Raw genomic sequence first — 72,089 nt, 5'->3', positions numbered from 1 at the left:
CTCCAAAACCTTGTATGGTCCTACAAAACATGGCGCTAACTTTCCCTTAACTCCAAAGCGCTTAACTCCTCGAAGTGGAGATACTCGAAGATAAACTCGGTCTCCGACTTCATAAACTGTCTCCTTGCGTTTAGAATCTTCATAGCTCTTCTGCTTTGATTGGGCTACCTTGAGCCTATCGTGAATCAATTTTACTTTCTGTTCAGACTCCTTAATCAGATCCGGTCCAAACAACTGGCGGTCTCCAACTTCATCCCACGACAATGGGGTCCTGCACCTCCTTCCGTACAAGGCTTCTAAAGGGGCCATCTTCAAACTAGATTGATAACTGTTGTAATAAGAGAACTCTGCATATGGAAAATTCTCGTCCCAACTAGATCCATAATCTAGCGCACAAGCTCTTAGCATATCCTCCAAAATCTGATTGACTCTCTCGGTTTGTCCATCTGTCTACGGATGGAAAGATGTACTGAACTCTAGCCTAGTACCCAAAGTTTCATGCAACTGATTCCAGAACTTTGAGGTAAACTGGGTTCCTCTGTCTGATACAATGCTCCTTGGAACTCCATGCAGACATACGATCCTGGTCATGTATATCTTTGCCAACTTGGCACTAGTATAGGTAGTCTTCACTGGGATGAAATGAGCTACCTTTGTCAAACGATCGACTACAACCCATATCGAGTCATAGCATGAATGTGTTCTGGGCAATCCAGTAATAAAATCCATGCCTAACTTATCCCACTTCCATTCGGGTATCGGCAATGGCTGTAGCAATCCTGCTGGCTTCTAATGCTCTGCCTTTAGTCTCCGACATACATCACAAACTGCTACATATTCCGCAATATCCTTCTTCATTCCGGTCCACCAAAAAATATCCTTCAAATCCAAATACATCTTGGTGTTTCCTGGGTGAATCGAATATGGTGAATCATGGGCCTCTTGCAGAATCAACTTCCTGATCTCCGAGTCATTAGGCACATAAACACGGTCTTCAACCCATAAGGTATCGTGCTCATCCTCACAAAATCCTTTAGCTTTTCCCTTGCTTATTTTCTCCTTAATAGAAGCGATCTCCTTGTCAGTCTTCTGGGCTTCTCTGATCTTATCCATCAACGTAGACTGAATCTCCAATGCTGCTACATAGCCTCTCGGAACTATCTCCAAACATAGCTCACGAAGATCCTCGGCTAACTCCCTTGGTAAATCTCCCGTCATTAGTGTGTTGACATGGCTCTTATGACTCAGCGCATCGGCTACTACGTTAGCCTTTCCGGGGTGATAATGCAATCTCATATCATAATCCTTGATGATCTCCAACCATCTCCTTTGTCTGAGATTCAACTCCTTCTGCGTGAAAATATACTTCAAACTCTTGTGATCTGTGTACACCTCACAATGGTTTCCAATGAGAAAATGTCTCCAAGTCTTCAATGCATGCACTACGGCTGCTAACTCCAAATCATGTGTAGCATAATTCAACTCATGAGGCTTAAGCTGTCATGAGGCGTAGGAAACAACTCTTCCTGCATAAGCACTGCTCCAAGTCCTCGACGTGAAGCGTCGCAATACACCTCATAATCCTTGGCCTGATCTGGCAAAATCAACACAGGTGATGTAACCAAATGTTTCTTCAACTCCTGGAAACTGGCCTCACATTCCTCAGTCCATATGAACTTGGTATCCTTCTTCAATAACTCCGTCATAGGTTTTGCAATCCTACGAGTCCAAGAAAATTCCGGATCTCTCCAACTGTTGTTGGCACTTCCCAATTTGTCACAGTGTCAACCTTAGTGGGATCTACTGTTATACCTTCTCCAGATATAACGTGTTCGAGAAATCCAACTTCCTTCAACCAAAACTCACATTTGCTAAACTTGGCATATAACTGATGTTCTCTAAGCTTACCGAGTACCAAACGCAAATGCTCCTTATGCTCCTCTTCATTCTTCGAGTATACCAGGATATCATCAATGAACACTACGACGAACTTATCCAAAAACTCCATAAACACTTTGTTTATCATGTTCATAAAATATGCAGGTGCGTTAGTCAGACCAAATGACATAACGGTATATTCGTACATCCCATACCTGGTGGTAAAAGTCATCTTAGGTATATCATGTTCTCGAATCTTCAACTGATGGTATCCTGATCGCAGATCGATCTTGGAAAATACCTTAGCTCCTTGCAATCGATCAAACAGATCATTGATCATCGGTAGTGGGTACTTGTTCTTGATGGTTACTTCATTCAATCCTCGATAATCAACAACCATCCTTAATGATCCATCCTTCTTCTCCACTAGAAGTACTGGCGATCCCCAAGGCGAAGAACTTGGGCGAATATAACCTTTATCCAGTAACTCCTTAATCTGCTTTTTAATCTCTTCCAAATCCTTTGCGGGCATCCTGTATGGTCTTTTAGATATTGGCCCTGTGCCTGGCAAAAGCTCAATCAAAAACTCAATATCTCTATCCGGTGGCATGCCTGGCAACTCTTCTGGAAATACATCAGGGAAATCCTTCACTACTGGTACTTCCTCTTGCACAACTCCTGTTAAGCAATTTACTTGAGTCCTCTTCGGCACATGTCGGGATACATACTTGATCCTTCTCCCTTCTGGGGTGGTAAGCAAAATTGACTTACTGGCGCAATCGATGTTCCCTCCATACATCGACATCCAATCCATACCCAGAATTACATCCAAACCTTGTGATTCCAAAATGACCAAATCCGAGGGAAACACATGCCTACCTATACTCAATGGCACTTGAAAACATCCCTTGCTAGCCATATACTCCGCTCCTGGTGAGCTTACTAACATAGGTGTTCTAAGAACTTTGGTGGGCAGATTATACTTATCCACAAATCCCCTTGATATGTATGAATGCGATGCACCAGTATCAAAAAGAACGAGTGCAGTAAATGACTTAACCAAAAACTTACCGATTACTGCATCCGGCTGCTCTTCAACCTCCTCCACGTTAACGTGGTTCACCTGTCCCCTGTTGAAAGGGTTCGGCTTCTTCCCCGAGCTTCCATTGCCATTTCCATTTTGGGATTCAGGACATTCACTGGCATAATGTCTGGTCTTCTGGCACTTGAAACAAGTGACTTGGCTCAGGTCTCTCTTGGCTGGGGTTGATGGGTTGGTGCGGTTCTGGCCATTGCTTCCTCCATTCCCATTACCATTCTTGGTGCCATTGTGATTGTGCGAGCTACCTCCCCCATGGGTATGCTGAAAATGTCCTCCCAGTCTAGGGGTAAAATGTGGCTTCTGCTAAGCTCCTGAATTGTACTTCCCTTGTCCATACTTCCTCTTGCGGTTCTCAATCTGCTGCTGCTTCCCTTCAATCATAAGAGCATGATCTACCAACTCCTGGTAGTTATTGAAGGTTGCTACCATCAACTGCATGCTCAACTCATCATTCAGTCCTTCCAGACACTTCTCCTGCTTAGCTGCATCCGTAGCAACGTCATCTAGGGCATAACGTGCTAGCTTACTAAAGTCCTCCACATACTGGCCAACTGTCTGTCCTCCTTGGCGCAAATTGCGAAACTCTCGCTTCTTCATGGCCATAGCTCCTGCTGAAACATGGGCAGTATGGAAAGCCTGCTGGAACTGGTCCCATGTGATAGTGTCGATAGGGAAAGTGGCTGTGAAATTCTCCCACCAAGATGCTGCGGGTCCTTCAAGCTGATGCGCGGCAAACTTCACCTTTTCCGCATCTGTGCATCCTGCTGTGGTCAACTCCCTTGCTGTCTTGTGGAGCCAATCGTCTGCTACTATCGGCTCGGTGCTACTGGAAAACACCGGCGCATTCAGCCTAAGAAAACGGGCTAAGTGATAAACAGGTGGTGGTGGTGGTGGTGGTGGGTTGTTGTTGTTGTTCCCCTGATTCTAATTCTGGACTAGCAACTGCATCAATGTGTTCTGCTGCTGGATCAACTGGATGAGCTCCGGTGGGAAGGTAAATCCGGGGTCACGTCTCGGAGGCATCTGAGGGTTTTAGAAAAGATGAGATTTAAGAATAGAGAGGGGTCTAGAGAGAAAACACTACCCATATGCACATGAGACAAAAGCAAACAATTCACTTCAGTCAATCAAACAAGGGTATACAATCGGTCTAACTATCGCAAAAGTGCTTGGACTACTATATTTACATGGTGGACTACTACTACTGATGGGGTGGTCTACTAGAAATATTCTTCGGTTGCAGACTCCATGATATCTGCTCCAGCTTCATCAACATAGTCATCATCGCTATCATCTGGATCCGATTCGGTGTCGTCGATGATGATGTAGTCTTCCGGGCGAATCTCCTTGGGTTCTTCGTCTTCTTCTACTGGGGTAGGGCCTCCCATAAATATTCCGATCTTCATTGTTAGGTCGGCATTCTTGTCCACTAGTACTTCGATTTCCTCTTCATAATCTTCACATGTAGCCTTGAGTTCTTCCTCCAGTTCCTTGATTCTACTCCTTGCCTTCTTCAGATCTATCATGTCGGCGCACATATGGTTCTCCTGACGTCGAATGTGCTGGTTTAACTCCTGGATAAAAGCTGCAATTGATCTATCCTTCCTGGTGCTGATCATCTCCCAGTGCTCATCTCAGCGCTCACAAATCTGGTGGATAGTATCCTTGAGATCATTGCGGTAAACTTGTCCAATGCGTCCCATGGCGATGTGAGCTGCCATGCTCTTTCCTAGATTCCAAGTTGGTGCATCAAAGGAAAACTCTACGGGTTCAGTGACTGGCATGAACGTCCTTCCTGGAACTTGAACTTGAATCATCCAGCGCTCTTCTTCCGGTAAAGTGGTGTTGTAGGTCCCGGTGAAGCTTGGTACTCCTATGTTCAGGTATCTGGTGACTACCTTCAAGTGACGTCCAAAGGGTGTATCTTCATCCGGTTGCGTGAACTTGTTCCTTGCATCCGCCATCCTAAAAGAGTAGAAAAGATGAGAGGTCAGAGTGAGAAGAGAGTGAGTAGTGATCTAGGGTTTTAGCTAAGTGGTCGTGTCCTATATTCAGCGTGTGCTCTGATACCATCTTGTAGCGACCAGACCTCAAACGGTCCAATCTCTGTGCTCAGGTGTCATCCCTGGATCAATAATGCTGATACCACACAGTACTTGAAGGATTTATAACAGAGTAGCAATCACACACTTATTACATCGAGTGTCTCAAAAGAGAACTTATTACAATAAAAATGGCTTAAGGCCATCTAATAACGATAATAGCGGAAGGCTTGGAAGATAAGTGAGTCCATCAACTCCAACGGCATCACTGAGTATAGAACCACGACCTAAAGGCACCTTACTCGTCGTCTGAAAAGTCTGCAACTTGAATGTTGTAGCCCGAAATGGGTCAGCACATGGAATATGCTGGCAATGTAACACATAGAGAGCAATGAAAGATATAGGGTATACTATATGCATATTTGGCTGGTGGAAAGCTCTATGGTTACAGTTTTGCGTAAAGCCAATTTTTCCCTGAATAAATTTTATTTAACTATCATGGTAGTTGTTAAACATTGAGAGTGTAGACACGCTCTCAATCCCAATTAAACATCATCATTAAAAACCCAACAAATTAATTAGAGTAACATGATGAGATTCACATGATAATCCAAGTACTAGATACTCAAGATGTCCATAACCGAGGACATGGCTAACCATGATTAGTTTATACACTGTGCAGAGGTTTGCGCACTTTTCCCCACAAGACTCGATCTCCTCCGTTGGGATTCTCGCACTACATGGTGTTTGAGAAATGGATGACCGAGACATAGTCTTTCAGAAGCGCTAGCACCTTACGATCGGGTAGACCGTTACACCTACTTTTCCCTACATCTGCTAGTCTACCACTGTAAGAGTTGGCACAACTTACTCAACTATGCTAGAGCCCATAGTAGCTTGTGGATGCACACAGAAGTTTCTAGTATGAATAATCTCATGATCCCTTTGAGCCTGGGTGGCGGTCCAAAAGAAAAACAGGCAATCGCTGGAATACCTAGGTGCCTCAATCCACCCAGATGTGTATTTAAGTTGCCACCTTAGATAAACCATTATTTTAACAATCTCACATCTGTCATGGATTTCACTCACCCAATCCACGTCTACTAGCATAGCATGGCATAATAAGCAAACGTAGAAGTAACTCCCAAAGGTTTGATAATAAATAGGTAATAGGTACTACCTCAACTACTTCCCAAACCCACAATTTAATTGGATCCTAATCATGCAATGTGTGAGGATTGATCTAATGCAATAAAAACTGGGTAGTAGGAGGTATGATCAAAGTGTTACTTGCCTTGCTGATGATCCGGGAAACCTAGCGATTCGAAGTAGCAAGCGGCGCACTGCGGGTACTCTATCACAAATAAACAAGCATACAATAAGTACTCGACTAATGCACAGGTAAAACTCAAATAAGAGTTCTAACCAGATAGTTCAACTTAAGAACTCCGGTTGGCAAAAAGAATCAAATCGAACGAAGCAACGAAAGACAAACGGCAAAAGAAACAGGCTTCATTTACTATTCTGGATCTAGGGCAATTTTTACTTAGGAAAAAACTTGTTTGAGTTGTTTAAACAAAAATAGGTTTTTGAGACGAAACTCCAGGCGCTTGAATCGCCTGATTCCGATAAACAAGCGAAAAGTTATACTAGAACGAAAATTGGATCAGGAATCGCGATCAGAAAAATCGCGGATTTAATCTGAGAAAAAGAAAACGACGAACAGATTAACGAACGAACATTCGTTATCTGGATCTAAACGATGAACGCGTTCGTTAAAACGAACGAACGAGCAAACGCTCGCTAATTAAATAAACCGGAAAAACCGATCTATTAAAAAACAAATCTAAAAAACCAAACGAAAAACCGACGGAAAACCGAACAGAAAACCGAACGGTTTTTCAAGAAAAACCGGCGGCTGGGCAGGGTCAACCTCCGGCGAGGTGGCGGTAGGGGCGGCGGCGAGGTCGGCGGCGGCGGCTCCGGCGGCAGCGGTGTGGGGCGGCGGCAAGGCGGCGGCGGCGAGGCGAGGCGGCGGCGCGGTGGCAAGGCGGCGGGGCAGCAGGGTCGCACTAGGGTTTGGGGGTGGCTCGGCTGGGCTCCCACGACTTATAAGGCCGGCCGGGCCAGGTGTCCGGGTCGGACACGGGCCGATAGGTCGGTTCGCGTTTTTTTAATAGTTACGCTCAGAAAAAACAAAAGAAATACTAAACGGACTTCAAAACTCCCAAAATAAATGTTCCCCGGCTTCTAAAATCAAGCCCCACAGGATGAACATTTATTTGGGGCCTAAATGCAAAGTTGAAAAACACGCATTTTTCCTAAATTCCAATAAAATAGCAAATAAAACCAAAATAAAATGTTATTTATTTTGTTATTAAATCCTCAATATTTCTTTATTTTGGGAAAGTCATTTTATTCCCTCTCTCATATTTTTGTTATAGAAATAATTGGAAATAAATAAAATCAAATGATCCCTTTTTCAAAATTTGAGAGAACTCAAATATGACAATAACGAAATCCCCAACTCTCTCCGAGGGTCCTTGAGTTGCGTAGAATTTCTAGGATCAACCAAAATGCAATAAAATATGTTATACAATGATGATCTAGTGTATAACATTCCAAATTAAAAATTTGGGATGTTACAATGGATTTCCTCTGCTTCGCGCCGCCGTCAACTCGAACTGCTCGAGCCCCGCGCGACGTGCGCGTTGACCCCGCCTCTCCTCGTCGTGGTCTCGTTGAGCACATGGGCCAGCAGATTGCAAGCCCAGCTGCAACCTCCGCTAGCCCAAGCCGGCCTGCGGCACCGAACCAAGCCGGCCCATCTTCTCTCCTTCGACCCAGTGCTCTCGCAGCCTGCAGCCAGCTCCAGCGACTAGGCCGAGGCCCATGGTGAGCTCCCCAGTGCCCACCAGATTCGGCCTGCATCTATTTTTTCCATTCTGGCGATTTTATCATTTATCCAGAGACTAACCAGTTTACAGAAAGGTCCCTAAACTTCATGCATATAATAACTTAATAACCGTGCATCAGTTTAAAATGATTTATATATGAAACTTGTTTAGAATTTTGTCTAGATTCATAATATCCAACTTTCATCTATGTGTCCAAACTTGTTTAAAATGCCGTTTGGTTAAATTTGCTCCTATGCCATGCTAAAATGGTTTATTTCATAACTAAATAACTGTAGCTCGGTTTCTAATAAACTTTATATGTAAACGGGGTAGAAAAATGCCTAGTTTAACATGATGCACTCATCTTGTATGTTTAACAACTCTAAAATTGTGTTTAGGGAAGAACAGTACCAAATTCTTAATTTGCACATCAGGATTTTTCGGACTTGTTGTTTGTTGTTCCGGCCTCATTTAAATTTGCCTAGATAGGTAGTTTTATTATGTTTCACCCTCTTGCCATGTTAATCAACATTTAATATTGTTGGGTACCTAAACAAGAGAGAACTAAATAAGTCATGTGGTGTTCCATCAATATGCAACTCGTTGCATATTGAGCTCCACTTAATTTGTAGGATTGTTTTGTGCACTTTGCCATGCCATGTTTCATTAAACCGGACATGCATCATACTTGGTTGTGCATCATGCCATGATTATGTGGTGGTTGTTAACTATGTTGTTTGCTTCTTTCCGGTGTTCTTCTTCGGGTTGGTTCCGATATCGTCGCGTTTGTGAGGACTCGTTCGACTATGTCCGTTTGTCTTCTTCATGGACTCGTTCTTCTTCCTTGCGGGATTTCAGACAAGATGACCATACCCTCGAAATCACTTCCATCTTTGCTTGCTAGTTGCTCGCTCTTTTGCTATGCCTATGCTACGATACCTACCACATGCTTTATCATGCCTCCCATTTTGTTAAGCCAAGCCTCTAACCCACCTTGTCCTAGCAAACCGTTGTTTGGCTATGTTACCGCTTTGCTCAGCCCCTCTTATAGCGTTGTTAGTTGCAGGTGAAGATTGGAGTTTGTTCCTTGTTGGAACATGATTATTGTTGGGATATCACAATATCTCTTATCTAATTAATGCATCTATATACTTGGTAAAGGGTGGAAGGCTCGGCCTTATGCCTGGTGTTTTGTTCCACTCTTGCCGCCCTAGTTTCCGTCATACCGGTGTTATGTTCCTTGATTTTGCGTTCCTTACATGGTTGGGTTATAATGGGAACCCCTTGAAAGTTCGCTTTGAATAAAACTCCTCCAGCAAGGCCCAACCTTGGTTTTACCATTCGCCACCTAGCCTTTTTCCCTTGGGAGTCGCGCATCCCGAGGGTCATCTTTATTTTTAACCCCCCCCCCCCGGGCCAGTGCTTGTCTAAGTGTTGGTCCAAACTAGAGCCACTTGCGGCGCCACCTCGAGGAAACTTGAGGGCTGGTTTTAGCTGTACGTAGTGTTCATCTGGTGTTGCCCTGAGAACGAGATATGTGCAGCTCCTATCAGAATGTCGGCGCATCGGGCGGTCTTGCTGGACTTGTTTTACCATTGTCGAGGATGTCTTGTAACCGGGATGCCGAGTCTGATCGGATTGTCTTGGGAGAAGGAATATCCTTCGTTGACCGTGAGAGCTTGTGATGGGCTAAGTTGGGACACCCCTGTAGGGTTTTGAACTTCCGAAAGCCGTGCCCGCGGTTATGGGCAGATGGGAATTTGTTAATGTCTGGTTGTAGAAAACCTGAAACTTAACTTAATTAAAATGCATCAACCGCGTGTGTAGCCGTGATGGTCTCTTCTCAGCGGGGTCCAGGAAGTGAACACGGTGTTGGAGTTATGCTTGATGTAGGTTGTTCTAGGATCACTTCTTGATCATAGATTCTCGACCGTGCTTTTTCCTTCTCTTCTCGCTCTCATTTGCGTTTGTTAGCCACCAAATATGCTATTTGCTTGCTGCAGCTCCACCTCATACCTTTTACCTTTCCTATAAGCTTAAATAGTCTTGGTCGTGAGGGTGTGAGATTGCTGAGTCCCCGTGACTCACAGATACTTCCAAAACCAGTTTGCAGGTGCCGATGATACCATGCAGGTGACGCAACCGAGCTCAAGGAGGAGCTCGATGAAGTTTGTGTTCGGTATGTTGTTCCGTTTCCAGTTGATCAGTAGTGGAGCCCAGTTGGGACGATCGGGGATCTGTGTAGCATTTGGGGTAGTCTTCTTTTATTTTGGTTCCGTAGTCGGACCTTGATTGTATCTAGATGATGTAATGCTTCATTCATGTATTGTGTGAAGTGGCGATTGTAAGCCAACTATGTATCTCTTTCCCTTATGTATTACATGGGTTGTGTGTAGATTACCTCACTTGCGACATTGCTTTCAATGCAGTTATGCCTCTAAGTCATGCTTCGACACGTGGGAGATATAGCCACATCGAGGGCATTACAAGTTGGTATCAGAGCCTTCCCCGACTTAGGAGCCCCCTGCTTGATCGAATCGTTGGCGTTGTTGAGTCTAGAAAAATGTTTTGAGTCTTATAGGACTATATATATATATCGGAGAGTAGGATTCTTTTTACTCCTTAGTCCCTTCGTCGCTCTGGTGAGGCATCCTGACGTAGATTTTTGACTCTTCTCTTCTCAAATTTCACTAAAAAAATTTAGGATCACGCGGGTATCTTGGAATCGTTCCGATGGTTTTGTGACGAGAATATTGTTCTTGGTGCCTCCTGACATTTAGGGGTTGTGGTAGTGTCCTGGGGAGTTGAGCTCCGAGGTGTTGTCGTGACAATTTTATCGTTGCAGTTCTGGAATACCTGAGTTTGCTGACATTGAAAATCTCTTTTATGCAGTTGTTGGTGAGATAACCTCGCCGCCACCCAGTACTGGGGTGGGAGTTCGGGAGTATTGCCATAACTTGTATAACGGATGCTTTTCGAAGGTTGAGGTATACGATTTCTGAAGGTTTTCTTGGTTATGTGTTGAAGGATGGATACAGCTGGATGTAGGATTTGTTAGTTTTGGGTGAGATATTATGCTTCCCCTGTATCCCCAACACTTGATTGCATAACCAGAAAGTTTTGGGAGTTTATAAGTGGGTTCGACGTCTAGTGGTCCGCCTATCCACGGTTGGTTTACAGTGGTCTCATTGTGTCTTAAAGAGTCCTTGGCTATGATGACTCAGGGACGCTTCGTATGTCATGTGCACTGCCTTATACATGATGGTGATGTACGATCGAGACCGTGTAGGCCCCACCACGAAAACTTCGGACAAAATCTCTATCATATGTTTGTTCCGGCTTATTCTGTAAGCCAATCCTTTGTTTTGTTTTCAGTTGTGGTATTCGAGTTGCTTCGAAGTCAAATGTGGATTCCATACCTTTCCTAAACGGTGTTCTTATATTTCTATGTGAATACTAATCCCTCTTGATCATCGAGGTTGTCATGTCAATTCTTTTTCAACCGGCTTGTTTCTCTTTAAGTGGATCCGATCATTTCAACATCAGCAAGATCAATTATCAGTTCTTCTCAACGGTGTTCATTTCATTCGTCCCAAGCTGTCTTTGTTTTCCCGCCCACCCACCCCTTTTTCTTCGAGGACTCAGATTTCTTAATCAAGTATCCATCTTATTGACGAGAAGTCTCTCCATTATTTTCCGTCAATGTTCTTATCCGGTGATTCTCATGAATATTCTAACGAAGCTTCAAGTTCGTCACTCTTCACTCATTTTCTTCTTCGGTGGATCCAATTCAAGCTTTGTGGATCATATCCTTTTCCTCATTTCAAATACCTTCTCATGCCGGTGCACCTCTTAATTATTCACCTCTCGCTATTCATTTGTTCCGGAGTGCTCAAGATATCTCGAAGATTCGTGTTCCACTCTGCTTTCGTTCATGCCTTTCTCGAGGATGTTATCTCATTCAAGTCATCTAATTCAACCGGCACAATCTCTCGTTTAAATCGTTCAACGGTGTTTCTTTTGAGTGGGCCCTAACCCACAGGCCTTTTCCCAGGATCTTACCTGACTCTTCTTATTTTCCCGGAGCTACCCTCAAATTCTTTCAAAGTTTGACATAAGAATGTTTTGTCATCGGTCATATGTCTTTCTCCAAGATCTTTCAAATTCTTCTCACTGTTGGCTCAACCTTTATATTCGTCATCCCGGAGTTTCTCAACAATTCTTGGTGGTGTTTCTCGTCGTCATTCTCAACATTTGAAGACCGAAGAAGAGTTTTCCTCCATATCTTGCTTCCTTCTCTTCAAGACTCATGGTTCTAGCTTGCTGCCATCCTCTCATAATTGTTTTTTTATTGTGAGAATTCTTTTTCACCATCCGGAGTAATTTAGGAGTATTTTTCAGTGTGATTATCCGGAGGCCATCAATTCAGGGTTATTCATTCTCAGCTTTCAGCTCTTTTCTCTAAATTTTACAGATGCATCATTCAAGTATTCTCTTAGCAGCTCGTGATCTCTTCGTTCTCATGTATCTAAATTCTCTCAAGCATCTACGTTCATTTGCTAATTCTTCCCGGTGTTTCATTGAAGTCTTTTCTCTTGGTATCATATCAACTTATTCGTTCTTTCCAATCCTACCGGTGGATCATCGAAGACCGTCTCAATTTTGCACCATATCTCTTCTTAATCCTTTCTACGACAATAAGTAGTGTGCCAAATCTGTTGCTTATCATCAATTTAATATGGTGAAGGATAAGCATAATGTAATTCTTATTCTGGTTTCATCGAATAAATTATATTCCTTATTCCGAAGGCTCATCAAAAATTCTTGATTTCTTTTGTTCATCTTTATTTTCTGGAGTTTCAAGTTTCCCCTTTTTCTCGTCGCAAAGATCCATCTATATCATTGCAAGGCTTCACCTTATATTTTTCAACTTCTCTTTCCTTTAGTTTGATCATCCTTTTGTTACCGGAGTTCTTCATGGAGGCTCTACATGATGGTTCATTAAGGATTCAATTCATTCTCGAAGTTTTCATCGAGATTCTTTTCTAAGGAGCTCAAGTATTCTTCATCTTGCAATCCAGAGTGCAATTCTTTCTACCGTATCATTTGAGGTGATGCTATGTCATTCTTCATAATTTGAGTTCATGTTTCATGATTCACAAGATATCAAGAATGAGGTATTTTAAACCCAAAAATCTCTCCATTGGAATTATCTTGGGTTATATTTCATCTAAAGCTTTTCCCTAAGGATTGTTCCTATTTATGGTGCTTATAAATGACCCAGATTCTTTATTTATCCTCCCGGTGAAATAGTTTTCTCGTCTTCTTGTTCATACCAATCCAATTCTTTTTCCGTGAGTGGCAGGTTGTCACCTCATAATTTTGAGATGTATTCCATAAGACCATATCAAGTTTATGCTTTCCGTTGTTGATAATCCAACATCTCCGTTCTAGCATTTCTTGTAAGCGTGCTCTCCCAAGATCTTGTTTCCCTCAGTTCATTCAATTCCATTCTTTCATTTCTTCCGGAGGCATTGTGTTGTTGCCCTCTTCTCTCATCATCTCGAATGGTGAATATCATGTTCTTTTCATGCTTATCCATTTAACTGGAGTGTCATGCCCTCTTTTCAAGTTCTTCCCATTCTGTCAAGTTTTGGCTCCCTTCTCAACCGGAGTGCCGTCTGAAATCTTTCTTACCCCTTGTGACATTCTTTCAATAGTTCCGGAGGTAGTGCGTTGTTGATTTCATCAAGTATCATCCAATCTTCCCAAGATCATGTTCGATTCCTTCCATTTATAGTCGGAGTGCTGTCCAAATTATGTCAGTCTTATTCCTTCTCTATCTTGTTTTAACCGGAGTGTTATCGTAATTGATCCTTATCGTTCCTTGTACATCTCGTTTCTACCGGAATGCTTGGATGTACTTCTTGTCCATTGCAACCCTTTTCTCATGTCTTTCAACCTACATGGTTCTCGTGATGTTCCTTGTTCCTCTTTTCTAACGGAGGTTTTCAACTTTGTTCATCTTCGTTGTAGTCTTTATTTCAAAAAAAAATTCAACCTCTCAAAGTTCGTGGTTTCACTCGTTTGTCCAAGAAGCAACTTAGTTTCACCTCACCTCTTCCTCTTCTTTTTCCCTCCGGTGCCATCCCTAGGATCTCGGATCGAGATCCTCTCGTAGTGGTGGAGTGTTGTGACGCCCCGAGACCGTTGCGCCAGGTGTCTTCCGGTGTTTCATTGTTGTTGCCTTGTCATTTGCTTGCATGTCGCATCTTGTCATGTCATCATGTGCATTGCATCATCATGATTTCAAAACTTGCATCCGTCCCGGTCTCCTCGTTCTCTTTGTTGTCCGTTCTGAGCCCAAACACACTTGCACGCGCCCGCGGCATGTCCAAAATATTATTTTATAAGTGGCCGAAAAATGTTCTCGGAATGGGATGAAAGTTGGCATGCGGTGTTTTTATGTTGTAGGTAGGCCGCCTGCCAAGTTTCATCGCGTTCGGAGTCCGTTTGACGCCTCAACGGATAACTATAGCGGCAGTATAGCCGGTCTAACGTCGGACGTTTTCGGTCTCCGAAAACTGTTGCCGGGCTTTCCCTCTCTTTCCTCTCTAGACCGTCTACACAGCCCACCTAGGCCCAGCCTACTCCTCCTCGTGTCTGGAGCCGTCCGATCGTGATCCGAGGGTCCGAGAACGGATGAAAACCCCTAACCCTAGACCCCTGCCTATTTAAGAAGCCCCCCTTGCCATTTTTGGGTGCCCCAAGCCTTCCCCTACCCTCAGCCGCCGCATCCCCCTCGAAAACCGCACCACCATCCAGATCCATCCACCTCCTCGTTTTCCGGCGCCCTCCACCTCCACCTTGCCACTTGGCGCGCAGCCATTGGCTACGCCATCACCGCCAGCCAGCCTCCTTCACTCCCCTCGCGCCACGCGCCCCTGCCTGTCTCCCACCTCGCGCAGGGCCCGCAGAACCCAGATCGGGGCCCTAGAAGCCCATCTGCGCCTGAAACATGCCGTCGCCCCGCTCCTCCCGAGTTTCCCCATCCGACCCCGCCGCTGCTACACTGAGGAGCTCCTCCGCCGACTAGTCACCGCCGGAGAGCGTAGCCGCCGGAGCCCCTCGCCGGAGATGAGCTCTCCTTCCTTCGTTTCCCTTTTCTCCTCGTCTCACATCTCGCTCTCTGTGTTCTTCCCTGCAGGAGCCCCATGGAAGCACTCCGATGCAGCTCTGCTGCCATCGTGTTCTGCTTCAGATCCGGCGCCTCGCGGTCGCCCTCGCCCGGAGCTACCCATCCGCTTTGCCGCCCGCCGCCAAGTCCCTTGACGCACCATGGATTTCCTCTGCTTCGCCCTGCCGGCAACTCGAACTGCTCGAGCCCCACGCGATGTGCGCATTGACCCCGCCTCTCCTCGTCGTGGTCTCGTTGAGCACATGGGCCAGCAGATTGCAAGCCCAGCTGCAACCTCCGCCAGCCCAAGCCGGCCTGCGGCACCGAACCAAGCCGGCCCATCTTCTCCTCTCCTTCGACCCAGCGCTCTCGTAGCCTGCAGCCAGCTCCAGCGACTGGGCCGAGGCCCATGGTGAGCTCCCCAGTGCCCACCATATTCGGCCTGCATCTATTTTTTTCCATTCTGGCGATTTTATCATTTATCCAGAGACTAACCAGTTTACAGAAAGGTCCCTAAACTTCATGCATATAATAACTTAATAACCGTGCATCAGTTTAAAATGATTTATATATGAAACTTGTTTAGAATTTTGTCTAGATTCATAATATCCAACTTTCATCTATGTTTGAAATGTTTAAAATGCCGTTTGGTTAAATTTGCACCTATGCCATCCTAAAATGGTTTATTTCATAACTAAATAACCGTAGCTCGGTTTCTAATAAACTTTATATGTAAATGGGGTAGAAAAATGCCTAGTTTAACATGGTGCACTTATCTTGTATGTTTAACAACTCTAAAATTGTGTTTAGGGCAGAACAGTACCAAATTCTTAATTTGCACATGAGGATTCTTCGGACTTGTTGTTTGTTGTTCCGGCCTCATTTAAATTTTCCTAGATAGGTAGTTTTATCATGTTTCACCCTCTTGCCATGTTAATCAACATTTAATATTGTTGGGTACCTAAACAAGAGAGAACTAAATAAGTCATGTGGTGTTCCGTCAATATGCAACTCGTTGCATATTGAGCTCCACTTAATTTGTAGGATTGTCTTGTGCATTTTGCCATGCCATGTTTCATTAAACCGGACATGCATCATACTTGGTTGTGCATCATGCCATGATTATGTGGTGGTTGTTTACTATGTTGTTTGCTTCTTTCCGGTGTGCTTCTTCGGGTTGGTTCCGATATCGTCGCGTTTGTGAGGATTCGTTTGACTACGTCCGTTTGTCTTCTTCATGGACTCGTTCTTCTTCCTTGCGGGATTTCAGGCAAGATGACCATACCCTCGAAATCACTTCTATCTTTGCTTGCTAGTTGCTCGCTCTTTTGCTATGCCTATGCTACGATACCGACCACATGCTTTATCATGCCTCCCATTTTGTTAAGCCAAGCCTCTAACCCACCTTGTCCTAGCAAACCGTTGTTTGGCTATGTTACCGCTTTGCTCAGCCCCTCTTATAGCGTTGTTAGTTGCAGGTGAAGATTGGAGTTTGTTCCTTGTTGGAACATAATTATTGTTGGGATATCACAATATCTCTTATCTAATTAATGCATATATATATTTGGTAAAGGGTGGAAGGCTCAGCCTTATGCCTGGTGTTTTGTTCCACTCTTGCCACCCTAGTTTCCGTCATACCGGTGTTATGTTCCTTGATTTTGCATTCCTTACACGGTTGGGTTATAATGGGAACCCCTTGATAGTTCGCTTTGAATAAAACTCCTCCAGGAAGGCCAAACCTTGGTTTTACCATTCGCCACCTAGCCTTTTTCCCTTGGGAGTCACGCATCCCGAGGGTCATCTTTATTTTTAACCCCCCCCCTGGGCCAGTGCTTGTCTAAGTCTTGGTCCGAACTAGAGCCACTTGCAGCACCACCTCGGGGAAACTTGAGGGCTGGTTTTAGTTGTACGTAGTGTTCATCCGGTGTTGCCCTGAGAACGAGATATGTGCAGCTCCTATTAGGATGTCGGCGCATCGGGTGGTCTTGCTGGACTTGTTTTACCATTGTCGAGGATGTCTTGTAACCGGGATGCCGAGTCTGATTGGATTGTCTTGGGAGAAGAAATATCCTTCGTTGACCGTGAGAGCTTGTGATGGGCTAAGTTGGGACACCCCTGTAGGGTTTTGAACTTTCGAAAGTCGTGCCCGCGGTTATGGGCAGATGGGAATTTGTTAATGTCCGGTTGTAGAAAACCTGAAACTTAACTTAATTAAAATGCATCAACCATGTGTGTAGCCGTGATGGTCGCTTCTCGGCAGGGTCCGGGAAGTGAACACGGTGTTGGAGTTATGCTTGACGTAGGTTGTTCTAGGATCACTTCTTGATCATAGATTCTCGATGTGCTTTTGCCTTCTCTTCTCGCTCTCATTTGTGTTTGTTAGCCACCAAATATGCTATTCTCTTGCTGCAGCTCCACCTCATACCTTTTACCCTTCCTATAAGCTTAAATAGTCTTGGTCGTGAGGGTGTGAGATTGCTGAGTCCCCATGACTCACAAATACTTCCAAAACCAGTTTGCAGGTGCCGATGATACCGTGCAGGTGACGCAACCGAGCTCAAGGAGGAGCTTGATGAAGTTTGTATTCGCTATATTGTTCCGTTTCCAGTTGATCAGTAGTGGAGCCCAGTTGGGACGATCGGGGATCTGTGTAGTATTTGGGGTAGTCTTCTTTTTTTTTGGTTCCGTAGTCAGACCTTGATTGTATCTGGATGGTGTAATGCTTTATTCATGTATTGTGTGAAGTGGCGATTGTAAGCCAACTATGTATCTCTTTCCCTTATGTATTACATGGGTTGTGTGAAGATTACCTCACTTGTGACATTGCTTTCAATGCGGTTATGTCTCTAAGTCGTGCTTCGACACGTGGGAGATATAGCCGCATCGAGGGCGTTACATGCTCACTATACCGGTCTCCTCGTTACTGGTTTTGTTCTTCTTTTTCATCGACATGTTCCAGCATCCCTGTGACCTAGTCACATGTGTCTGGCACGATGATGGATGTCATCACATTGAAAGGGCCGTAAGAATATCTCTCCATCATCGGAGGAGAAAATACCACTCTTGAGCTATCTAGTCCCTTGTCATACTTTCTAACGAACATGTAAGTTGTTGTTATGGTCACCCTGTTACCAATGAAATTTGAGAAAGCCCAATGTCCATTATCTGGTAAGATGGTTATGATACTCTCATGGTGTAACAAACTAAGTCATACGTTAACTCTCCGTGTTATATCGATTGACTTGTGAGGATTGTATCTCAAAGTATGACAAACAAGTTGGGTCAATTCAATATGATCGTTCTTCTAATGCCATACTCTCAATGTTGTTTTGGGAGTATTGTTACACTTAACGATATCCCAAGATCTAGAAAACATGATCAATATACATCACTTGAGCTAGTCCTAGAGGTGAGACTAGGAATCCGGTTTTACCATTTATCATTCCACACGTGTTTATGAGTTTACCACTGAATTGCATATTCCAGGATCATGGCAGTCGTAGCATAGAATATAACTCTTAATTATAAACATGAAAATAAATAATACAATATTATTGCTTCTAGGGCATGTTTCCATCAGACTCCCAATTGCACTAGAGTCAATAATCTACTTACATAGCTTATCTAACACCAATGGCTATTCGGTGTTGCTCATGTTTTGCTCGTGGTAGAGGCTTCTTCATTGGTTCTGACACATTCAAATCCTATGAACCTTGAGTAATTTCACAAAACCTTTCTTGACATGTTGTTGGATGATGTGATACTTGCATTCAAGATCATCTGGGCGGACATTGTATGTTAAGTACTATCTTAAGAACACGTGGTTGCCAAGGTCATCGAGTAATACTTGCTAAGTATCACGTTAATTAGATGCCCTTTTTGCAAAACAATGTTAACAATGTGCCTCCCGGGCATGCACTCTAGTGCCGACCTAAGATCTTGTTTCCTTAAACTAAACGTCTAGGCCCACATCATCTAGGCAAATCCATCAAACCCCCACCACCCGGTTAGGCAAGAAATGGAAACAATTAGAAGGTCTTGCACAACTTCCCCTATTTGTGTCCTCCAACCCTATCTGTGTTAATTAGGAGGTGTTGCACAACCACAAGATGCAGACTGGTCGAAAGCATATTGGGTCGTAAACTGGCCGAAAGCACATTGGGCCGTAAACTGGCCGAAAGCACCATGGGCCGCAAGCAGGACAAAAGCACCACGAGATGCAAAGGGCCCAAAGTATATCAGGACACAGACAGGAGAAAGCACCATGGGCCACACACAGGCCAAAAGTGTCACAGACGGTGAATGGGTCGAAAGACAACATGGGCGGCAACTGGGCTGAAAGGCATCAGGGTCCGTAAATGAGACCAAATGCCCCACGGGCGTTGATGGGTTGGAAGACATTAAGTAGTGAAAATGACATGTAGACACCATGTGGCGTAAATGGGCTAAAAGATACCTGGGCCAGAAACATCCCTGTTACAGCATGAGTCATTAATAGGTCGAAATACACCATGGGCTACATATGGGACGAAAGACATCACGAGCCACATTTGGGCCAAAAGATTGTGGGTCGTTAATGGGATGAACTCGCACAGGTCCTAATGGGCCATATGCACCCGTGCTATAAATCGGCTATCTACAAGCAGGCTGTTACGTCAGCCTTTCATGGGCTAGATCCGCTAAGTTTTCATGAAGTCCCATGGGCCTTAAACATGACTGGGCCGCCTTTTTCCGAAATGGGCCTCTATTGGGCTTTGCCATGTGTCACTTTAGGAATATTGCACGTGGTCCATTCTATGTATGACACTTGTTCCAACATGGGGCCAACACATGGCACCTTCGGCCATTAGGAAGCTGACACGTGGTGGATAGGCAGCATGCTACATCATTAACAGGTATCAGAACCAGAACCCACACCCATTTAGTTAACGATGATTCGAAATTGCGGGTACCACGTGTGATATACCCTTGACAAAACACTTCCATCACTACCGGACTCGCGGACTATGCCTACGGCCCAGGGCCGTCGGCATAGGTCCTATGCCGTCGGCATAGATCTATGCCTACGGCTGCCATCGGCATAGACCCGTCGGCGTAGATCACATCAGCGTAGTCTTGTCAGACCGTCGGCGTAGTATAGCCGTCGGCATAGGGGCCTATGCCGACGGCCTGGCATCAGCCGTCGGCACTGTTTTTCGTCTGACGACAACGGACGGCGCCGTCAAAAGCGCGGACGAATCATGGAATGCCACGTGGCAAAGGTACGCCGACGGCCTAGCCGTCGGCATATCTGTGCCACATGGCATCCGGTGGTGCCTCCTGGTGGCAGGTCTATGCCTACGCAAAGCCGTAGGCATAGACGGAATCTATGCCGACGGCTTTGCCGTAGGCATAGTTCTGCCACGTGTCGGCCCCTGGTTTCTCATGGCGGCAGAGATATGCCTACGGCAAAGCCGTCGGCATAGACCGAAAACAATGCCGACGGCTTTGCCGTCGGCATATCTCTGCCACGTGGCGCGTCCTGGTATCTCCTGGGCTTATATATGCCGACGGCTTTGCCTTAGGCATAGTTTTTTTTATATTTTCTCCGTCTTCTCTTTTTCAATTCATTTGACAGCATTTCAAAGCAGAATAATATAGAATTATGCAGAAATATGACAGTTCATCATCTAAACATACTCAAGTTCATCATCATCATCTAAACATACTCAAGTTCATCATCATCATCTAAAGATCATCACTAGCGAAAGTTCATGAACATAAAACAAGTGCAAGACATGGAACATAATAAAAGTAGGAACATGAAAGGCATGGCATGACGGCCAAATGCACGGAATCATCATCGACATCAAACAAGACCACCTCCGCCAAAACCACCACCACCAAGACCACCTCCGCCAAAAGCACCACCACCAAGACCACCTTTTCGCCAAAAGCACCACCGCTAAGACCACCTCCGCCAAAACCGCCACCGCGACCACCATCACTCTGGAAGATCGGAGTGACTAGGGTCGACGGAGCAGGAGTCGAGCCACCGGTCCCCTACATGTTTGAGAGAAGATTCTAACGGTAAATATGATATGATAGTGTTGAATGAACGAGAACTAATTTGTTAGTAGTTAGGCAAATGTACTAACCGGACTATCACTTCCTAGTGCCACCCATTCATCGAACGTGGGCACGTGTGGGGGTTCTCCCGCAGGTGGTGGTGGGGGTCCCATTTGTGGAGGATCCGTGCAGTTACTCCAAGACGCCAACATAGCCTGGATGTTAGTTAAACAAGCAAACTAGAAGGTCAGAAGGAATGAAAGTGCAAAATTTTAGCTTGGTTTTAAGAGGGCAAAACTAACTGCCATCATCTGACGGTTGTAATCATCGTTTGCCTTCACTCGTTGCAAGTACTCTCGCACCTCGAGATTCCTATGCTCGACAAAGGCCTTATATGCCTACATAATTTAGGTTGTTTCTAAGTGAGAAATGCTGAAAATAAACTGAGAATGCTAGAGAGAAAAAGATAAAGGGGAAGTACTTATAGCATGCTGGCGGGCTAAGGGAGTCTGTGAACACCTCGTACTCTCTAACTGGCTCGGGTTGGTAGACCGAAGCCATGTGTACGAGATCGAAGGAGTGATCAAGCCATCGAAACATGGATACCGGTCATGTGACTTCCCCTGGATGGCCACCACCACTGTGTCGTTGATCTGAGACTGGGCGACCTCAGGAACATCCGGATGCAACTTCTGATAGTGCTGAGTGTAAGACTCCAGGTGCTCCTCGGTCTTGCCGTAGTACTGGCTCTCTCCCTCCTTGGGATGACTCCGCTCGCGGGCCAGCTTCCATGACTCAATGTCTGAGAGCGGCCTCTTCAACTTGTCCTCCTGCAACGTCAAATAGAAGTTAGCCATACATAAGAACATGACGGTAAAGAAGAACAAAAATGCATCATGCATATAGATATATCTTCATGGCCATGAAGACCCGGTGGTTCCTGTTTCCTTGGCCGTGTGTCCCGTCTTTTCCACAGTTAGCCCGGGCCTTGATGCTCTTGGCAGCAAACTCTGCATCGTCGCCGAGCCACCTATCCACCAAACTCGCCCATCCATCATGCCTTCCATAGCACCAACGAGGAACAACCTATGCAAATTTTGGAAGCATGACATGTGAGCACGAAACATATAGTTGACTGCTTGAAACAATGAAAAGTTAGTAATAGTTACCATCATGAACTGCTCCCTGTTCAAGGTAAGTCGTTGCTTCTGCGCTTGAGTTTTGGTCATCTTTTGTTGCAGGTAGATGTGGTAGTACTACGAGACGGCAACCCAGCGCACCTCGTACTACAACTGACGAGCTTTCTTCTTCGCAGCCGCAAGCAAGACTAAGTCGGCTCTGGCCTTGTGCTCATCAAGAACTCTATAGAGTTGCTGCAATCATGCATAAACCAGAAGCAAACAAGGCATGAGTTGAGTGATTCAATGATAAACTATGAACGAAACTGAAAACAAGTGATTCAGAAGAGAACTTACCCAAAATTTGGTGATCACGGCCTTAGCGGCCGTCCCGTACTCCGCGTTGCTGCAAGCCTCGTAGTGGGCCCAGCTCGTGGCCAAAACCCGCAGCTGCGGGTCCCTGTCTGGCCGCGGGCAGAATAGGCCAGGCCAAAACTCCTTCAACAGGACAGTGATAAGGCCGCTCGGTTTACGGCCCTTTCCGCGAAGGATCCAGGTTCTGCAAAAGAATCAAAGGATTTCCATGTGTACAATAAGAAAATGTTGTCATGTGTTGAAAATATGATTGAGAGGCACTTACTCTGTCCCCGCAGGTTCAATGAGCCACTTGTGCGCCTCGATAGAAGGTGGTGTAGGTAGTCCGGCATTACCACGCAGCCACCCCTGCGGAGCACCGGGTGGCAAGTCACCCCACAACTCGGGATCAACCTCCCCTCCACCACCCTCCTCGCCCTCCTCCTCACCCTCCTCCTCGACCTCCTCCTCCTCGGCCTCCTCCTCCTCACCATCAGGAACATACTCCTCCTCCTCAGACTCAGAAGGTGCCTCTGTATAGGAGGGCATCGAAGAAGACCCTCCTATTTCGGACACGGCCCGGAGTTTTTTGCCCCGGCTGCCTCTCCCCCCACCGCCTCCTCCTCTAGGGGCTCTCCCCCACCGCCTCCTCCTCTAGGGTCTCCTCCCCCGACCCCTCCACCTCCCTATGAGGTGTCATCCTCGCATAGTCGGGAGGGAACCTTGTGGGCTCGTCCACTCCGAGTAAGTCCTTTGAATTTACTGAGGAAACTGGCGCCGCTGGACTTGCCCATGATTAGCAAACCTGCATTGAGAAGAGAATAAACAATTAGTAAGGATATCAAGTAAACAAGCATACAGGAAAAACATTAATAACAGAAGAGCATATTAAGCATACTATTGTAATGATCATTAAAAGAACTTACATTTTCTAGAACCCATATGAATCATCACTATTGTAATCTATTTGTGGACCGGTCTCATTATCACTATCACGCATATCTTCTTCGTTGTCTGACGGAGGTGGAGGCTCTTCCTCATCGTCAGCGTCTTCATTTAACTTTTCAAGCATAATTATGTCTCTTTGATTCACAACTGCCTCACCATCAATCTGTGCGTCGTCGTCGTTTGGGTCCATGTCAACATAACCCAAGTCATCATCCTCGTTGTTTCCGACCACGTCATCATGTTCCTCTTGATAGAACACTCCCTCGTATGGCATGGGGTTTATGTTGTAGTAATCATCATCGTTCGGGTCTGGTAGCTTACCATGTGGCGACACCTTGAACACAACTTCCCAACCATTTAGGTACTCTTTCTGACATGGGTAAGGCAGATAATATACTTGTGTGGCCTGGGTAGCGGCGATAAAGAGATCAGCTCTGGCATAGAAGCACGACGTTGTAAAACGACGGCCAGTGAATTGTAATACGACTCACTATAGGGCGAATTCGAGCTCGGTACCCGGGGATCCTCTAGAGTCGACCTGCAGGCATGCAAGCTTGTATATTTTTCCTACCCTTCCATAGTAATCTACTTTATTATCTCCTTCAGTGAAGACTCCGGTATTTATGGTTTTGGGATCAGGCCGACTGTTCTGGTGCTCCTCTGTATGGAAGCGATACCCATTCACATCATACTTTTGGCATGTCATGACGGCAGGGTCAAAACCCATGGAAACCCATCTCAATTCTTCATCCATTGATTCGGTCGGATCATTTCCCCACAAGTTTAATTGAAATTATAGGGTGCATGAGTTTAATTGAAATTATAGGGTGCATGAGTTTAATTTAAATAGGTAATAGTGAAGTGTGAAAAATTACTTTCTCCATGAACCACGCAACGAAATTTTTCCTTCCATCAGCACCCTTTCGGAGAAGAGCAAGTGCCTCCGCTTCAGTCGGAGGCAGCATTCCCGTCCACTCTTCTTCAACGAATCGACTATAATAAGAAAAGCGGTATAAGAACTAGGCAAAGTGAACATAACGAATTGACTAAAAGAATGGTGCAAAGGTATTACCTCATCCACTCATCCTCAACTTCCTTGATGTTGTGCAAGATATAGAACATGACATCCTCCCACTCATCTCGTGACATGAGATAAGGTGTCGAGCATCCAGCCCTGCCACCTTGCCCGATGAATAGAGGCAACTTGGGTTTATACTTGGGTTCTTCTGTATTGTATCGAGACACCTTATTGTGCAACGTGGGAACATGGTCCGGATAGTAGGCTGTCCTGAGGTCTGCCACCTCCTCTAGGATAACCGCCTCAGCTATGGAAGATTCAATCTTAGCTTTGTTTCCACATTTCTGTCTCAGATGCTTGTTCTGTCTCTCAGGGCCGTACTGCCAACGATTCTACACAGGGCCCCCCCAACAATACCTCGTTCGCGAGGTGCAAAATGAGATGTGTCATCGGAGTAAAGAAGCCTGGCGGGAAGATCTTCTCTAGCTTGCATATCAACTCCGGCGCATTATTATGCATTTCTTTTATCTTCTCAGGACATACTTCTTTAGCACAAAGCGTGCGGAATAAATGGCTTAACTCCGCAAGCACACGCCAGACACGCTCGGGAACATAGCCCCGAACCATCACCGGCATAATCCGCTCAATCCATACAAGATAGTCATGACTCTTGAGCCCGGTCACTCTGCCCGTTGAAAGATTGACCCCTTTACTTATATTCGACGCATAACCATCAGTGAACTTCACGACGTGTTTCAGCCACTTGAATGCCTCCATCTTATGATCCTTTTTAAGTACAAAGTCAGCATCTGGCTTGAACCAAGATTTTCGACTGCCTGTGGGAGGCTGCATGTGTAGACGTGGTCTATCACAAATATTCTGTTGATCGACTCTAGCATTAACATTATCCTTTGTCTTATCAGGAATGTTGAGGATCGTGTGAAAAAGGGACTCTGCGACATTCTTTTCGGTGTGCATCACGTCGATGTTGTATGGAAGTTTGAGGTCCTTAAAATAGGGAAGCTGCGTGAAGGGGGTAATGTGAGTCCAGTTGTGCGTCTCACCATATCCTTCAAAACATTTTTCCCTTTACCTTTTCCTTTGCCCTCGCCCTCGTCTTCGCCTGTGGCTTTGCCTTTGCCTTTGCCTTCACCGGCAGGCTTAAGAGCTTTCAGCTGAGCAAGCACATCCGCACCAGAAAAGGTTGGAATCTCGTTTACTTCATGGACAACTTTGCCTTTTGTGAAGTTCTTCTTGTCTTCCCTATCGGGATGGTCTGGAGGGAGGAATTGTTGAAGAAGGTCAAAGGAAACATACTTGCCACCCTTCTTCAGCCAAATGAAAATCAAGGCCTGCATGCACACTGAGCAAGGCATCTTTCCACTTGTACACCATCCGCAAAACAGGGCATAGCCGGGAAAGTCATGCATGCAATATTGTAGCCAAACTTTCATCAAGAAATTTTTCTATAGATGTCGGTCGTATGTCAACCCCTCCACGTGCCGGCGGCGGGTGGGCTCTGACTTTGCACGGACGGGTTTTGGCCAGTGGACCACTCCACCCAGTTGTGTTAGGTCAGCCCATAGGAACACTTTGGAGCAACATCCGGGCTAGACCCACAGCAAGATCCCCTCTGTGTAGACCCGACGCGTCCGTTTCCCCCCTCCAGGTGCCGGTGGTGGCGCCGTCTGTGAGGGGGGCCAAACCCCGAAGACGCGTGCCGCCTATTCGGACATGCCACCACACCACCCCGCATGTATGAGGAGCCGGTGCGATGCTCCTGTGGCATTGCTACCCCCCGAGGGCCCCCGTCCCGCCTAACCCTGGAGCGGTTGACCACGAGATCTAGCCCTTTGACTTTCCACGGACGGGCTTTGAACAGTGGATCTCTCCACCCGGTTGTCTCAGGTCAGCTTATAGGAACACCTGGAAGCAACATCCGGGCCAAACCGACAGCTACATCCCCTCTGTGTAGACCTGATGCGTCTGTTTTCCCCCTCCAGGTGTCGGCGGCGGCGCCGTCTGTTAGGGGGGCCACACCCCGGAGATGCATGCCGCCTCTTCGAACATGCCACAACACCACCCGGTTGTGGTAGGTCATCCCATAGAAACACTTGGGAGCAACGTCCCCTTCGTATAGACCCGATGCGGCTGTTTCCGCTCTCCAGATGCTGGCGGCGGCGCCGTCCGTGAGGGGGGCACACCGCGGGCGTGAGGGGGTCACACTCCGGAGACGGGTGCCGGGCGTTTGCAACCGCCACTCAACTTTTGTCGCATAGCTGTTTTTTATTTTAATAAAATATAAGGACATGTATTCAAAAGACATGACGGCACATTATTAATGTGCTTGAAAAAAATACAAACTATATATATATATATTTATAATCTATGGAAAAAATTACAAACTACATATATATTCATATAATACATAAAAAAGCATGAAAACATATTTTTTTAAAAGCATAAAAACATATGTAAAAAGAGTATAAAAACATATGCAAAAAAAGTATGTAAAAAATAGCTATGCCGACGGCATTGCCGTCGGCATAGAAACGACAGGGTTCTGGTGGGCGCCGTGCCGCGGATCGGTGACGTGGCACCTATGTCGACGGCTGCCGTCAGCATACCTACGCCGCGGATCGGTGACGTGGCATGCGGAGATATGCCGACGGCCGCCCGTCCCAACCGTCGGCATAGGTTTGACGGCGTTAGCCGCTAGTCACGGGCAGGGTCGCCGGGCCCACATGTATACCGACGGCTGATGTATGCCGACGGCTGCTGTTGGCATATCTGCGCCTAGGTCGACGGCCGTCCTGTGCCGACGGCGACCGTCGGCATAGATCCGTGTAACCCGACGGCCAGGCTAAGCCGACGGCCAGGACAGGGCTGTCGGCATATCTCAAACTAGGCCGACGGCAGCCGTAGGCATAGATTTGGCCGTCGGGGTAGGGCCATTTTCCGGTAGTGCATGTCATGTCATTTTTTGTCATGGGAAGTGCACACTTCCGTGATAAAACGACAATTATCGTCATCGAACATCTACTACAACACATGTATGATTATCTTGATTAATCATAAAATCATCTGGATTTATCATAAAATTATCTTGGAAGTACAAAGATGGTAAAAAAGTGCCTTACTATAACAAATGTGTATCACCACAGATGTGTCTTTTTTTGGTACCGAACACTCCAGGATGAGGAACATCAAGTCTGTGATAAACCATACCAATTAGCAAGGTCACAGGATGGTCGAAACGGTGCGTGGAGCGCCCACGAGGCTGTCGGGATCCCTGCCCGACTAACCGACACTGAGCCGGATCATGCAGGCAGAGAGTGCTAGAAATGTCGGAAAGGAAGTGCAAACTCCCGAGTATCGGGAGAGCGTATAGCGCCGGGGTGCCATGCCGAATCGTCGACGATCAAGTCCAGCAAGCTGAAACAGATGACATGTCCAGACAACAGTCTGCTGCCAATCATCGGAGATGAAGCCATCTGAACCATGACCTTGAAAACGCTGAGCCAACTATCATTGGAATATCTGGCAATAAGTAGAGTGGAATTGATGGAGGAGCTATGTGCATGCAAAGGGATCAAAGGGAGTACACGCAAGGATTTTACCCAGGTCCAAGTTCCCTTGCTAAGCGGTAATACCCTCCTCCTGCTATATGGGACTATACTCTTCCATATGAGATTACGGAGATCCAGGTAGCCAGAGACAGGGCTGGGGCAGCCGTGCCGCCACCGCCGGGGGGTATTGGACGGGGAGCTGCTGCCGCTGTGCCTGGTGCGGCAGGTGCTGTTGTTGGAGCCGGGCGGGGCGCCGCTGTCTATGCCATGGGGCGGCCAGGCGGTGACCTCGGGCCAAGGCCGCCTGTGCATGTGGCTGCCAAACCGCCTGCGCGGCAGACGGGAAGAGATGCCCAGGCTAGGGGCGTCGTTGTAGCCGGCGCTGGCCGTGGCGCTGCCGCGGCGCACAGACCGACGGGGCCAAGTCCTACAGTACCTACTGCTACGGGGAGGGGTGACGGGATTGGACAAACTACTGTGGTGCCGGCCCCGGGTAGTGGTCCGCCTCGAGGTGCTCCCCCGCCGCACTTCGTAGCGAGACCAGCTCAGAACCGGTCGGGAACTGCGCAGACGAGGCAAATTTTGACAGCTACAGATTCCTTCGAGCCACCCCGAGGTTAGTGGGGGGATGACGGTGTTGATGCGTATGGACAAGGGAAGCACCGCGGTTCCTCATCTACGGGTGGCGGTCGAGGCTACGCCTGGCAGGGTGACGGGTCGGCTGAGCGACCTTTCCTTGGGCCTCCGGGTGGATTTGTCGAGGGGACATCCGGTCTGGAGCACCGCCAGAGAGGAGGCTACCGTGGATATCGAGGTGGTCGGGGTGGTGGCCGTGGGAGGTTTCGTCGACAGCCTCCGCCCCCGGCTGCTGTCGACCATGAGATGACAGCTATTGCGACAAATAACGTTCAGTCCACTGATCTTACTAGTCAGGCGATGGACGTGGTAATGGCACTGGCTAATGTTGAGGTTCCTTTGACTGAGGCGGCGGCTGCGGCATCGGACAGGTCTGATTCTGAGAGGGCAGCCAAGTGGCCGCGCAAGAAGGAAAAGATGCTCTGTTATCGGTGTGGTGAAAAGGGACATTTTATTGCAGAGTGTGTGGCCGAGTTGTGTGACTCATGTGGCAAGTCAGCACATGCTTCGGGAGAGTGCCCGGTTTTGCGTGACCAGGCTCCGGCTCTGACTATGTATGGATTATATTGCACGGAGCTGTTATTCTTCGAGTCCCCGGTCGCGAGGGAGATCCCAGAGGAGCCACAAGGCCTGATTACCAGAATAGTGAAAGCAACCCAGGGCGAGGTGACTGAGGCGCAGATTATCCGGAGGCTTCAGGAGTTGGTACCGGGGGACTTTCAGTGGGAGCTGGTCAGCTTAGAAGCTAATGTCTTTAAGGTGGATTTTCCTTCTGTGGAGGATTTACAGAAACTGCTGAGTTTTGGCTTGTGTAGAGTTCCTGGTACTACGTGTATTTTGGAGTTTCACGAGTGGACGAAGGTGGAGCCTAAAGGAAAGCCGCTTACGCAGATCTGGTTGCGGTTTTCTGGGGCCCCATCTAAGCCTCTGCAGGACGTTCGAGTTGTAGCCAGTATGGGTATCATGGTTGGTAAGACGGAGAGAGTGGATATGGCTTTCACTCGGGCTCATGGAGTGGCTCGGATATTGGTGAGTGTTCTGAATGTTGATTTCGTACCTGATGTGGTTCACTGGACATATAGGGGAGAGGTATTCCCGCTCGACATTGAGTTTGAGGACGTGGAGATGCTTGCTGAAGAAGTTGTTGGGGATGATGTTGATATGCACGAGAGTGATGGTGGTGCAGGAGCCAAGGGGGCGCCAGCCGAGTCTGCTCGAGAGGGGTCGACCGGGTCTCGCCCAGATGCTCAGTTGCCTGGGGAGGGGACCGGGGTTGAGCCGACACCGTCACCTTCGGTGTCCACGACGACACTGCGTTTTGGGTCCTTTGCGCCTGCTTCTGCGCCTCCCAGACTGTAGAGTGATAGGGTGGAGACTGACGATGTGTTTGAGCACGCGCTTCCTGCATTGGACTTTGCGGGGTCTACAGGTCGGGATGTAGAGCCGGAGGTCGCTCTTATGTCCCCTTCTTCACCGGTTGAGGTGGTTCCGGCAATGGCATCTACGCCCGAGGTGGGCCTTGGGGGACGGGGGTCAGGGCTGGTGGTCTTGGCCTCTCCCCTTCCTATACTGACACCGGTGAAGCCGGCCACGTCGGGGCCCGCCAGCGCTAGGAGTGGGAGCCCGAGGCAAGTGGCTTCGGCTCCTCCCCCTCAGGCCCTGGCTGTGGCACCCGCGTCTCCCGTGACGCTGGGGGAGGGGGGGCTGGGGCAGATGGCCCTAGACATCCCGTCCTTGTCTGCGGTCAGGAGGACCGCACCATCGGCGACTTCGACACTTCGCTCTGAGCCGGTGGTCCGGGCAGGAGGAGGGAGTGGGCAGGTGGCCCCAGTTGTCCCGTCTCTTGTCCCACCCGCCGGGCACTTGTCCGAGGGCATTGGGAGCCCGCGGCCTCCTCATTCTCGAGAGGAGGTTATTGCCTTTGGCGGGATCCCAGACCCGGTCTCGACGGGGAGATGGATGAGTGCTCGCGTTCTGGACCTTCCGGAGGTGGACGATATGCAGCAGCGGTGCGCTATGAGGGCGGCCAAGCTTAACGATGCTGCGATCTCTGCTGGTATGTCCGTTAACATATCTAATTCTTTATTGCATTTTGCTCCTAAGGAGATTATTAATAATGCAAACCAATTAGGAGTTTCACTAGGCGCTGCTGATAATGAAATTTCCACTTCGGTAAATGATATGCTAGATTTAGAGGCGGAGCGGGCCTTAGAGACTATTCGTAATCTTGCTGCGGTCAAACCCATGAATGATGAGGAATTGGATGCGTTAGGGGTGAGAGTGCTAAATAATCTATGTGCGGATCTAGCACCTTCTAATCAGGAGTCTGAGGGCGATGATGCGCCCTTAGATGATGTAGCTGGCGGTTCCGTTCAACCCGGTTATGAGGACCGGGTGACGGAGCCCACTAAGCCAAGGCGTAAGTGGACACGAAAGATTTATCCCGATTCTGCAGTTCGGAGGAGTGCTAGGTTTCGGACTGCTAAAAAATTCCATGATGAACTATGAAAGGAATCTTTTGGAATAGCAGAGGTCTGAAGGACTTGGCTAAAAGAAGGTTTCTTGCTGAAGCTTCTCTGGAACATCGGTTAGATTTCATTGCTTTATCGGAAACCGGTAGAGAGAATTTTGCGCCGCAGTTTCTTTCCTCTCTTGTGGGTGGTATTGATTTCGACTGGCATTGTCTCCCGCCACGAGGTAGATCGGGAGGTATCTTACTGGGTGTGAGATGCGATTCCCTTGAAGTCCGGAGTGTAGTAATGGGTGACTTCGCGGTAAAGTTTCGAGTTAGGTCTAAAGTTGATGGGTTCAACTGGGCTTTGGTAGCGGTCTATGGTGCCGCACAACCCGAGCTTAAACCGGAGTTTCTGGCGGATCTTGTTCGGATCTGTGGATCCGAACAGCTTCCGATTTTGGTCGGGGGTGATTTCAATATCATTAGGAGGAGAGAGGAGAAAAGTAATGATAACTTTGATGGCAGGTGGTCGTTTATGTTCAATACCATTATTGAAAGCTTAGATCTAAGGGAGATAGAGCTTTCTGGTAGAAACTTTACCTGGGCTAATGCTCTGCCAAACCCGACGTATGAAAAGCTTGATCGGGTTCTCGCCAGCGTGGAATGGGAACAGAAGTTCCCTCTTGTTACGGTGCAAGCTCTCACGCGGGGAATCTCCGATCACACACCATTGTTCGTTGACTCAGGGGAGCTGAACCATATGGGAAACAAAAACACCTTCTCATTTGAGATGGCTTGGTTCGAAGGCGAGGGGTTCTTAGACATCATAGCCAGGGAGTGGGCCAAGGGTGTTGGAGGAAGGACGGCGGTCGAGCGCTGGCAGAATAAGATTAGGCATTTGAGAAGTTTCTTACGGGGTTGGGCTAAGCACCTCAGTGGGGTGTATAAAATTGAGAAGGATAGGCTCCTCTCTCTTGTACAGGCCTTGGACGTAAAAGCCGAATCCGCGATGTTGTTGCCCGCCGAGCTCCAGGTTAAAAATGAGGCGGAGAAGAGGCTGAAAGAACTTCTCCGCGAAGAAGAATTGAAGTGGGCTTTGCGTGCCAAGGTCCGCAAAGTAGTCCAAGGGGACGCGAACACTCAATTCTTTCACCTCATTGCTAATGGTAAGCACAGAAAGAAGCAGATCTTTCAGTTAGAGCAGGATGAGGGCACTATTTTAGGTCAGGATAATCTCAAAACCTATATTACCGAATACTATAGACAGTTATTTGGACCGCCGGAGGACAATTGTGTGTCCCTCGATGAGTCCAGGATCGAGGACGTGCCTCAATTGTCTGCTGCTGATAATGATATCCTGGTTGCCCCGTTCTCAGAAAAGGAGGTGTTCGATGCTATTGCACAAATGAAGAACAATAAGGCTCCCAGTTCGGATGGGTTCCCGGCTGAGTTCTATAAAAAGTGCTGGCACATTGTTAAGGGGGATTTACTACCGATGTTTCATGATTTATTCTCTGGTCAGCTTCAACTATTTCACTTGAATTTTGGAACTATCACATTGCTCCCGAAGAAAACGGATGCTGTGAGGATTGAGCAGTTCAGACCGATCTGCCTCCTCAATGTTAGTTTCAAAATATTCACCAAGGTCGGGACTAATAGGCTCACACAGACTGCGCAGTCTGTGGTGCAGCAATCCCAAACGGCTTTCATGCCGGACAGGAACATCCTTGAAGGGGTGGTTGTTCTTCATGAAACGCTCCATGAAAATCCATTCCAAGAAATTAGATGGAGTAATTTTTAAGGTGGATTTCGAAAAAGCGTACGATAAGGTTAAGTGGCCATTCCTCCAACAGGCATTGCGTATGAAAGGTTTTGATGAAGCCTGGTGCCGACAGGTCGACTCATTTATGCAAAAAGGGAGTGTGGGAATTAAAGTGAATGACGACATAGGTCATTATTTCCAGACACATAAAGGCCTAAGACAAGGAGATCCGATGTCCCCTATCCTGTTTAACATTGTGGTCGATATGTTAGCAATTTTGATAAGAAGGGCTAAGGAGAATGGTCAAGTGGGTGGGTTGGTACCTCATCTTGTTGAGGGAGGTGTTTCCATCCTTCAGTACGCCGATGATACAATCATCTTTATGGAGCATGATTTGGCCAAGGCGAGAAATATGAAGCTAGTGTTATGCCTGTTTGAACAATTGACCGGGTTAAAGATTAACTTTCATAAGAGCGAGTTGTTCTGCTTTGGTAGAGCCAAAGACGACCAGGAGTCTTATAGGCAATTGTTTGGGTGCGAGTTGGGGAGTTTACCCTTCTCTTACCTTGGTATTCCGATTCACCATCGTAGGCTAACAAACAGAGAATGGAAATGCATCGAAGATCGATTTGAAAAAAAACTGAGCTATTGGAAGGGTAAGCTCATGTCATACGGAGGCCGTTTGATTTTGATTAATTCGGTGCTCACGAGTATGTCTATGTTTCTCTTATCTTTCTTTGAGGTCCCAGTTGGTGTTAGGAAACGACTGGAGTTCTATCGGTCGCGTTTCTTTTGGCAGGGTGATGAACTTAAAAGAAAATACCGGCTTGCTAAATGGGACATCATCTGTAGACCGAAAGACCAAGGGGTTCTTGGTATTGAAAATCTTGAAGTTAAGAACATATGCCTTCTTAGTAAGTGGTTGTGGAAGCTGTCTTCCGGAACTGAGGCCATGTGGGCGCAGATCCTCCGCAACAAGTACCTCCAGACTAAAACATTGTCCTAGGTCGCAGTCAGGCCGACTGATTCGCCTTTCTGGAAAGGATTAATGAAAGTCAAACAATCTATGTTCAATAGGACGAGATTTGTTATTGGAAATGGTACAAGTACACGTTTCTGGGAGGATACTTGGCTTGGTGAATCACCTTTAGCCATTCAATATCCGTCTTTATATCGGATTGCTCAACGACGTGAGGTGTTCGTGGCAACGGTATTCCAATCTGTCCCCCTGAATATTCAGTTTCGACGGTCGCTAGCGGGCAATCGTTGGGAAGAATGGCTCCATCTAGTTAGGAGACTGATGAAGATTCAACTTTCTCACCATCCCGATATATTGCGCTGGAAGTTGACTAGCTCTGGAGTATTCACAGTTAAATCAATGTATATTGATGTTATTAATTCGAATGCTATTCCAACTTCCAAGTATGTTTGGGCTGTCAAAGTTCCTTTAAAAATTAAAGTGTTTATGTGGTTTGTCCATAAACAAGTTATTTTAACAAAGGATAACTTGATTAAACTCAATTGGACAGGACCTACTAGGTGTAGTTTCTGTGATCGGGATGAGACGATTAAGCATTTATTCTTTGATTGCCCATTGGCCAAAGTTCTTTGGCGGACGGTCCATATTGCTTTTAATATTACTCCACCGACTTCAGTCAATGCTTTATTTGGGACATGGCTTAACGGGGTTGAGCCTGAATTAGCAAGACATATTCGGGTTGGAGTTTGCGCTTTGTTATGGACTATCTGGAATTGCAGAAATGATTCGGTTTTTAACAGAACATCACGGATTCATTTTTTGCAGGTTATTTTCCGAGCTACGGCACTGATCCGTACGTGGTCGCTACTCACTCCGATGGAGGCCAGGGAGCATTTGGTTACTGGATCTATCCGCTGGGAGATGGTAGCTCGGGATATCTTCAACCGGTTTGGATGGCGGTCATGTAATAGGATAGGCAATTAGTTTCCCTATCTATTTTTAGCCAGCCGGTTGTGGCATCTTTTTCGGGCTAGTTTCTGTATCTAGCCGCCTGTCGCTCTGTGTGAGCTGCATTTATCCTTTGCTTTTTGTTTGGCTGGAGACTGTGGAACCTTGTTGGCACCTTTTGTTATTTGGTTAATAAGATGGCCGTATGCATCGTTCTGATGCAGAGGCCGGGGAGATCCCCCTTTTCGAAAAAAATGAGATTACGGAGATGCAATACAGTAGCTACGCCTCGCGTCTCATCTCAGGCCACCGCCACCTCACCCTGACGACTCCCCTCCTCCTCGCGTCGCCTTCCCTCGGGCGGAGCCAGGGGCCCCCGATCCCGCGCCGCCAGCCCCTTCCCGCTCCTTCATCCCCAGCCACCGCTGCCGCCGGCAAGGGCCACGGTGGCGGCGGGCCCTGCATGATCCAGGGCGGGTGGTCGCCGCGATAGATCCGATAAGACAGAGGCGGCGTGTCATGCGGGGAGGCCGGAGGCGGTAGTCAGGGTGGCGTCCCTGCTACACGATGGCGATGGGAACCTACATGGCCGACGGTGTAGCGGCCGCGGGCACATGGGTGACTCTGATGGCTGCGGATCTGGCGTCCTGTCTAGATCCATCTCGGAACGGCCTTGGCCAGCCGGTGGCGCGAGGAGGATCGGTGAGGGGCGGCTAGAGGCTTCTTGTCAGCATGCCGACGACGGCCCTCATCTCCATGGTGAGGCTTCGTTCGGTTCCAGCCAGCTGTGAGGTTGGGGGGACACGACTTTCGGTGAAAATCACGCTGACTTCGGTCATGGCGGACGATGGCGGCGTCTATGACGTCGTTCCCTTCTCGAGCCATCGTTGTTGCAGGTCGTGGCACTCCACTCGTGATGCTCCGGGGCAAATCCTAAATCTGGATCTATCGGATCAGACGATGATGGTACCTTTGATGCTGTTGTCCCTCCCGAAGACATCGTTTTGGAGCAAGTGCTAGTTGAACGGGACAACCGGAAGAGCGGTGTCTCATCCACCGCAAGGCCGATGTCGGATCCCGGTGGCATGGTTCTGCGAAGGTTCGGCGACGGCGCGTGTGAACGGATTCGTGCAGGATGGTGGAGTTGTCTGGCGTCGTGGTGGCATCGACGGCAGGCCAGGCAAGGTCGATGTGTCAGTTGCTGCTCTGGAGATGGACCGGTGAAAGATGGCGGCGGCGGCCTCTGAGAGTGCGTCGGTCCGATATGAGACCCAGTCCCGGTATGTGGCTGGGCTGGGGCATCCGGCTTTAGATGTTAGGGTTTAGTACGATGTCCGTTTGATATTAGGCTCAAATATTCACACACCTTCATCAATGAGATAGGAGTAGCAACATGTATTGCCTAGATGGTGGCTTCAGACTCATCGATGTATTGCTTTGTATGGTCTTTGTGAATAATTAATAAGATGACTGCATCCATCGTAGTGGCCCAGGGTTTATCATACTTTTCCAAAAAAATACCAGACACCCTAGCCATGTCTTATATTGTACACGAGATGGATGGGAGCTACAATGGTTGGCTTATTTAATGCCATTGGTAATGGCATATTGATTGCCGACTGTTACTACTGCTAGTTATTACACTGGTAACGCCTGTTTTATAAATAAAAGGTTTACTCTTACGGCATTACAATACTCATATGCTTCGCACCCGCCACCGTTCAAAAAGATACCTTCTCTTTGATCTTATAGATTAGGACCATGGAAGGGATGGTCGTGTTTCGAAAGACCCTAGCGTTATGCTCTGTTCATATCTCCCATGAGATAAGCATCATTAGGAAGTCTAGCGCTTTAGGGGAGCCAAGGCGAATGAAGGTTGAGTGACAACAATTGTCTCCATGTTGCACCGTTTTACCTCCAGGGGATCCGCCTGGCCATTGTCTCGTCCGACTGACTTCAACCCGGTCCAACTGAAGATGATGCGATGTTGATGGGTGCTGGAACTTCAGCATCAGACAAGTCGCAATAAGTAGCCCTGCTAAGTTGCACCCTATCGTTATGTCCTTGCCTTCAGCCGACTGTCGTCGTGGGCCTACCCAGTTGGGATTTCCTCCTCACTATTTACCTTGCTTATAACATTATTTCATTGAATGCTAGAAAGTGAGCAACAGTTTCCAAGTCAAGGAGAATACAAAGCCTTGGCCAACACCAGAGCAGAAGTTATATGGATCTAAAAGCATCTCCAGCCGCATCCCTAATAGGCCCTTCCCAAGTGTTTTTTCTGCGCCGGCGCTCAAAAAATGGCCCAGTCGTACCCCTAGGAACCCTTTTTCGCCGGCTTGGGCCGAAATTGGCGCCGGCGGCCCCAGGCCGAACCCGGCGTGCTGGGGGCGTCCGGGGCGCCGGGGCGAGACGTTTTGGCGCGAAAGAGCCGTGGGCCCGCCGAGTCAGCGACATGCGCCTCGTCTTTCCCAGAATGCCTCGGTTTCCCGCGGGAATCAATGGCAAGGCTACCGCCGGTCAGCCTTGCCATTGATTCCTCACGGACGGCGCGTCACGGGCTGGCGGGTGCGACGTCTCCCCTTCTGCCATGCATTCACATGGCGCGGGGCTACAAAACTAGAGGCCCCCCCTCATCGCTGGCCACACCAGCCCGAGCCGTCGAGCCCAAAGAGCCGACGTCCATCCCGTCAGCCGCCGAGCTCTGCCGCTCTCCCCTTCCCTCCCCTCCCCTTCCCTTTCCCTCTCCATGGCCGAACGCTTCCCTGGCGACGCCGCAGCGGCCAACGGCTTCGGCCGTCGCTCGCTCTAGGAGTAGGAGGCGTACCTCCTGTTCGAGGCCAACATCCCGGCACCGCCGGACATGCGCGTCGGGCCGACGGGGTGGAGGCTCAGCAGCGGGGGTGTCCCCATCCCCTCGGTGTCCGACGTCGACGCGCGCCCCGGCATCTTCGCCGCCGAGGTCGACCGTGTGAGGACGTCCCTGCCGAAGGAGCAGCACGCCCTCCCCCAGTACGCCGCCGACAACCACGCGGCGTGGGCGGAGTACTTCCGGCGCCAGCAGGCGCAGCGGCTGGCGTCGACGAACGGGGCACCGGTAGTGGGCGGTGTCAAGAACAGCGACGGCTGCTGCGTCTGGTGGGGTGTCCCGGGCCGCACATTCCACGAGGTGCTGGCACACCTCGAGGGCGGCAATGACCCGCCGCTGGCGTACCCTGCCGCGGCGGCCATCCCACCCCCACGCCGGAGCGCCGGGTCATGGGCGTCCAGGAGGTTCGGCTCCTTCTCCTCTTCCTCATCGCAGTCTTCCTCCCGCTCCTTCTCCCACTCTTCCGGCTCCCCGGCGCTGTTCGGCATCAAGGCCGAGCCCGCCGCAGAGACGCCGCTCGGCCGACGCACCCGCAGCGCTGGCATCGCCATCAACAAGGACGGCAGGCGTGCCCCATCCTCGGCTCCTCCGTGCTACGCCAAGCCAAAGACGGAGCCGGGGCTCCCCGTCGTGAAGACGAAGCCCGGGCTCGCCGGTGGCGTCAAGGAGGAGGAGCTCGACGACGTGGCGGCCCTCAAATGGGCGCGCGATGACTGGGCGCAGCTGGAGCTGGGCCGCCAGCGCCTCGCCTACGAGCACTTCGAGGCTCGACGCCATGGCCGGGATGAGGGAGGTGTCGTCGTCCTCGACGACAGCGACGATGACGCGCCGCCGCCACCGGTCCGCCATGGAGACGTCGGGCAGGGGTCCAGCAGGGGAAGCCGCGCCATCAAGAAGGAGAAGGCCGACGACAAGGATGGCGGCGACTTCGCCGCGCTGAGCGACTTCTTCGCCCCATAGTTGTTTTTTTAATTAACTTATGTAATAACGCCGAACATGTCGAATATTATGTGAAGTTTGCCGAATTTAGCCGAACGTTTTGTCTAATTTGCCGAACTTTGCTGAATTCAGATTTTTTTCAAAAAAAAACCACGTCTAGGAACGACCCTGGGACGAGCGGCTGGGAACCCGCTCGCCCCCGCGCCAATTTTAGCGTCGGCTTGCCCCAAAGGGACGCGTAAATTCGCCGCCTGGGGGTCAACGGCTAGAGATGCTCTAAACTCTCTTGAAGGAAATAGGAATTCAAGTTCCTTCAGCAGCAAGGTTATGGCAGGATAATATTGGAGCGCTAACTGTCTGACAATCCTGTGTTTCATGCCAAAACAAAACACATAGAAGTGGGTCACCATTTTGTTAATGTTAGAATAAACCCAAGGTATACTGTCGATCATCCGAGGACCAAGCAATTAAACGATCACGACATTCAAATTTGCTAACGAGGTTCACCAATATGGCTACATCCCCGGGGCTTGACTACGGTCGCTCCTCCCCGTGACACCATCACAATACCGCACACCGGCCACCCAGGAGTCGGCACAGGCCGCCGGCTCCCCCTTGCATACCTCTGCTATTATGTTGGCATAGGTTACATCGTGTGTCTACTCTCACTATATATGAGAGGCCTAGGATACAAGTGTCCTATTAAGACACGACTCCACATCCTATGTAAACACAATACAACTTCCAGTCCAACTGTAACCTATCCTGTACACAATCCTCTTCAAGAATTCATCCGATTAACCAGTTAACTTGCCAATTAATCCCTACTCATACGATCCCCGAGTAGCCGATTACTCGATAAATCGTCCGATTAATTGATTAAATGGCCGATTAACTTGCCGATTAGCCTATTAATCCCCTACTCACTAGCCCACCGAGCAGCTACACAATATTCGACACAACTCTAACAAACTCCACCTTGACGAATATTTTCCACCACCTTGAATTCGGCAATGCGTCAAACGTCCATGTATATTGGGCTTGAGCTTATCCCATGAGCACCGCTGCTACTTCAAAGACTTCATATGACTCCACTTGCAACTTGTAGTCCCTTCTTTTCTTGACCACTGTCAACACTCGAGCAAAATTAAGTTCCATGTTACTCTAGTTTGCGCTCCCAACTTCCAGAGTATCAGTCCAACGCCATCACACACTGATCACTGACCTGCGTGAAATTGAACAACTCACATATTGGGTGTCACACATAAGTGTTACCTAAACTCAACATCACCGCTCCTTTCTTGACCGCCTGTCTGAAACTAGAAGAAATTTCACCACTGCTTGTAGTCATCCCGAGTCAAATTCGCAGTTGTCTCACCACATGTATGACCACCAGAGCCCTGGCCCGTCTCCATGTCCCGTGCGTACCGCACGCCTCGCCGCTATTACCGCGTCGAGCCTCCACTGTCCTGATTGAGTCTCAAGGGTCGCGAACCCACACCACTCAACCCCCACTGCAGAGTACCACCGATCAACATGACTTCATGGTGGTTGTACGTGCCACCCCGCGCCCCGTCGACTCCAAACTCTTGTGTGCACCGTCTTGAATCAACCTTGCGCCATAGCCTTGTCGAAGCCACACAAGCCCTCTGGACCTGCACCACGTGTTTCCACGCCCAGAAGTCGGTCACCATCGGCATCACGCTTCCTATGTCGTCGTCGCCGATCCAACCACCGTCTTTTGTACCAACCGACCTGCGTCGATCCGTCAGACTGACAAGGCTGGCCCAGCCGAACTTTCCTGACTGCAACCATCTGCAACTCCTCATAGTCCATCTTACTGGCTTGACTTTCCGTAACCCCTTCAAGCATCCCTGTTGTGCCAACAAATTTTCACACTTGTCTGCCGTAACCCAAAGTTTTCAGTTCCGCGAAACTTCTCCACCTTAAACATAGTACCCGTTGTTCCCGTGGTTCTTTGTATGGCTAACCCGGAAAAAATATCCAAACATTCTTCCTGTGACGCCCCAAGTACACAAATCGTATACTAGTAGTAGCAAATCCGATGATAGCTTCTGGTCTTCACGTGAAGTCGCTCTTTGGACACAACATTTCAATGCTAGGTTTGCTTGCCCAAGTCCTTGCCTTTCAACAATGGATGTATTCCTTTTGGAGTCTGCCATGATGTTGCATGCCCGCGTCTCGGCCACGAGGAGCACGCCTCTCCTCCAGGGACTCGGTCCCTTTTTGTTTTCAAAACAAATCCCTGTCCATACGTACAACCCTGCCTCGCGCTTAGGCTTGGTGCGTCCAGTCCCGCCTGGGCCAGCCTGCCCGGACCGCTCCAGCCCAACATGGGCGTTGCCCGACCAGCGCCAGCGCCCCGTCTGGCCTCCGCGTGGCCTGCCACGCTACGCACGCCAGCCGCGCCGCCCGTACGCTGCCGATCGATCCCATCTCGACCGAACTCGAACAAATAGAGGATTTCCACTGTACGCTGCATGCTGCTCGTCTTGACTGCTTTTTTGGATTTGACGACGTCTCCGGATCACTTCCATCCGCTGTGACGATGATCATGACATCAAATCTTCTTCCTTTAGATCAAAGCCTCAAACTTAGCTCATGATACCACTTGTTAGAATAAACTCGAGGCATACCGTCGATCATCTGAGAACCAAGCAATCAAACGAGCACGACATCAAAATTTGTTAACGAGGTTCACCAATATGGCTACATCCCCGGGGCTTGACTACGGGCGCTCTTACCTGTAACACCATCACAATACCGCACACCGGCCACCCGGGCGCCGGCACACGCCGCCGGCTCCCCCTTGCGCGTCTGTGCTATTATGTTGGCATATGTTACATCGTGTGTCTACCCCCACTATATATGAGAGGCCTAGGATACGAGCGTCCTATTAAGACACGACTTCACATCCTATGTAAACACAATACAACTCCTAGTCTAACTGTAACCTAGTACCTTATACACAATATTCGACACAACTCTAACAGTTAGAGAAAGAGTTGCACGGAAGGTACTTATATTATGTTTATTCCCGTAGAGGATCAAGTTGTTGATGGATTTACCAGATTGAAGCATTCAATTGCAATCTTAACCTCATTGTTTTCCTTGGTTGTGATAGGATCATAGGCTAGACCTGATTGTAACAAACTTGTATTCTGCGATTATCTAGGAGGATCTGAAGAGGCATTAGAGATAGAGATGTAATCTGGTTAAGCTACTTTCCTTGCCTCTCAAGGCCTATCTGAAAAGCCGATCCAATGTAGCCTCCTACACATATTAGGTGACTACAGTGTCCAGTTCAGGCGTTGGCAACAGTGGAACTCTGCTACTTCCCCTCGCGCTCTGTGTGTTTTCCTTGCTGCATGATGGTGGTTAAGCTACTTTCCTTGCCTCTCAAGGCCTATCTGAAAAGCCGATCCAATGTAGCCTCCTACACATATTAGGTGACTACAGTGTCCAGTTCAGGCGTTGGCAACAGTGGAACTCTGCTACTTCCCCTCGCGCTCTGTGTGTTTTCCTTGCTGCATGATGGTGGTTAAGCTACTTTCCTTGCCTCTCAAGGCCTATCTGAAAAGCCGATCCAATGTAGCCTCCTACACATATTAGGTGACTACAGTGTCCAGTTCAGGCGTTGGCAACAGTGAAACTCTGCTACTTCCCCTCGCGCTGTGTGTTTTACTTGCTGCATGATGGTGGTTAAGCTACTTTCCTTGCCTCTCAAGGCCTATCTGAAAAGCCGATCCAATGTAGCCTCCTACACATATTAGGTGACTACAGCGTCCAGTTCAGGCGTTGGCAACAGTGGAACTCTGCTACTTCCCCTCGCTCTCTGTGTGTTTTACTTGCTGCATGATGGTGGAAAGCAGCAATGGAGAGAGAGAGAGAAAGAGAGAGAGAGAGAGAGAGAGAGAGAGAGAGAGAGATGCGACAGACCTGTGGTAAATTTGAACTAAATTGTAATTTACATTTGATCTTTCTGCTCTAGGACTACAACAGCAGGCAAAAAGGCGCAGATTGCGGTTAAATACACTGCACGTAGATCAGCAGCAGTCTGCGTTCATTTGCCCGACAGTAAGTTTACAACCGTGTCCAGCCACCAGAATTTGCCACCCCGTGTTCTATCCGTGTGTACAACTTGAACGGAGGGGGTGGCTGGTCGTGGGAGCATATCAATTAGCCAGCTTGACTGAGGGGAGGAGTCACAAGGGCGAAATAGTTCACGTTATTCCAGGATATCCGTTGGCCATAGCTGCTTCCACTTTGAGATTTCATCCTTGTCTTGGAGCTTCCTTATTCCACCGTAGAATCCGTCACTCTCGTTGCCTTCTTCCCTGTGGTCCTTCCGATTCACCAGGGACTGCCTCCATCTTGAGCCAGGCGTGTATTGATTAAACTCCAGCACCACAGTGTCTGCAATAATATATCGGCACAAGAGTTTGTATCTTCAGAGATCTACTTCCATTCCGCTTAACAGTACCAATGTTTATGTTTATGCTAGTCATCGCAGAGTGACTTCTAACAACTAAGATACTTGACCTCAACATTCCACATGATACCCCCCCGGTTCAGGAATCAACCCCCTCCCGGTTTTGACTCGCTGAAGTGGTTTTGACCGCGTTGAATGCTGACTGGGCAGTGCCATGTCAGCAGGGTGTGCCAAATAAGCCATTAGGTCAAACGAGAACTTTTTTTGGTAAAAAAATGCAGAAATTAAAACTTTGATGAATCGCTCAATCTGTTCAGCCAAATATAGTGAAAACTGTCCCAGATTAGTCCACATGCTATGCTTGATGTTGTGTGAAATTTTCTGAAAACTTTTTTCTCGGTCAAAATTTTGTCCAAAAATTGCAGAAATCAAAATTTGATGAATCTACCAATCTGTTCGACAAATATGGTGAAAATTTCTCAGATTAGTCCAGATGCTATGTTTGATTTTCAGTTTTTTTGGGGGGGGTTTGTGTGTGGGGGGATAAAAGCTGGGTCAAAATTGTGACCAAAAATTGCAGGAATTGAATTTTTGATGAATCTCTCAATCCGTTTGGCAAAATTTTATTTAAAATTTCCCAGATAAGTATACATGCTATGCTTAATGTTGTGTAAATTTTTCTCAATTTTCTGGAAAAAAATCGCTCAAATTATTGACCAAAATTGCAGAAATTGAAATTTTGATGAATCTCTCAATCTATTCAACCAAATATGGTGAAAATTGCCCATAGTCCACATGGTATGCTCGATGATCTGTAAAATTTCAGATTTGGCATTCTTGTACCTGCTGACATGGCACTGCCCAGTCAGCAGTCAACGAGGTCAAAACCACTCCAGTGAGTTAAAGCCGGGAGGGGGTTGATTCCTGAACCCGGGGGGTTATTTGGGGTGTGGTTCGACTGATTTTGAAGTTTGGGGTTGAATCTTAAACCGAGTGACAAGTTCAGGGTTGGCAAGTTTAGAGAATAAGTGCACATCGTGTATAATAAAACCATCTTCAATATAGGTAATAAAGCAAGCATAACCTAAAAGGATGGATTCTTATGGAACAAGCACTCACAGAAATGTTAATGTCAGCTATGTTCAAAATATGTTAACTAGGTTATCAGTATCCCAGCATAATGGATGAGTGGGGAGACGATGAACCAGTGTAGTTAATGGGAATAAACATAATATACAACTCATTTAAAGTAAATTAAGGTCAAACATATGAGGAGGTCATCATTTTCGGACTAACACTTTCCATTTAATAAGTGGATAACCAAAATGAGATTGAGGCCATGATGTTGTATTATAATGTTCTTTGAACTTTGCTGCAATGTTCATGGGGTCATGATTCTGAAAAGCCTATGTATATGCAACTAACTTTGCAATTATTAGTCAAGTCAAATAAATTAGTCGTAGAGATTAAAGCTATTCTCACCACTAAGATGACACCGACAAAAGTGCTCATTTCCATCACATGATTCCAAGTGGCCAACAACTCCATACCACCAGCCTGCCAAACATATATAGCAACACATGAATGAACACACCGTCAAGCAGTATAATACTCCTCATCAGTATCAGATAAGAATAGCATATCCATATGGCAATGTTTAATGATTCTTCCAACACTGTCCAAAGCAAACACTGCATTGTTGGGCGCCTGGGAACATACCATATGGGAACTCCTTGTTCCTTCTCCACTGAATCTCAATGTTATCGCCAGGCCGTAGTTCATGTAAGCAGTCAGAGGCATGCAGGTCATGTGCAAGAGTTCCGACGGGAGGTGCCCTGACCCTGTCCCATTGCACGCCATCCTCCAAGACTACGGTTCGTCGCCCGTGTGGTGGATACCTGGCACGTCAATGCTTTCTATTTTGAGTTATCTCAGATAGAGAACTTGAAGATACACAAAAAGAAAAGAAAAAAAAAAGAGGAAGAGAGAGGTATGAATCATCTCCACTACTCTAGTTGTGTGCCTAGAAACCATATAGCATGTTCACAGTTTATGCTTAAAATCAGACAGAAGTTAGTACCTTGCGTGGAACGTGTCAGTGCGGAAATCATAGCTGAGCTCTGCATCATAGCATGACATCATGAACCCAACATGCCCATGCTGCAAAACAAACATGAAAGTCTCAGGATTTCTTTGTCAAACGAAACAGAAATACCGTTAGTTGAAAACTAAAAGAAGACAGGAGCCCACAGGAACATGAACAGCTCTGAAACATGAACAACTCAACTGGAAACCAGAGAAGCAAATCCACCCAACCAAATTAAGGTGTAAGTTTAAATGATTACTCTACAGCTTGCTTCTAATAATTCATCCCTAACAGTCTAATAATTGGCACTGGATGACCAACTGACAATTAACAAAGCGTACTTAATTGCATGCTTTACAATAATGAAATGAAATCATAGCAACTGCTCTGCTCAAGCATGAAGATTATTGTACCTCTCGGTTGTAGACCTGTGCGGGGAACCAGAACTTGCTGCTCTCCAGGTGGAGATACCACGACATGATGGAATCATCCAGCACAGGCCCCCCGGACGTGCCGGCGCCGCCGTCAGCCCTAGGCCGCATCCAGGACACCACCGGGCAGACGCAGGACAGCGCGGCAAGCCACCTCCGGTGCTTGCCGCTGCCAGCAGACCCGCACCCCGACGCGCCGCCGCCGGCCGCGGTTGACGAGGACAGGTACGACCTCCACTCGTCCCTCGCGGCGGTACCCAGGACAGAACCCCACTTGTCGGACATGTGGCGCTCCCAGAGGTGATCGCTCCTGCACCTTTCCCGCATGGACCGGCTGACGGCGGCCATGTTCCGCAGCTCCGCCGGCGGCAGCTTGGCGAGAATGCAGTCGATGGCCAGCTCCGGGAGGTCGAGCACCGACGGCTCGCCGGTCGTATCCGTAGTCTCCAGCTTGGCGGCCGGGCGCTTCCTCTTGAAGGACGGCATAAGGGGCATGGCGTCCACGGCCGTGGCCGTGGCCCTGGAGGCGACGCCGCCGAGCAGCCTGTAGCCGGCCAAGAATCCGAGCAGCGAGAGCGCGAGTTGTTGGGAGATGGAGGCGAGGAAGAGTCTCATGTCACGGGCGCATGGCTTGGACAAGAAGAGGAGGCAGGAGAAGACGAAGGTGGCGACCAGGGCAAGCATTGATGAGAGGCAAATAAGCGAGGCGTGGAGCACTGCGGCTGCACAGTGCTCCTCGCAAATAAACAACGCAAGCCACCCAGACCCAGACCCAGTGGAAGAAAGAGAGGTGAGATGCTGCCGCCTCTACGACCACAGCCGCATCAACCACTAGCTCAGCTGCTTTCTCCGGCCGATCGGAGAAAGCTAGGCGATGGAACCCACTTCAGAAAGGGTTAGAAAAATATTGGGCGGGATTCGATCGAATCGAAGCCCGGAGAAGAAGGGGGGACACTTGTTGCCGAGCGGGGGTTGTTCTCGGATTGAAGCGGAGACGCGCACCAACTGAGCAGCCACAAAAAAGAAGAGCAAGAAACAAGTCAAATTCGAGCTGATTACTCGGACGGGAGGGAACCGAGGTGGGATCTCCGCAGCTGGAACGGGAGTATTTGGAGCCAAGGAAAGATCAAAGAATGGTCCTAGCAAAGACGAAAGGGAAAAAGGGATCTTGGAAGGAGATAAGAGAGAGAGAGAGTAGGTGAGAGGCGAGCGTTGGTGGGAGTGAGTGAGCAAGAGGGAAGCGTGGGCGGGGCCCGGCCGTGCAAAGCCCCACGCAAGCAGCTTCCCTGGCAAAGCTCACCGGCGCCCTCCGCCCCCTCTCCCTCCCCGTCCCTCCTCTCGCTTCCAAGAAACGAAAGCCGGGTGGGTGGAGGAAGGAGAGAAATGGGGCAGGGAGGAGGATCGCAGGCGGAGGAAGGAGACGAGTATCTATTTATGAGTGGAACTCGTTTCTGGCGTGCGCGCGCGCGGGCGGTTGTCATCTCTCTCCTTGTTTGCCTCCAAGCCTCTTGTTTCGTGGCGCCCTCCGGGAGGGACGAGCACCAATAATTGATTGGGAGCCATGCGTTTGTTAGAGCCAATCATAAGAGGTTTCTTGTGTTCCACGGGGGCCAATAGAGAGGGAGAGAGAGAGAGAGACGGAGGGGATGGAGAATTCATGGTCAAGTTTAGTAGAGGATTTTTGTTGATAGGAATTGTGTGTGCGCACATTTGTTTCTACATCTGCGCTTCAGGTTTGTCAGGGATCTCGACCTTACATTTTTATTTTTTTGCTTTTGCTTTTGCCGCGATTTGGATGTTGAGTTGTGGCAACTTGAGGAGGCAAGGACGGCGACGTGTTCCACAGATTTTGCCTACTTATTTGAGATGTAGTGAAAGGACCGAAAATGACCTTGTGTCTTGTTCTACAACACGTTGTGCCAGTACTATGCTAATACGGAACTTGATTGTATTTTAAGGCATTATAAAATGCAAAATGTTTAAGAAGGTGCTTAGTAAAATAAATCAATTTTTTGTTAAGCATCGGTGCTTATCTCTACGTAAGTGGTGACTAACGAAGCGTTTACCCTCCACAAATAACCACTGATGCTTAAGAAAAAACTGGTTTATTTCTCTAAGTAACTTTCCTAAGCACCTTCCATAGTACGAGCCTAAGAGGCCGAAGAAATGATAATATCCATTTTGTGCTGTAACATCGTGTACTCCATTCTTCGATCCCACTCGCAACCGAGGATCCTTTGTTGTGTCGGATAAAGGCCAGGTACCGCCAGGATTCACCTGTTACTTTGCGCAACATAAATGCAGTAATGAAATTTATTCTCGACCAGATTGGGGGCATACCATTATTTCCGACCGAGGCTCTGACACACCATTTGGATATTGATATTAGGAGCTCGAATTGGACTTCTGCATTCACGTAGACTGAATAACGTTGTTCGGTTGGTCACAACATTCAGGCGTGGAAATGAAGCCCGATATTGCATGCCCCACGGCAACATGCTCGCCCCACTCTCCAATCTGGAGCCAAATCCCTCGGCTTCGCTACGTATTTGGCCCGCGCCGCTTACCCCATCGTGCCCTCGTGGGGAAAGGAAAAGAACAACTCTATAGGACGAGATGAGAAGCGGAGCGGAGCGCAACAGAGCTCGATGACGGCGCATGGTCAGTGCCCTTTCCCGTGAGTCCTCCTCCTTCTCTCATCTCTCGGAGAGCTGTTACGATCAGTTCAACTCGAAAAGAAGAAGGATTGAAGATACAAGGTAGTAGCCGAAGAAAAGGAAATGGAGTTTAAAACTTAGTACTTTTCTTCTTATCTCTATTGTAGCCTCTTTTCCCATTACATAGCTAAGCGGCTGGGATCTGGACGTAGCCAGTTCACGCACGCGCACCGCACGTGGCTTCACTTGGCCTCGACTTATTCCTGTCGATCCGCTTTAGTACTAGATGATGTGCGCTAGTCCATATACATGACACTTCATCCTCCTTTAAAACCTGCTTGACCCCAAGCAAACACATTGGGATGATCTTGCAATAAAGTGCCCCTTGTTCTCCGTGCTATGCAAAGAAGCAGACAATGAAAATCATTGCACTTGCACAAGAGAAGTAGAAGATGCATTAGTTTGAATTTGCTTGGTATCCAAAATGTGAAGAGGCAAAAGATCCGCCTCCATTGATATACAAGCAACGGGGAAGATCCACCTCAAGAGTAGCTTGAGCAAGAATAGTTTTTTTCAAGAGGGAGACATGGACCACGGGATGAATAAGACCGCCTTGTGGTACAGCAATCTGTAGGCAACAATACCCATTTTTTGAATGATTTATCAAGGACAAAAGAATTTGCAACTCAACTTCTGGTCTGAGCGTCGTGCAATATAAGTTTGAACATATGGTCGTAACTTTAAATAAACATCTTCCTCCACTTGGAAGGAACGCTCACCATGCTTTTTATCTGCCTGGCTCTTCATTCATTATCGAGCTCGAAGAAGTTGTTGCTGAATACACTACTATAGATCCGAACAACACCGGCCAGCCAAATAGTGCCATCAGTGATGTCCGAGTGGCCCGTCATTGCCTCGGGGTTCATGATGATACTTTCGTCATGGACCGGTTCAAAAGACTCATTTGCGATGAGGCTCATCACTGACCTGACAGACTGTCAGTACCACTTAACAGAAGGGCTCGAGCAAGAGACCTATCACTGACCGCCCATTGTATACTGACCAATCAGTGATGTAGATTTTGGAATGGTAGCAGAAGCATGTACTGCTAGCATTCCAACAGAATTACTGCTAGTAGTGCAACCCCAGCTTCACAACCACCAAAGAGCAAGTTTGGATCAATAGTTGGAGCGATTGTACCAGCTAATGACGTGAAGACTCGATCCTTTTGTGTAGTGCGGCTGAAATCAGGAAACATCATCGTCATGACATTTCTGTCTCACTGTACACAACACTCATCTAAAAGGAGTGTTCTATCTAGTAGTACACATAAAGATCACAATGGCGATGACGTGAATCATGTATCCGTATTTAGAAGAAGAAACAAAGTATGCTCATCTAAGCACAAACAGAAGACAACACCAATTACTTTATGAAGTAGCCTAGCATATCACCCACCAGCATGCGAGGAAACCAAATATAGCACCCTCGCCCCGGGGTTTCTCTAAAAAGCGGGTGGTGGGACAAAATAGAGTTGATCATGTTGGTTTCGTTGATGCCCCTCATTGGACAAAACCAACAATTTGATCTTTTTGTGGAGTGCAACAAAAATAACTACATATGTTGGAAAGTGAGTCCACTTCAGATGAGATTTGAACATATAGCACGATGGCATTTGAACATACAACACAATGTCATAGCAATTTGACATTATTCTTTGTGCAACTACTAACACAAAGACATTTGAACACATAGCACAATGACATGGCAAGGAGACATTACTATTTTTGTAACTATTAGCATAATGACATTATGACATAGCAATTGCAACATGTTTCTATTTAAAATCATTATCTCAATGACATGATCACATAGCAATTGCAACACAATATTTATTTAACTCTTAGCACAATAACAACAATTCAACACATATATGAATATAGCAATTCGCAACATAGAGATATAGCCATTGTAATAAGATATATAACCATTGTAATAAGATGTATAGTCTAGAAATGGATTGTGTGGTGGGTGATCCGACAGGTCGAAAGTAATAGACATTTCCAATCAGTTAAAGAACTTTGGGGTCGAGGGTGCAACAGATTTACATGCCAACTGCAAAGCTTCCGGATGTGCCTGGACTCATGAGTTGCAAAATGGGTAGGAATCCCTTTTCACTCAGGAATCCAACATCTCCTTCATCCCCGCCGTCTTCCTTGTCATTGTCACTAGAAGGTGTAGACTTGTCCGACTGGATCCACTTCAAAATCCTACATTGTCAAGTGGTGTGTTTCGCTCAGCCATGCTCCTCGCTGCTATGAGTAACACACGATTTGTCGATAATGTCATATGCGGCCGCCTTTATACGAGGAACCCACTCTTTCTTCTAGTTGATCTTCTTGCTCTGATCAGCAACTGCCTCTGCACCACTAAGTCCATCATTTTTATCTGCCTTCCGCTAGAATTTTTGGTCGTTATCATTATTTTTCTTGTTCTAACTAGACCGATTTTGTGATTTGAAGGCTCAACCCTCTCCTTTCCCTTGTTGATCCGATCTCCTTCCTCACCATTCGTGTACTGATTGGCAATCTCAATTAGTCGGTTCATTGAGTGGACTTCAGAATGATCAAGCTTAAGACATAGATGCTCGTATCTTATGTCTTGCTTTAAGGCATGCATTGGTGCTCGGATACATTTTCAACAGAGTCATGAAGAGTAGTCCATCTCTGGATGTATTACCGACTGCTCTCACCATTTTTCTAGACGCATAAAAGCAAATATTGCAAGCTGCCTAGACGCTTGTATGTGACCTCAATTTTTTTATGAAGACCCTCTCAAGGTCCATCCAACTATAGATGCTATAAGCCAGTATGACGTTAAACGAGGATCTACTCGGGTGCTCTAGCATCAAAGACAAATTTCGCATAAAAACATATTCATCTCCTCGCCGATTTGTATGTCAATGAAGTAATCATCAAGCAGGTCTCTGGCTTGGAGTTTCCATCTTACTTTTCCACCCCTAGACCATCTGGGGCTGCTTTAGGAATGGAGGAGTACATATTTCTTGACTAACGCGCATTGGTCCAGAAGAACTCGAACTAGGCGATATATCTCTTTTTGCCTCATGGCGCCTCCGCACTCTGTCCACTCAGGTTTGTGAAAAATATCCACGCGCATCTTGAGGATGATAATCTTGTCCACAAGGTGAGTTCTCATGTCTCTAAGGAGACCGATCCCTCGATGTGGTCTATCACCATGCCACCTTGGAGAATAATCCTGATGTCGTGAAGAATCCACCCGCGTTGAGGAGAGTAATCTCTGCGATGAGTTCTCGTGTCTTTGGCGAGACTGATCCCCTTGACGTGGTCCATCACCATGCCGCATGGGAGAATAATCCTAATGCCATGAAGAATCCACCCACGCTGAGGAGAGGAATCTTAGCGATGAGGCAGATAATCATGTGGCCTGGGAGAATCAACTCGTCGACGTGGCGAATCCTCATACCATGGGGAAGGATCAACCCGACTGACGGTGTAATACACCGAGGGTGGCTTCTCCATGGGAAGCATAGCAACAGGCCTGCCAAGGATCATAGAGGCCCCACCACATCCCTGGAGGCAGCCAGGTGCTCGAAGGACCACATAGACATCAATAGATTAACTTGGTGCCAAAGCCATCCTAGCGACAGTCTAGATCTGATCTCTCTACTATAAAAACCTTGCCCCAACCATGCATATAAGGTGGAGGCAACGGGGCTCTCATTCCCATTTACTCCCATAGACATAACTCTTGGTAGCATATCAAACTCTCCATTGTAAACCCTCGCGCGAGGTATACCCACAATGAATAACAACAATAAGCATGACGTATGGTATTACTCCTCATTGGAGGCCCGAACCTGGGTAAAACCCTTGTGTGACCTCTGATCTGAAACTTCTAGCCACGTTAGCAACCCAACCTACAAATTGGATTATGTACCGTCACCAGTGACACATCGAAATGTCCGTTCTTCCCTCAGCATACTACCAAGTCTGTGATGAAGCAACAATGCCCACCCGACTTTGAGTGAAACCGGGTGGATTACTCTTGGCTGACATGAATGCCAGCTGGTCACATGACTGTGAAACTGCATTGTTTTGTTCCAAAGTCGTCTTCAGCATGACATGTTGGAAATATGCCCTAGAGGCAATAATATTATATTATTATATTTCAATGTTTATAATTATGAGTTTATATTCTATGCTATAACTGCTATGATCTTGGAATATGCGATTCAGTGGAAAACTCATATGCACGTATGGAATGATAAACGGTAAAATATGATTCCTAGTCTCTCCTGTAAGACTAGCTCAAGTGTTCACTACAAAAAAAAGACACATCCGTGACATTTTGGGCCGAACGAAATTTTTTTCTGTCATACATATGACACTTCTATGACGATAATTGTGACAAAACCCGGTATCATCATAGATGTGGTGGGCTCCTACTTCTATGACAAAAAATCATGACAGAAAATGGGCTTTTCGTCCTGGGCAGGCCGGAGACGCAGCTGCATGACATTCTTTGGGCCGTCCATGACGGAAAAAACCATGGTAGAAGCGAGGGGGAGGAAAATTTTGGGGAGTTCCCGGTTACGGTGGGAGGTCGGGGGCCGAGCGATGCGCGTTTCTCTCGTACACGTACATGCGTGTGTGCAAGGCGTTGGCTCTAACTGAACCCAAGCAAGGCGTTGGGCTCTAACTGAACCCAAGCAATTGCACTGCAGGCTATGCATTACTGAACCCGAGCGATCGATCGATGGCTGTTAACTGAACCCGATCGAGCGATTCCTTCGCTACTGCTGCTAACTGAAGCCGATCGATGGGATGAACAGTGAGCGTTGCGGGTGGGGGGGGGGTTTGGATGAACAGTGAGCGGTGGCGTTGCCTCTGGATGAACAGGACCCCTTGGTGTGGTGGAGGGCTGGATGAACAGTAGACGGTGGAGGGGTGCCTGTGGAGGGGTGGATGAACAGGACCCTGTGGTGTGGAGGGCTGGATGAACAGTAGACGGTGGAGGGGTGGTTGAACAGGACCCCGTGGTGTGGAGGGCTGGATGAACAGTAGACGGTGGAGGGGTGCTCGTGGAGGGGTGGTTGAACAGGACCCCGTGGTGTGGAGGGCTAGATGAACAGTAGACGGTGGAGGGGTGGTTGAACAGTAGCCGGTGGAGTAGCGCGCGGTGGAGGCTGGATGAACAGGAGCCCGTGGAGGCTGGATGAACAGGAGCCCGTGGAGGCTGGAGGAGGTCGACGGTGGAGATGAACAGTATCCCGTGGAGTCCCGTTTTGCGGTACGCCACACCCCTCCCAATGAACAGGACCCCAGTTTCGACCTAGTGCTCCAACACAAGTCCGTTTCCTCCGTTTTGCGGTACGCCACACCCCTCCCGATCAACAGGACCCCCGTTTCGACCGTAGAAGGTCCGTTTCCTCCGTTTTGTGGTACACCAGACCCCTCCCGATGAATAGGATCCCGTTTCGAACATGGCCGGTCGAACACAAGGCCGTTTCCTCCGTTCTGCGGTATGCCATGCCTCGTTTCCATAGCCTGTTCCATCCAAGCCCTCCCGATGAACACGACGCATTCCGTTGCCTCTTGATGAACACGACGCATTCCGTTGCCTCCCCATGAACATGACGATGAGGCTGTTTCTCCGTTCCCACCCAGCCATGTACACGAGCCGTCGCCGTACGTATGCGCGAGTAGGCGTTCGAGACCCCGCCCGTATGTACACATACGTGGCCGTATTTTCTTTCTTGCACCCTGGCCACTGTACGTACGTGTAAATGCTACGTGCGCGCCTCTACTACGACACGTGCGCGCCTCTACTATGACACGTGCGCGCCTCTACATCGACCAGTATGTACGTACACGTTCGCGACCAGAATGACAACACTACGTATGCTTCGACCAGGTGGGTCCTGACTGTCAGGCACTTCCTTGCCTGCGAAGATGTAGCTGGTCGGTCCCAGCAGTCAGGGGGTGAATCGTTTTGTATTTTTTTTGCCTGGACGCACTTCCTTGCGTGCGAAGATGTAGCTGGTGGGTCCCAGCAGTCAGGGGAATCGTTTTTTCGCGAAATATGGTGGCCCGTCCGGTGGGTCCCGCTGTCAGGTGGAGGAATAATTATTTTGCACGTAATAAGGAGGCCCTTCCTTGCTGCGGCCGTGGACCCAGCTGTCAGCCTCTCCACGTACAATCCACGTCCGATGGAAGCCGTTCCTTGACCACGTTGACCACGCCGTGCCGAGAGCACCAGGGCGGTTGACGACGGCGAGGCCTAGGAAGGGGACGACGAGGAGCCGGAGACGACAGTGGATGCCCACGCGTAGAGGAGTACGAGGGTTCACTGGTTCGCTGCAGTGTGAGTCTGCCGTCGCCACAGAATAACAGGGGGTGTGGGTGAGTAGAGGGATGGCCTGGCCAGCGGTGGGAGTAGTAGGGGGCGGTGAGGCCTCCGCCGCATCGCAGCCGGCCATGTGAGGCAGGAGCACGAGGCACGACCGGCGCTGGTTTGGGCAACTGGAGCAAGAAGACCAGAGGTTGAAGAAGCACTACGGCTGTTGGATGGACATCGTACGGTCACTGGAGCTAGAATCGTGCATATTGACTAAGTTGACAAAGCCCTCCGTCCCCGTCAACTTAGTAGGCCCACAAGTCATCCTGCCACTATACTGGGTCCCAGCTAACAGGGGGAGTATTCATTTTTTGTGTGCGTAATAAGGAGGCACTTCCTTGCGTGCGAAGATATAGCTGGTAGGTCTGAGCTGTCAGCGGCGGTAACGTTTTTTCGCGAAATATAGAGGCCTTTCGGTGGGTCCCTGATGTCAGGTGGAGGAATCATTATTTTGCGCGTAATAAAGAGGCATTTCCTTGCGTGTGGCCGTGGACCTAGCTGTCGGCCTCTCCACGTAAAGTCCACTTCAGATGCATGTCGGTCGTTGACCATGTTGACCAGGCCATGTCGAGAGCACCAGGGCGGTGGACGACGGCGAGGCCTAGGAAGGGAACGACACGGAGGTAGGGAAGACTCGGCAGTTGTTTCCCACGCGGAGGGGAGTATGACTGTACGAGGGTTTACTGGTTCGTCTGCCGTCACCGGAGAATAACAACAGTTGTGGGTGAGTAGAGGGATGGCTAGGTCAGCGATGGGAGTACGGTGGGGCGGTGAGGCCTGCACGGCAGCAAAGCCGACCGCGGGGAGGAGGGAGCAGGCAGTCCCGCCGGTGCCTGTTTGAGCGGCTGGAGCAGGAAGATCAGAGATTGTGGAAGCACAACGGCCGTTGGATGGCCATCCAACAGTCACTGCTTGTGCGTCAACCTTTTTTTAGGAAAGCCTCAAATCTGTGGAAAACAGCATACAACCCATTTTGCTAATTCTTAAGGTTTTTTTGGAGCCCATATTCTTTTTGTTAGCATTACAGCCCATATTGTGGCCACGGTCAAAAAATTATATGAAATTTTGCATATTTCGGTGCGGTCCGAACTGTTTTTAATCCCGAAATTTCGACTCACATTCAAACTGATTTTAAAAATAAATGTATATCAATATAAAATCCAACAAATTCTCCACGCATAAAAATTAATGTAATTTAAAATCTCGAAATGAAAAAAAATATTTGAAACTAATTGCCGGTATGATGTGTTTTAAAAATTTATAGCCCATTTCTCCTTACTGATGGGCCATTTTCTCGGCCAGCCGAATGAAAGCTCTCCTCGTCTTGAAAGATTTGCAGCCCAACAGGCCTGACAAAGCGACTTACTTGGCAAATCACAAAAAAATTGGGTTGTGGCCGTGGACCCAGCTGTCAGTCCATTTTTTTTAGTCCATTTGGTGGGCTGGGTGAAACAATGATGTAGCATCTATGCAGCCCATTTAAATCCCATTTGCATTTTTCTCGAAAGCCACGGACTTGCTGGGCTGGGTGAAAATATCATGTTGGGCTAGACGGAGAAATGTTATAAAAACATAAACACATGATTGCACGCCAGTAAAATCTTTGCAAGCTTATGTACGCAATCACTAGGAGTTAACTTGCCAAGTTATATATAAACAATTATTATTATTATTTTGTAAGAACTTTCAACTTACGAAATAAAATATCATTTTAATTTGATGAGTTAATAGTACGTGGGGTATTATTATTTTTTAGGCTAGACGTGGGACAGTTGAGTTGGTTCTAGGGGAAAGTACTGGGAGAAAACTAAGTTTACATCGAAAAAGAAAGTGGGAGAAAATTCAGAGACCTGCTGGGTCCACCTGAGGAGGGGAATATGTTGGGAGGAAGGAGATTCAAAGCACGGCAGCCGAGTGAACTAGTTTTTTTACGGACAAGTGAACTAGTTTACATACATAAGCAAACTGCCACTAAAAAGCAATCAGGTTAATGGGTTCTTAAAAGAAATATTTCGGACAAAACAAATAATTACGACACATAGGCTAATGCATGAAATACTCACATGATAAAGGTGCTTATAAACAGATAAAGTACAACATCTAGACCTTCCTGGCACGCTTGATCATGACGCTGCGGCTGTCTGTGTACTCGTCGGTTACGGGAAGCAGACACGCCCTCATGTCCAAGATCTGCATGTACATGTCGTAGCATGCGTATGCGCCCTTGGCCGCGTAGGTTGTGTAGGCTAGATTCAGAGGTACCTCCCACGTGTTCAGGTCATCTTCTTTCATGTTGGCGTATCAGGGGTCGATGATGGTCTCAGCGAGGTCAACCATGGAGTCCTTCTCCTGCCCGTTGCTGATGATCTTGTATTGCTTCTGGATGTCGACAAGCTTGTTGCACTAGATGGCCGAATCGTCGCGTTCTTCCTTCTCTCCACCATAGCGAAGGTGCAGTCGGCGCTGCCGATGAAACGGGTGAATGCTCCAGAACCTGGTGCAGCCATAGGACTGAGGCGAGGCAGAGCTTCATCGAGTCCGTATCATTGGTATACATCACATTGAACTTGGTGCAGCCATAGGACTGAACGGCGAACTCCTTGCTTAAGTCCATATCTAGCAGGCTCACCCCTCGGATCGCCATTGGAGTCTCTTCGAGTGAACGAGTGTGTAGGCGGCGGCAACAGTTCGTTTTTTAGCTCTTGGGGAACTGGATTCAACAGTAAGTTGAGTGTGTACAGGCGACAACAGTTACTACCCCTCCCTCGTCCGCTGCACGCCCGACAGAAGATGCACCCTCGGCCACACGTCGGTTCACAAGCGGGTCTGTATTGGTACTGTAATAACAGGAGTTAGTGGTCACTTTACTTAAATTTAATTAGCTTTAATAGAAATTTGTACTTAAAACAAGCAATGCATTCGCTCGTTCTATCAGTGCCACGGGATCAACATGCACAACAATTAGAATTATTATTCTCAGGACGCACATGATCATCACATTTGTCGCACTTTCACAAAAGATAATACTACCAAGTTTGAACTGTTTGTTATGGTTGTTGTCCTCTGCATCATCATGCTGTGTTTCCCAGCTTGCAAGATTCAGAACCAACAAATAAGATCCAAATAATAAGTACAACAAAGATGCCTACACATCTCATTGATTCCCAGCTTGCAAGATTCAGAACCAACAAATAAGATCCAAATAATAAGTACAACAAAGATTCCTACACATCTCACTGATTCCCAGCTTGCAAGATTCAAAACCAACCCATTAGAGCCTTTTGATAAAGTGAATATCGGGATTAAATCCATCTTGGCTAACCATGTCATACAATCGAAGAACTTGGCGAATGCTCTTGACCGTCACAACATCTGTAGTTGAGTATTTCTGTTTGCACAGCACAAACAAGGAGACAGGAGAGCATGATTTCGCTTTAATAGTGGCCTCCTTGAACTCAACCTCCAGCTCTACTTGGATGAGGTCTACCTGGAGTTCCATGATTCAATTCATGCGCCTTTTTCTGTAGTTCACCTGAAATGAAGCAAAGATTGCATCATTCAGCTAGCAAGAAGTACTTGCTCTTGTGAGCTGGCAGGTTTTTCTTTAGTAGTTGCACTAAAATTGAGGAACATTAAGGTTGGCTGTCCGGCTCATGTAAGGTGCAACTATAATTTTCTTATCCTTTTGTGCAGTTCCACTAAAATAAAGTGCCATTGTGGTGACAGTGATGGCTCCATCTTGCAAAGGCTAATAAAATGTTGCACAAGATTACCAGCAGAACTTGACAGAGATTTTGGAAACTCCAATCACCATTTTGTGCAGTTCCACCAAAATTGAGAGATGTTGCCCACGTGACATTTTAGTTGAACTGCACAAGACACTCATTCCAAAAAAAGTGTTTTCTGCAGTTCACCAAAAGGTCACAATAGCAACAAGTTGAAATGGATATCCCTATCTACACAAAAAGATAGAAAGTAAACAGTTGCTGGTCAATAAGAATATACGAAACATATACAAAATGAAAAGAAGCATCTTAATTATGTTCATGGCAATCACGCAAGGACAATAGAAATTTTAAAACGTCGGCGATGCTTCATGTTACCAGAAGCATTACGATCAACAATGAGATTCCTCAAATATGGGATTACTTTAATGGTGGCATTGCTTGTTTACCAGACACAGTAAATCAACAGCAGCTAAAGAGTTGGTTTAAGGGCATGGGACTGTGGGGATAGGAAACCAGGACACTGAGCAACGTAAAGGAGCAACTGACTTATCATACTGGGGAAAACAGCAGGAGTGCCATTGTACTAGGTGAGGGCAGCAAATCTAATCCTGGAGACCTTTTACTATGTGAGGGCAGCAAATCTAATCCTGGAGACCTTTTACTATGTGAGGGTAGCAAATCTAATCCTGAGACCTTTTACTATGTGAGGGCAGCAAATCTAATCCTCGAGACCTTTTACTATGTGATGGCAGAAAATCTAATCCTGGACATACTCTGTTGACTTGTCCACCAGCCACCACTTTCTATCATTTTTTCAACCAATAATAGATCTGTTCCTTATCCACTTTGTACTGTGTTTTCCCATTATTTCCCTTTTCAACCAAGAGACCGGTTGGGTATCTGGTCTCTACTACTTTCACCATATTATTTCCTCTTTGAATCAAGTCCTAGATTTATGCTACAACTTTCCCCCCTTTCTTCGTTGTTTGAACAAAGCCCTAGATTTGAATGCATGAAGTAGCTTTACCTCTAATAATACTAAAAATTTAGGTGGCTTTGGAAGAGCTGATGGTAGTAGAAAAAGATGCACATGCAGACACGTGGGGAGCTGGGGCAATAGAGCAAGGCCGCTTTCAAAGAACTTATACCTGAGGGTCGCCGGGATGTCGGCAGCGGCAGGTCGGATCTGCGGACAATACGGCAGGGAGGAAGAAGGGTCGGAGGACCTCCCGAGCTAGCCATGTGTTGGAGAGAACGGCACGGGCAGAGGATCGAGCCCCTCCGGCAGTTGTGGGTTTCCTCCCTCGGCGGCGATGACTGCATGAACGATGCACCTTTTAGTCCTCTACACACACCGGCCGAAGGGATCCGACCGGATCTGTGACCAGCGGTGAGCAGAGAGAAAATGTCACTACCGCTATCTTGTTTATATCTGGAGAGGATGAGAGAATGAAGAGAGCAACCCTAGTAAAGCAAGCGCTCAGGCCCCTGCGTCCATATATAGTGGAGTGATTATCTTTTTTCTCTCCACAACAAGCGTTTCAATTTGTGTACATGGCATTAAAGAAAAGAAACTCTCTATTTAAGGTGACTACTGTACGACTCCTACTTACTACTAGTAGTACTACAGTATTGTTCACTTGTGCTCCCCGCCCCTGCATTCATTGAACAACCCCACGGGTGAATAAACATACAGTAAGGACTGTATTTATATAGAACGAACAAGCTCGAACTGTTTTCGCGTAGTTAAAAGTTGAGGGCAAGGCTTTTCCCGGGCAGTACGCGCGACAGTTTTCGGGTAGGGCCAGAAGACTATTTTAATTTTTTTAATAAAACTTCGAGACGGCCACATAGCATGGAGCCGACACCAACGATTTTAAGCTTACATGCACGGTACACGCTATCCTAGACTACTATACACATGAAACTGCCACACAAGCGTCCGGGCTGCGCTTGGCTCTTCGCCTCTTTGGGAAGTCGAACAATGATGGAATACTACTGCACTAGAGGAGTACTACAGTACGCTTCTGGCCATCTGACACCGATTGAACTATTGCATGTCCACCGCGTGCGGGAGGGAGAGCGTGTAGCGAAAGCTTCTCCTAGTCTTGCCAGCCACCACGCTCATGGGCGAGGGAGGGACGCTCCTGCCTTTGCGTGTATGACAGGTGAGCCCTACAGGTGTGTGGCCAACCTGTCATACAGCCAAAGGCATGTGCAGTTAAGTCCGCGAGGGAGAGGATAATCAAACTTCTCATTGATGTACGAGTTGACGCGACACATCAAAGCATTGCACTCGATATATTTCAATAATTTGCGTGTGTGACTCCTAGATGCAGAGGCTGGGGGTTATCATCCTCCTTTTTGAGAAAAAATAGATGCGTGTGTGAGAGGACGAGTGCATGCGTGCACCTCTTCTCTTCCTATATAACGTACTACTAAACTTAGAGTACAAGTTTTTGTGGGTGGCACGATGGTGCGTGCGAGAACTCCCGAGATATAGGTTTAATGCATTAATTGCAATGCATGCATGCATAAAGTACATGCATTGGTCAATTTTCTCCTAATACTTGCATGCAATGATTTAATGCACCTTGGAATCTGAACATGTGTTGGGGACAACCAAATTGAGCCTTATAAAATGGAAAAACTAAAATTTTGAGATAAGCCCTATAAAACCGGAAAGGAGGGAGTAGAAAAAGAAGTACTCCATCCGGGAATAGTGCCGCACTTCGAAACTAGAACCGTCAATAAATTTTGAGCTTGCGTCTTGTCACATTCCAAATTACTCCACGCTATATTGAATTGCAAACCTGTTCACACCGATCACAACCTAAACGGTTTCCCACTTAGGAGCGTATTAGTACTCGGTTATAAATACTAGTATGCCAAGATGACTGCACATTCCTCCTCAACTCCTCATCCACAAAAACAAACAAGTCATTCAGCATCCTTCCCTTGCGTCTGCCATGGCCAGTGTGAGTTTTGGGTCGAGAGACTGCCACCAGGGAGAGGCGAGCATGGAAGCGGAAGCACGAGAGATGTCCCGCCTCGCTGCGAGAGCAGCCGACATGTCCTGCTGCGCGGAAGTAGCAGCACAGAGGTCCCGCCGTGCCGCTGAAGCAGCACGGAGGTCCCGCCGCACCGTCGATGCAGAAGACTGGTCCGGCTGCACCATGGAAGTAGCAGAGATGTCCCGTCGTGCCACGAATGCAGTAGAGATGTCCCGCCGCGCCGCGGCGGCCTGGGAAAATTTCTCGCGGGTACGCGACGACTGTTATAGGCACATGCATGCGATCGTCCATAGCCAGACGAATCAGATGTCCCGCTCGGCGAGGTTGCAGGACGACATGATAGCCTCGTTTGAACAGGCTACCGGCGTCATCCGGCAACTAAGGGAGGGCAATGAGAGGCTTCGGGCTGAGCGCGACCTACTGAGGGAGAAGATCGTCCGAAGTGCAGACCTACAGGAGGAGACTAGTGCCTTGTTGAAGAAACTTATGGACGAGAATGACATGCTCCGCAACGAGCGCCAAAGGCTGGTGGAGGAATCTGTGGATGTTCTCAAGAAGCGTCTTGAGGACACAAAAGAGCTCATTGCCGCTCACTGCGGAGACTAGTTTCCTAGTTTCTTTTGATGTAATAATCGGTTTAGGATGTGGATTGTGTCGTCGGTTGTGAAATGTTGGGTTCTAGCACGGATGTTTGGTCTTTGTTGGCCTCTTGGGATGTTGCGATTTCAATCTGGTAGCTTTTAGTCCTTCGTGTTAGGCTGGAGTTGTGCTGAACTTCTTGTGAATTATGGTGGTTTTCAGTAATGAAAATCAGAAGGGGCAAGCCCTTCTTTGATCAAAAAAAATTTAACCGTCCTTATATATTCATCAGTCTTGCTATAAGTCGCAGTAGATGCTATATAGGTCCGTCGGATCTTACATCAAGATCCGTGCTTTCAGATTTTCTTTTTTCTCTCTTAAATCTCAGTCGAGTGATACATAGCCACGCCATTAAACAGAGGCTCGGGCGCCATTAATGGAGACCTTGGGAGAGAGGTGGACGGCAGATGGAGGTCAAAGGGCTCTCCTCCCGATAAGCACGCGCAGGGGTCTGATCGCACGCCTCTCGTACTCAAATAGCTACCCTGCACGTCGCCTCCTAGCTAATAAAAAAGGGGACGCGTGGCGGCACGTAAATGGTACTAGTAAGTAGAACGCCCATGGTTTCAATAATACTTGTGTTTTCGATTGTAATGTGACAACACTTCTTCCAAAATGACTTTGTTGATTGTTAATGTGTGCGCCTTCGCAAATCGGACTGCAAATTTACCACAGCATGTTGGTGCCATGTCATGGCACCAAGCCAAGTTTCATTATTTTCATGCATGTTTTGGATTTACATGAATTAAAAAACTAAGTTTCTCAATGTTTCCAACCCAGCCATGACGCCTAGAATTTTGAATTTCATTCCCATTTCTTGCATGGAACCTAGAAATTTACCCGAGGACACACATGTGATTTTTCAACCAACTTTGGTGCACTGGAACATGTGCTTGTATTTCAAATTTGAATTATGCACACAAAGGTGACATGTTCCCTCCCAGAACCACGAGCCTTCTTGAGAGAATCTCCGATTTGCAAGAAGCTTATACCAAAATTTGTTCCTATTCGGCCAATTTTTTTTACCACGGCATGGTACTACCATGACATGACACCATGCCAAGTTTCATGATTTTAAAACCAAGTTTCTCAATGTTATCGACCGAGCCACGATACCCAGATGTTTGAATTTTATTCTCATTTTTTGCATGGGACCTACTCCCTCCTTCCATCTATATAGGTCCTAATGTGTTTTTCAAGACAGCCTTTGACTATTGACAAGATTAATAGCACATGAGATGTATACTATGCAAATTATGTTATTGGAAGCTCCTTTGACATACAAAATTGAAGGTATGCTTTGTGTAAGTTGCATGTCATATATTATTGGTCTAACGTTTGGTCAAAGTTAGCCTCGAAAAACGCATTAGGACCTATATGCATGAGAGGAGTCGACTTCGAGAGAACGTGTCTGTTCGAGAGACACCGAGGAAGACTACTATATATCGATGGTGCATGTAGGCAGGAATTAAACTATGGGATGGTCTTATTGGTTTTAGGGATATAGGGGAAGAGTGAGAGGCGCGCGCGGGGGGGGGGGGGGGGGGGGGGGGGGGGGGGGGGGGGGGGGGGGTAGCTAGAAGGAGATTGTTAAGTGTGAGTGTGTGTTTTACCCATCTAGGCGGAAGTTATGTGCACAAAAGAGGAGAACGATTCGATGTGGCATTAGGATTGAGGGTAATTAACTACGTATGGAGACATAGATACCTTGAACGTGCATGTGTGAGAGGTATACATGTATACGTGGGATGTGTGTGTGTGTGCGCGTGCATGATCGAGATAAAAGAAAGAAGGCATAAGTCATAAGATCAACGACATGGGAGAGACGGATCAGTATGACAATATGCATGCATGTGAGAATGCATGGAAGAAGTCCCGACAATTGAGCATGTGTTTTTGTCTTTAAGAGATAGTGGCGTGGGCTTGAGCATGCATCTATGGCGAGCAGAGGGAGTGAGGCGCAATGATTATGCAAAAGAGACCAACCTATAAATGCATATGTATGGAGAGACATATATAGTGTGGGTGATAGGAAGCAAGACTCCGTGCGAGAAAGAAATGTTGACAGAGAAACTACAGATAGATACAGAGATGGAGATGCTAGCTAGAGGTACATCCGCTAGTTTGGGTGTTGGAGATGACCGTCGGGTTGTTCAAAGGGTGAAGTTATATATGTGTGTGAGAGGGCACTTGACTGCATGTAGAGAGAAACATATGTAGTGTGCGTGATAGGAATCAAGAGTGAGGGCGAGAAAGAAGGTTGATGGAGAAACAGATAAATAGAAAGATAAAGATGCTAGCTAGTGTGCGTTAGAGATAGGAGTCGAGTGGATCAGAAGGCTGGGTTATGTGTGTGGGTGTGAGAGAGATAGAGAGAGGGTGCGTGTGAGTCACATACAAACAGATATCAGAGAGGAATGAGATCCAGAGAGACGGAGGTTTGTGTCTGTGAGAGAGAAAGATATTTCACAACGAGAGTGATAGCTAGAGAGACATACGAGGGAACGCAAGATATCTCTAGGGAGAGAGGGTGTGTGTGAGCGACATACAAGAGAACAATGGAGAAATATGAGACCCTGGGAGACAGAGTTTGTGTTTGTGTGTGAGAAAGAGATATTGATGAGGAAGAGTCGTAGGTTCTCATATCTAAGGAGAGAAAGACATCTCTGTATGAGGGGTGTGCGAGTGGCACACATGGGAATAGTAGAGAGAAATGAGACCCCGGGAGACAAAATTTTGTGTTTGTGTGAGAGAAAGAGATTCCACATGGAGAATCATAGTTAGAGACACATAGCAGGGAGCGAGATATACTTAGAGAGAGATAGAGTGATGAAGGTCGAGCGAGAGAGTACCGTCAGTGTGTTACGAAGATAAAAGATCATTGTCGACATACAGGTAGCACGAGAGATACCTGAGAGACGATGAACGCATATAGGTCCAGAGAGATAGTCCTATATAAGCATGAGTGATAGCTATATGAGACGGATATCTGGATTAAAGGGGATTCAAATATTTAAACTGGAGATCACAGCATCGATAATATCATAACGCAAATTGGTGTATCAAACATGCATATTCATTTGAATTTGGACACACGTGTAATGTTATATAGTTTATCAATATTGGTGATCCATAGATTCTTCAATTACAAACAATGCATGGTTTATATGCAATTAATGTCTAAACGGGATTACACTATATGTTGCGTGTGTAAAACACATTATACATGTTTGAGAAGTAAAAAAAACCCGCATGAAACACACATTAATTGGAGACAGTTAGCGAGGAATGCATACATTGGATTTGAACATAAAGTGGTTTCAAATATTTGAAAATCCAAATTGATGGATACAACCTTATGAATCTGAGATCATGCCATTTTTAAACCATATTTATGTATAAATGGTGTTGTGCTTTTGAAAGTATATATAAAAATGATGTATATAGAATTTAATTCCAATTGAAAATGGATCCCGCCCGAAAAAAATAGAATACAAACGGGATTCGAATTGAGTTGGCACGGTAAACGTGCACTCTGCAAAATTTGAACGAAGCGGGGAAAGTCGCAGTAACCGCCCGGAACCAAAATCCGCGAGATGGAAATCACTGCCGCCTATCCCTGCCACGCAAAGCCTATATGCTGGATTTCTATAGGTTTCGATAGGGGTAGGTTTGTAATTTCACCCAAACATGACGTAACCGCCTCTCACCCGGATTCATACACGGTGGGCGCCAAAACACAGTGTGTCCTCGGCCGAAATCGACTCCCTCCCCGATTCATATTCGTACACGGTGGGCGCCAAAAACAAACTCTCGTCGGCAAATATTCGGTGTATGCGAGATTACCGTCCTATCCCCGACCGACTAGTGTTGCTGTGATGTAGTAGAAATTTGAAATGGGGACTAAGTTTGTAAATTTCCTCGCATTTGAGACAAGCTAGCCCTGAATACATGGTTCCCCCCTTCCTCTTTACCTCCCTTTTGCCCATTCGTACTCCGTGGGCGCCAAAACACCCTCTCCACCCCACCCTCCTCCGTCCGCTGCCGTCCGCCAGCCCATCCACCGCCGTCCTCCTCCACCATGCCGGACCTGATACCCCGACGCCGCCGTCCATTATAAGAGATCGACCTCTCTCATCCACGGCTTCGGACTGGGATCCTTGCATCCCGTCCTCTCGCTTCATCCCCGCCGTCGTCCACCTTGCCGGCGCCGCTCCAACGACCATCTCGTCCACCGCGCCCCGCCGCCACCGTCTACCCTCCTAGATCTGCTTCCACGCCGCCGACAACCATCGCGACAGCATCACCATCAAATTCTCAGCAGATGCCTACATGGCGCCGCACCAGAGGTGGTACTCTTTCGTATCTTCTCAACTTATTTATCGCAGCAAGAAAATAGACCACCACTGCTTTACTCTGATTTCTTGTCTTGGTTGCGAAGTTGCCTTTGTCCGGTTTGCACCTTCAGATCCGCCATGGCACGCTCAACACCATACTCGTAATGCTTATGGTTTTCCCCTTTTATATTCCACACTAGTTAAATCACAGTAGACTAAATTTCAAAATTGGGTCAGTCGATTTTTCAGAGCTCGCCGGAGTTCGCCGGTGCGATCAAAGGGGCTCGGGTGGTTGTGGGGCCCCGCCGAACGAAGAAAACTCGACGCAGGTGGGGGTTGGGTGGGGGTGGGGGTGGGGGTGGTGGAGGAACACAGGCGGTGGGGGCCGGTGGTCCGGCCGGCGGCCCGTGCGGTGTTCTGTATGGGAAGAATCAAAGACGAGGAAGAAGATGGGTTAGGAGACGTAGGATCTTCATCCAACCACCTGAAATGGCCGAGAGACAGCTAGGAGTTGCATTCTTAATGCGCTCTGGTTCATCTTGTGTGGGCACTGCGCAACCAACATTTTATTATCCAAAATCTGCTTGCTCTTCTTTACCATGTTCCTCTTCCGTTCTTCTTTAATATGTACTCTCTCCATTCCTAAATACAAGTCTTTGTATAGATTCCACCATGGACTACATATGGAGCAAAATGAGTGAATCTACACTCTAAAATGTACCTGGATACATCTGTATGTGATCCATAGTGGAAATCTCTACCAAGACTTATATTTTGGAACGGAGGGAGTATGATAGTAGTACAGTATGTTCCTTGTACTGAAGATGAGCAAGGACATTTGCAGTGTAGAGGTCTATACGGTCGGTTGTGATGGACACTTTGAGCCTCTTTGATTCGTAGGATCTTGTAAACATAGGAATAGGATTTGTAGTGGCCTGCCCACTTGAATCCTATAGGAATAGCAAGGAAATGCGGGGAGCTGTGTCGCCTTTGAGAGTTACATTGATATTAACAGTACCACACCTTCACTTGAAGAGAGCTGGTATTCGAAGCCTTTCTAGCCGTACCGACAATAATAGCACATATATTCCAGCAAGTTCCACTTTGCTGATTTTACTCTGATGCTTAAGGTTTTCCCGTTATATCTACACTATGATCTGTGTAGCTGCTTTGTGTCGCACTAGCAGCAGTCCACTCTTGAAGCTAAACACTGCAATGACTTACAAAATTGGCACCAAGGCATTGAGTGCCATTCTGGATGCAATGAAACTCATACGCTCCCCACTTGTTGATTCTTGTTCAGAATATCATCCTAATGACTATTCTAACCTCGAGGAGTCAAAGGTAGATGGCCTGTCCTGTTCACCCATCAAGGTGCCTGTTCTAATTTGGCAATGTTTTATTGATTGCGGGTATCTTGCATATGTTGTCTTGCATTTCTTCTACTTTGTTGCACCGCCATCTGCTTAGTTTACTCATCATATATGTCGAGATGCCATGCCCATCCATTATCAATACATATTCCATCTGTCATCATACCATGTTTTTCCACTCAAATGTTGTTCTTGTGCATCAGACATCAAAAAGGAAGAGGGTGATTGCCGAACCTGAAGGAGCACCAGCAAAGTCCTTGAAAAACGTGGTGGTGCCGGAGAAATCAGACATCACCCCACTTATATGGGAAAATTTTGTTTTTGCCACTCTAGATTTTGCCAATTTTCCTTATGCCACTCTAGATTTTGACATTTCAGTATTGCCACTCTTAGCTTTTGAAAAATATCATAATTGGCAATAGCAAATTAATTTTATTTCACTTTTTCCACTCTAGATTTTGACAATGTATCACAATTGCCACTCTAATTTATTTTGGTTTTGCCACGGAATGGCAATTGTGATAATTGTCAAAAGCTAAGAGTGGCAAAACTGAAATGTCAAAATCTAGAGTGGCATAAGAAAAATTGACAAAAATCTAGAGTGGCAAAAACAAAATTTTCCCCACTTATATTGGCTGTACAACCAGTGACACAAAACATAGGACCGACTCCAGCAGACTGTACCCATACTTCACTGGCCACACCACTAGCCCCAACACACAGGACCTGCACTCTAGAAAAAGGTATACCGATTTTATTTGCCATAGCACCAGCTATACCATAGAAAAATCCCACTCCAGCAAAAAGTACAACAAGTCCACCGGCCGAAGACCTCTCCCAACTGCAGAGACAGCCAATTCCTGTAGATTGGAACCTCATTCCATTTATTCCCAGTTTAAAAGACAATGCTTTCAATGTTGTTAGGGACTACGTGCATATATTCCCATCATGGGAAGATTATTGTGAAGACAAACACCATTTTCACATCTTCCTGTCCATCTTATGTGTAAGTGCTATTATTCATGGCTATTATTTTCCTATTTTCTGCTGATTGAACACATCAATGATTTACATTACATTGTTGTAACTAGGCGAGGGTCAATCTAGATAGTCATGACGAGCAAAGCTTGCTTGTGCTTTTCAAGGAAGCATTGCAGCAGTATCGGTGTTACCTGAGGAAATCACACTTTGATGGCAAGTCTATAAACGAATTTCTGGTGAAGTCTCCTGTGCTAAATTTAGAAGACATTGAATGGAAAAACCTTGTTATGCACTGGTCTCGTTCCCAGGATGAGGTACTGTCTATGAAATCACATGACAATTTGAACTTCTACTTCTCCGCATGTGCCTTACGGATCTTTTTTGTAGGAAATCTGCTCGAAGAAGAATTCCGGTTTGACAAGAATGACAGGATATCTCAAATATGCTGCCCGCTGCTTTGCTCTTGTTAGTACCTATTGTCCTGTATCACTATACTTGCATACATACCTGGTTCATTATGTGACAGCAGTATGCATGATAGCTTGCTTATCAATTGTTCGCTCCAAATTATATGATCTGTATGAATGGTTACATTAGTGTAGAATATATCCAATGCCAATGTTTTTTTAGCTCTGCATTGTTCTTGTAAGTACATGTTGTCCTTTATCAGTGTACTTATAATGACAGGTAGTTGTTCATGTACCATCACTCTGCATCTTATTTTCCTTTGTCCTCCATTTTCTACACATCGGATCTATATTTACTCTTACCATAAGGTTGGTACTGAAGAAGTTTAGCCGTGCATTGCTCTTGGCTGTACCTTTTGCTTGTATCGCTGCACTTACATTTATAGCTACTTGGTTATGTAGCATTACTCTTCATCTTATCTTAAATATTCTCCTTTTTTTCGTATATTATCACATCTATATTTACTCTTAACAAAATGTAGAATAAAGGCAATGCTTTTGAAGAAGATTCTGTGGTAAACTTCTTGAATTGCCCCCCCCATCAGCATGGACAAGGCCTTTATAGAGCCTGTCTTCACCAATAATGTAAGTTTGTCCATCTCAAGCCTTCAAACTTTGTTGTATATATTTGGTTAGGCATGACTGCAACAGCTGTTTATTTTTGGTGTTTTCATCAAATTGCTTGTTTAAAGTTTATTATATGTAGTTCATAAACAAAAGTTCTTCCTTTCTCAATTTAAGTTTTTAGTTGTACAACCAAGTTCCTTCTTCATACCATGTAAATTAAACTATACAGAGCAAGTGATCTTCTTTTGCACTGCATGTATGCTTCTGTTCTTCATCTGTAATCCAGTGGTGTGGTGAACCTACCCACTACAGCACAATGTCATATTCTGTAATGTCTTAACTATGAAAAATGTCATATCATTCTACTATTATTTAAACCATCTCTTTATTTGCCAATCTGAAATGGTATAAATTGACAACACACTAACCATTGATACTTATGAGTTCTTGATCTGTAATCCAGTGGTGTCGTGAAGCTGCCAACTCCTTCACAATGTCATTTCCTACCATGTCTTGACCTGAACAATACCATATTGTGTTAATGCAAACTTAAACTGTGTCACTTTATTCGTCAGTAAGAAATGTGATGAATTGTCAGCACTGATACTTTTATGTGCAAAACCTGTCATCTGTCTGCTTGTTTATCTTTTAGAGTGAGGAAGATAGAAGTGTTGAACAAGCGCAGTCTCATCATCTTGCTCAGCTGCTTGCGCTGCAGCTCCCCAGCAGGGCTAACCTTTCTTGAACTCTATTGAAGTGCTGTCGGTTTTGTATATTATTTTGTCGGCGTGTTTATTTGCACTGGTGGCGATCTTTGATGCCCAGTGTATGTAATCTGCTGTCTGTTTGTGCTTTATTATCATAGTGGCGAACTTTGATGCCCAGTGGATGTAATATGCCATAATTTCTTTATTGTATAGTATAGGTTTTTTCTTATTCATGATGCTGCAGTTATTTTACTGTATATATATCCTGTCTTCGCAGTAAACCGGCCAAACCGTAAAATTACGGTACATAATCGGGCCGTCATGCAACCACGATGTAGGTTGGGCCTGAAACGTGCCGATCAGCTCACGGGCCGGCAGCAACCCGAAATGAACCCCGACCCATGATTGTGCGAATCAAATCACGGGCTTTTAACAGGCCAAAATTGTTTGGGTCCTTGTTTGGCCCAATCAGATATCGGCGGCGAGCAGGCCAAATGCAAATCGGGCCGTAGTTAGGCCCAACTATATGAAGGGCTTTTAACAGGCCGAAATTAATATAGGGCCGAAATGTTAAACAGGCCCTTAATAGGCCAAAACTAATATCAGGGCGAATTACTAAGTGGGCCTTTAGCAAGTGGGCCCAAAAGCATAGTGTCCAGTTGACGGGCTGAATCTGATATGGGCCATAATTGAGCCCAAAGCCTCTTAAAGGGCCGGACCTGATCTGGGCCGTAATTTGGCCCAGAACATGGTAGGCTTTTAACGGGCCGGATCTCATATGGGCCACTATTGGGCGCGGAGCATGGCAGGCCATTAATGGACCGGATCAAATATGGGCCGGCATTTGGCCCAAAACATGGCAGCCAGTTAATGGGCCGGCCTACTAGGGTCCTCAAAATCTTGTGGGCCTATAGCTGGGCCGACCCATTAATGTCGGCGAAATCTCGTGGGCCTTTAGCTGGGCCGGCCCATTATGACCCGCAAGAATCTTGTGGGCCTTTACCTGGGTCGGCCCATTATGGCACAAAAAAATCTTGTGGGCCTTTACCTGGGCCGGCCTATTATGGCCCGCAAAATCTTATGGGCCTTTAGCTGGGCCAGCCCATTATGGTCCACAAAATTTCGTGGGCCTTTAGCTGGGCCGGCCCATTATGATTTGCAAAATCTTGTTGGCCTCTAGTTGGGCCGGCCCATTTAAACTTGTTGGGCCGTGCCACGTGTCGACGTATCATAGGTGCCTTCTATCCAGTGAGTGGATGACATCTGTCCGACGATGAGCCGACACGTGTTTCCTCTAGCCAATGATGATTTTACACGTGGAAAATCCCCATTGGTCGGGGCTGTTAACGGGTTATCGGATCCAAAACCCGACCCGATAGCTTAACGGCGTTCCGTTATGGTGGATGCCACGTGTCGGTCACCGTTGACGAAAGCACTTCTGTGACGCGCATTTATCGTCATGGAAGTGGACA

At 47.2% G+C, this 72,089-nt stretch overlaps 1 protein-coding gene and 1 long non-coding RNA gene across 2 annotated transcripts; both read right to left on the bottom strand.

Moving 5' to 3' along the window:
• Positions 1-20,790: 20,790 nt before the first annotated feature.
• On the bottom strand, positions 20,791-23,417 carry LOC125548291. The gene is made up of 7 exons (XR_007300974.1): positions 22,903-23,417; positions 22,620-22,821; positions 22,314-22,517; positions 21,626-22,230; positions 21,447-21,542; positions 21,234-21,359; positions 20,791-21,138 (listed from the first exon to the last, which is right to left on the bottom strand). It is a non-coding gene; the product is annotated as an uncharacterized LOC125548291 (long non-coding RNA).
• Positions 23,418-42,689: 19,272 nt separating this feature from the next.
• LOC125543695 (F-box protein At2g32560-like) lies at positions 42,690-47,216 on the bottom strand. The gene is made up of 5 exons (XM_048707152.1): positions 45,692-47,216; positions 45,273-45,352; positions 44,912-45,090; positions 44,675-44,749; positions 42,690-43,176 (listed from the first exon to the last, which is right to left on the bottom strand). Exons 1-5 carry the CDS (start codon positions 46,391-46,393, stop codon positions 42,989-42,991), a joined length of 1,224 nt encoding a protein of 407 aa, XP_048563109.1. The 5' UTR covers positions 46,394-47,216; the 3' UTR covers positions 42,690-42,988.
• Between the last annotated feature and the right edge of the window lie 24,873 nt (positions 47,217-72,089).

Source organism: Triticum urartu, chromosome 3 (genome assembly GCF_003073215.2).
Source record: "Triticum urartu cultivar G1812 chromosome 3, Tu2.1, whole genome shotgun sequence".
Lineage (NCBI taxonomy): Eukaryota > Viridiplantae > Streptophyta > Magnoliopsida > Poales > Poaceae > Triticum > Triticum urartu.
This window is presented reverse-complemented; position numbering and strand designations above follow the sequence as displayed.

What these genes read in the sequence shown, in the direction of transcription:
- LOC125543695 (XM_048707152.1), bottom strand. Translation starts at nt 46,393, where the DNA reads ATGCTTGCCCTGGTCGCCACCTTCGTCTTCTCCTGCCTCCTCTTCTTG. An exon ending in GAACAAGGAGTTCCCATATG is followed by an intron (nt 44,750 to 44,911) that starts GTATGTTCCCAG and finishes TATGTTTGGCAG; the next exon opens with GCTGGTGGTATGGAGTTGTT. An exon ending in TTGTCGGTGTCATCTTAGTG is followed by an intron (nt 43,177 to 44,674) that starts GTGAGAATAGCT and finishes ATATTATTGCAG; the next exon opens with ACACTGTGGTGCTGGAGTTT.